This window comes from Talpa europaea (genome assembly GCF_964194135.1).
Source record: "Talpa europaea genome assembly, chromosome: 16".
In the NCBI taxonomy this organism is placed as follows: domain Eukaryota; kingdom Metazoa; phylum Chordata; class Mammalia; order Eulipotyphla; family Talpidae; genus Talpa; species Talpa europaea.
The window spans coordinates 44791387-44859573 of NC_140084.1; the positions used below are offsets into that span (position 1 = coordinate 44791387).

The window sequence follows — 68187 nt, forward strand, 5'->3', positions numbered from 1 at the left end:
TCCTTCCTCTCCTGACACGGCTTCCCGGCCAAGGATGGATGGGGCACGCGTGCCAAGGCGGAGGTGCCAGGCCCAGAGCTGAGGACAGGCGCTTGGCACTGACAGATCGAGGGACCCGGGCTCAGGGCGGCCGAGGGCCGTCGCAGAGGCGCGGCGCGTCGGGGCTTGGTGTCCACGAGGCGGCCTGGCCGCTGGGCCTGCGAGCCGCCCTCAGCCTCTCCGGTGCTGCCCGAGAGCTGGACCCTGGCCCGGCCTTGGGCGTGTGAGAAGCCCTTGGCCCTGGGCCCTGCCCCCGGTCCTTCCTCCCCCCACACACTGGGGACTCAGCCCTTCCTTGTGTTAAATAGAAACCTCTTTATTCTAAGTATCGTACATTCCTTAATACATTGGATTTAGGCCAGACCTTGAGGTGAGGGGAAAGGGCGGGGGGGTGGGGGGCGCTGGGATATTTCTGTAGAGCCTTCCAGAACGCAGCTCACCACAGGCTGGGCTGGGGAGGACGGCTGGGAACGTGCTTCGTGGCCTTGGGAAAGTCCTTGCTCCCTCTGGCCTGTTTTTCTTCCGCACAGGGATTGGAGGCTAAGTAGGGAGACCCCTAAGGATCGCCCCATCCTAGGGCTCTGTGGCCCCGGGCAGGGAGCCGGGAGTGGGGGCTGTACAGGAGGACAGTTTGTCAGCAGCAAAGATGGGGGGGCACTGAGGCAGAGGGCGGGGGACAGTGTCAGCGTTGTGCTCGGGGCCTCGATGGAGGCCGAGGCCGAAGCCGGGGCAGACAGGCCAACCCGGGCCTGGCCAGCCGGGAGAGGGGCAGGCGGCCCAGGAAGAGGGGGAGACCCAGGCAGAAAGGTGGGCGGGGCACGGGGATGTCCGCGAAGAAGGCCCTGTCCCGAGGGGGTGACAGGGCACCCCCCTCAGACAGTTCCAGGTCTCTGGCCACGGCCAGGATCTCGTGGCGAGCCGCCGTGTTGCGCAGGCCGCGGATGTCCAGGAGGGCGGCCACGTGCTTGCGCCTGGGGAGGAAGGGAGAGCTGCGCATGCCACCCCGGCCTGCCTGGCCTAAACCTGCCTGATCTCTGGAGTCCCTCGGCTCCCTTCTAGATGTCTCCTCAAACCCCTCCTCCCCCAGCCCCCCAGCCCCCCCAGATATCACCTTTACCCCATGCGCCCCCTATTCCCCAGCCCCCTAGATCTCCCTCGGTCCCCTAGGTATCTCTCCTCTCCTCAGCAACCCCCAAATCCTTCCCTCTCACCAGATTTCTCCCTACACTAGGCCCCCACAGATGTCTCACCAGCCCCCCAGCCCCTCCCTCATGTCAGTCCCCTTCTAGAATTTCACTTGCGGCCATTTCCAAATCTTCCTACTCAGGATCCATTCCAGAACCCTCACCGCCAAACCCAGCACAGAATCTTTTTTTTCACCCTGGATTCAGGTCCTGACTGTCCACCTTCACCCCCAGCTTAGCCCAGATAGATCCTAAATTTCCACCTCAGTGCCAGCATGCCTGTTTAACTGAGCTCTGGATGCCAGCGAACCAGTCCCTTTAGCTTCACTTTTATTTCCAACTCCACCACCATCATCACTCACACCGAGCGCCAGGTCTTCACCCACATTGCCACCCAAACTCTCACCTCACCCCCAGGCCAGACTGGGAACTTCCCCACCACTGCAGTGCCAGAGGCCTCGGCCATAGCTCCAGATCACTCAACCAGATGCCCTTCTAGAACCTTCATCCCCCAATTCACTCCCAACCCATCAATTAAAATTATACTCCAGTATGAAACCCCCCCGGGAGACCCTCACTCCAATCGGAACCTTCATGCTCAAAACCAACTCCAGTCTACAGCCCTCACCCCTGAATCCAGCACAATGGACACTTCTCGTTTGCTCCCCCCTCCGCTCCAGGTCACTCGTCCAAAACTCAGCTCCAGAATGTGGCGCACCCTATTTCAACTCAAGATCCCGAGCCCAACATCCATCCAGAGTCGTCCTTTCAAACAGAGCTCCACGACCTTCACTTCCACCTTCACCCCAGTTTAGCCTCTTTATTTTCCCACACCTCTGGGTTGGGATCCTCACTTGCATCCAAAATGTGGTTCAAGAACCCCCAAATTGGCTTTGAAACAGCTTCTCCCAGCCCAGCTGACCGCTCTCACACTGAGCTTCACAGCCAAGTTCATATTCAAGTCCAGGAACCCCAGTCATGGAGTCCCGCGCTCTGTGCACCTTGTCAAGGACATGAGCCTCACAGCCTCGAACCAGAAGCATCCATCCTGAATCAGCTCCAGAATCTTCGCCCTCCACCCTGGAGCCTAAATCCCAGTGGTGCCTCTCTCCGCACTGGCCTGGGGTTGTCCCTCTGGCCACCTAATGTCCAATGTCCATCTGCCTGGAAAGCGCCGCAGCAGCCCCTCCGCCGCTGACGTTCACAATGTGGCGAGATGGGCAGCGTCCGCCCGTCACTGTCTAAGCCCTGGCTTTGCCACTTGCTAGCTGTGCCATTTGGGGAAAGCTCCTGCCTCCCTGCCTGCCACCCATGATGCCCAGCACTTGAACAGCACTACCCTCCACTTGCACGGTGTTCTAGAACAGCGTCTATTGTCGGTCGGGTTTATTTATCGGGTGGATGTGCAAGATGCTTTCTTAGGTCTGACATCAGGGCACAATAAGCAAGAACTGGGGGCACCAAGGCGTCCAGCCAAGTGGCCTGGGACTCCTGCAGGCAAAGGTGCTGACTGTCACCATGGGCGGTGGTGATGATGGTGGTGGTGACACCCCCAGAACTCTGGAAAGAGCCCTGCTCTCCCCCTGGCGCAGATGAGGCACCCGAGGCCCAGAGAGGGACATTCAGACAGGAAGTGGCCCACCAGGGTGGAAACAGCGCCTGGCCCCCTCCCAGTGCGTGTGCGCCCATGTGCCCGGCTGTCCCCCGTCCCTCCTCCCCGTGACTCCCCCTGCTGGGCCGGCCCTTCCTGCCGCCGGGCGCCCGAGCCCCCCTGCGCTGGGCTTCCTGTGACTGCCTGTTTGTTTGAGAGCCCTGGTGGCGGCGGCTGCGGCGGCGGCAGAAGGAGGGAAATCGTATTAATAATGCCCTGCTTCCAGCAGGAAACGGCCGTCAGACACGCTCGCCGCCTCCCGCCCTCGCCCAAGGGCAGGAAACGCGAGGACGGATGCCAGGGCCCCCCGGGAGAGCTCGGGCTGGCCGCCCTGAGCAGGGAGGGGCCGGGCGGCGTGGGGGAGGCTCTCACCTGATGTCTGGGTAGTCCCGCACCAGCACCCCCACCTCCACCTGGATGCTGGGCGTGTCTTCTAGCTGCAGGACTTCCGCCAAATGGGGCACCAAGGCGTCCAGCCAAGTGGCCTGGGACTCCTGCAGGCAGAGGTGCTGGCTCACTCTCCCGCCCCGCGGCCTCCTCCCTGAACCACCGCCCCCCAGGCCCTGCCCTCCTGGCCTCAGTTTTCTCCACCGTGAAGTAAAGCCGAGGACTGACTGTGGCCGGCCGTTGTCCGGGACCTTGGGACATTGGAAGAAAAATCTACTATATCCGCCTCTGTCAGTGCTGCAGGTGATTTGGGGCTCCCGGATGCCGCCTCAACGCCTAGCCCAGGTTTGCAAAATGTCACCACCGGGGAAAGCTGGATGCGGGAGACCAGCGCTCTCTCTGCGCTCTTGTTTTGTGACAACTGCGCTGAATCTGCAGCTATCCCCACGCCGCCGCCCCCCACGGTCCCTCCCGCGTGCGCAAACAAAAACAAAAAGCAAAAACATTCCAAGGACTCCATGCTGGAAACTCCTGGAATAGCGTTTGAGTGCGCGTCCAGGCCTGCAGGGTGCGTATATGATTTGGCGATCCTGGGCTGGGAGCGCTGAGAGTCTACACTCCGGCTGCGCCGGGCACCGGCTTCTCTCTGCGCCCAGGGTACCAGCTGCTGCAGAGCGCGTTGTCTCGGCGCCCCGGAGGGTGCCAGGTATGCGCAGGGGGGTTTAACTGAACCAACCCCACAATAGTGGATACGCATCCACATTCTCGTTCCGCAGCTCAGGAGGGCGCCCCGAGGCGAGCTCCGAGCGCTGGTGCCAACGCCGAGCTCTGCGCGCAGAGCGCGAGGATCCGAATGTTGCCCTCGGCTGAAACTTGCAAGAGGGTCGCATTTCACACCCCCGCCGGCGCCTGCGGAGTCTGGGCATTCTCGCCGGCCTAGGTTTCCCGTGGTTTCGGGGACCCCCCGCCCCGGGTCCGCACTTACCAGCCGCCGGAACAGCCTCTGCAGCTGCGCCGCGTCCTCCCGGAGCCTCCCGGCCATGCGGCTGCGGGTCCGGGCCGAGCGGCAGCGCAGGCGTCCGCGGAGCAGCGGCCGCACATACTCCACCAGCGCGCGCCGGTGCAGCTCGGCCACCAGCGCCTGGGGACCCGAGACGGAGGGGCATGAGCCGCCGGTGAAGCCCCCTCCCCGCCAGCTGCCCCCAGAGTCCCCAGGGGCAACGCTGTCCTACCTGATAGCACCCCCCTCTGTCCCTTCATCAGTATGCAGACACCCCCGCCCACCCTCAAAGGGTGCCCCATCCCAGGCATCACCCCATGCTTCGGGGCCCCATATCCCGTAGGTCCCAAAGCAGTCTGCACCCCGCCCAACACCTGAGTAACCCAGGGCTTGCTGCCGGGCACGCAGCAGCAGCAGCTGCGCCTCCTATGTAGGCCCACCTCCCCCTGCCGCTGTTCTGCCCTTCCCCAAAACCCTCCCCCTGCGCACCTGATAAGGCTCATCTTGCATCCTCCGCAGTGCCAGGGCCTGCGCGCCCAGCGTGCCCACGATGCCGTCCAAAGCCTCTGTGCTGTTCAGCCACTTCCTGCGCATCAGCTTGTTGAAGTGTGGCTGGGTGGGACAGAATGGGCAAAAGACCTCAGCTCTCTCCCTTCCACCCTGTTTCTTCACTTACCAAGTCCATGTATGTTACCAAAACCTTGTGGAGCCAGGGCCGTGGGGTGCTGGGGGCACAGCCTGCTCTCTTTTCCTGGGGCTCATGGTCTAGACGGGGAAACAGATGGCTCCCCAGGCAGGGACCACCCAGAGTGGGCAGGAGTGGTTTAGGAAGCCTGAGTGAGCATAGTCATGGAGGTCTTCCTGGAGGAGAGGGCACCAGAGCTGAGGTGCTGAACCAGAAGCAGGAAGAACTAATGTGAAAAAGGTGCCAGTTTCAGGTGAGCTTGCCAGTCAGAGCCAGAGAGGTCAGGATGGCTGACAAGGTGATCGGTATAATTAGCCTGCCTCACGCAAAATGAAAGTCTGGCAGCTTTGTGCAAAAAATATTAGGAGCTTTGACACAGTGACTGCAGAGCATTAAACCAATTTGGGGCCCTTCTAAGGGAGGCGGCGTCCTGGGGAACTGCTTGGCTCCACAGCCCCGGCAGCTGGAACTGGTGATTGCGGTGGAGAGATGGGGTTGATGGGGGTGGGTGGGCAGAACATGAAGGGCCTGCTGGGCTGTGCGAGGTGCCCCAACTTTTCACTCAGGGTGCTGGGGAGCCATGGCAGGTTTTGAGCAAGAGAGAGAGGAGGTCAGGCTTGTGCTTTACTGAAATGGGTGAGGCAGAGATGGGGGGGTGGAGCTAGAAGGGGAAAAAAGGGGTAAAGAAGAGAATGAAAAGGGGTGAGGAGGGGGATCAGAGAATCCAAGTAGTCAATTCACAGAACCAAGCGAGTGGCCCCTTGGGGGCAGGGAGGGAGGCCCCTGGACGATATGCCGGAGGCAGGCTGGGCAGCGGGTTAGTCCCTCAGATGCAGGCTGCTGCGGTGGGGGCGTGAGGTGTCTGGGGACAGACGGGGTTGCCATCCATGGGCGTCTGAAGCTGGTGCCTATCCCACTTGGATGCACCCCCTTCCTGCTCTCTTATTCCCACAGACACCTGCTTTTCTGAACCTCTAAAATGGGGGCTTTTGTTGAAAAAAGTGCAAATTAAATGAGCTCAGCCTCTTAGCACAGCGTGGGCCTCAGGCCAGGTTGCTGTTGCTTTGCCGTCTGTCCCCAGCTAAGTGCCTTAGGGCTGCAATCGCTTGCCTCCTCGCGGCCACCTGAGAAGCTGGGGTACCTGTGCCCACTGCCCAGACGAGCAAACAGAGACTCTGAGAAGGCAAGCACGGTGCCCAAGATCCCTCTGCAGGCAGCCGGGCTCGGAGCAGAAACTGTCTTCCTCGCGCCCCCAGGCTGTGCCCCCACCCACTTGCTTTGATTCACGAATTTGTCCTTTTAGTCATTCAACAAACATTCTGAGCCCTTCCGCTGGCCCAGCCCAGATGGATCACTGGGGACACATCGGGGAATGCTCAGGGACATAGCACCGAAGGAGACAAATCACGCCCAGGTCTCACTAATAATTAAAAGCACGTGGGGGGGGGGTGTTGGGGGGGCTGTGATTCCTGAGCTGATATTTGATGACACTGAGGCATTACGGTTCCCTGTGTCGTGTATGACAATGCAGCGAGGTTCTGTGTGTTTGAAATGGATTCCTTATCTTTCGGAGATGCGGCCTGAAGTGTTGATGGATGAGGATAGGATGTCAGGACTCTGTTCTAGAAGAATCCAGCGGGCAGGGGAAGTGGGGGAAGATGCGTAGACTGGCCGGGGCTAGGTACTGGCTGGAGCTGGTCTGCAGGGGTGTGTGTGTGTGTGTGTGTGTGTGTGTGTGTGTGTGGGTGTCATCCTGTCACTCTGCCTCCTTCTTAGTGCGTTTGAAATTTTCCATAATAAAAAGTGGTTTTAGAAACATTCCAACAAATTCTTGCCTTTGAGGAGCTAACATTCCAGAGAGGAGACACGTTTTCTTTTAAAGGAGACAGCAGGGCAGGGAAGGGGTCTCAGCACTTCCACATTGAATAAGCAGTCAGGGAGGGTCCCGCTGGGGAGGTGACATCTGAGTCTAGATGCAGGGGCCTCCCCCGTGGCGCAGCGGTTGAGCGCTGGGTTGCGAAGCTGCCCGCAGCCTCTGCAGTGCTGGTTCGATCCCCGGCTGCTCCCAGGCCACCGGAGGAGGGTCCCACATGGCGCTCAGACCTCTCCTGCCGCCCGCTGCTCCCCTCAGCAGTGTACTTCGGTCCTTCTGCCTGCTCTGCTCCCCGCTCTGGCTCTGGTGAATTCTCTCACCCTCCTGTGCTTCTGACTGTACCCAGTGCTTGTATATATAAATTAAAAAATAAATAAATAAATAAATAAATCTGAGTCTAGATGCAGAAGAGGTGAGAGAGGCCTATTGGCGGGAAGAGTGGTCCTGAGGTGGAGGCACGAAGGTGGAGTAACGAGGGCAGGAGCAAGTGGGAGGAGAGGGCGTCAGAAGGAAGGGCAGATCCATCCTGGGGAGCCCAACATGGACTGGGCTGTGTGACAACCAGGGCAGACACGCGTCTCTGCCTCATGCCCCGCGCTCCCGCCCCCCACCCCCACAGTCCCCTCTGGGCAGTCGTCGGTGAATGGTGGCTCCAGAGTCTAGGACAAGCTGGGCAGGGAATTGGGGGACCTCAGTGGGGAGGCCTCCACCCAGTGTTAGGCCCCTCCTTCTGATGCCCCCCTTGACTGTAACTTCCCACCTCTTCCTTCCTTCATCCCGCCACCCACCCCCAGACAACCCAGACGTGGTGGGGGCCATCACCCCCACCTCTGCCTGCTTCCCGAGCACTGGGTTGAAAGGAATTGTGGGATTGGGGGCAGGCTCCCCTCTCCTGGCGGGGCTCACCCCAGCTCCCTGCCACACGCACCTGTAGCTCCTGGAACAGCAGGTCGGCCAGGACGCGGTGGCAGAGCCGGGTCACTCGGTCCAGCGCACTGGCTGCTGCTTCCCGGGCGGGTTCACTTTCAGAGGGTCCCACCCGGGCCAGGCGCTCGGCCAGAGCCCTGTGGACATCAGTGGGAGCAAAAGTCAAGGACGCCCAGTATCTCAGCTCCGTGCCTGGACTCCCCTCCCCATAGATGGATCCAAGTTTGTGAGCATGGGGGTGATAGTGCAGATGGGGAACTGGGCGAGGGTCTGGAGACTGAGAATTGTCAGGGGATTTCTGGGGCGTGGGGTGTGTGGGGAGAAAGGGGTCTCTCTGGTGTTTGGTTTTTTTTTTGTTTAAAGATTGATTTATTTATGCATACAAGAGTTGGGGTGCAGGCCAGATATGCAGGGGGTGAGAGGATTCACCAGAGACGGAGTGGGGAACAGAACAGGCAGACTGACTGAAATACACTGCTGAGGGGAGCAGCGGGGAGACAGGAGAGGTCTGCTGTGCCATGTGGGTCAGCTCCCTGGCTGGGGATCGAACTCATGCTGCAGTGGCTGAGTGCTGAGATTTACCCCCTTGTGCCACCAAGGAGGCCCTCTTTGGTGTTGATTGGGTGAGGGTGGGGTGGCTGCCATTCTGAAAGTGTAATCCTGAACATCTAGGCTCCCCAAATTGGAGCCTGCTCCTTGCCCTGGCGACAGCTGATGAACAGCCCTCCCTCGCTGAAGGAACAGCCTGATCATAGGCAGCTGGGTACTTTCTACCCAAACCTCAGGCTCCCCCTGGGAGTGTGTCTCTCAGTCCCACACTGTGGGCTGACAGGGCGGGGCAGGCCAGCTCTCTGGCCCTGGGGGCAGATAAGACAAACCAAGCTCCATCCCACAGCGGAATACAGTTCAGATCCGGAAACGGAAGGCAGGACCTCTTGATGGTCCACAGAAAGATCCCTGAGATGTTACAGGGGCAAGAGCAGAGTGTTCGCTGGCCTCCCATTTGCTTTTAAAATGAAAAGGAAGGAAGGGCCTCCCTGCTGGCCTAGGGGTTATGTCTCAGTGCTATCACGGCTGTGGCACAAATTTGATCCCAGCCAGGGAGCTACCCTCATGGCGCAGCAGACCTCTCCTGCCTCGCCCGCTGCTCCCCTCAGCAGTGTATTTCGTTAGTCTGCCTGTTCTGTTCCCCACTCTGTCTCTGGTGACTCCTCTCACCCCCTGCATTTCTGGCCTGCACCCTAGTTCTTATATGCATAAGTAAATAAATCTTTTTAAAAATACTTTACAATTAAAAGGAAACAATCATATCTCTGCCCATAACAATAGTTATATATGTGGACTACGCATCTGAACAGAACATGCGCCTCTATACATACATCTGTGTGACGCGTATATACAGATTTGCATGCATTTGAATGGATTAGCTGCTGCTGCAAAGAGCCGGGAGAGGGAGAGAGGAGCAATGACTGTGGGCCTGGAAGTTGGGGGAGAGGTGCGGGGCCTGCCCTGTCGTATCTTGCATGTTAAACCATGTGAGTACATCACCCAGTTAAAAAATGCAATCCAAAGCAAGTTAATAGAAAAGGAAAGTAAGATGAAAAGGCAAAAAAAAAAGCATCTGTCATTCTTGGAATGTTTGGGTCTGGCTGCTCTGACTCTAAGGCACCAGGGCGATGAAAACTCTTGTCGTTCTCCTGTGTGATGCTGGGGTTCTCTTAGGGCCCCCAGGTTTAGTGCCTGTCCGTGCCTCCCTGGGCTAGGCCTGCAGTTTCCATCCAGGGCCCAAGCACCCCCGTTGGCTTGTCACCCAGAATTGGCCTTCTCCCTCACACACTGAGGGGCTCTTACCTCAGGGGGGGCCCGCAATTGACCAGGGAGATAGTCCTGCTGATATAGACGTCGGGTAGCAGCTCCCGGACTGCTGGGTTCTCGTGGAATCGCTCTACGCGCTGCTGGAAGCTGGAGGGAGGAGAGGGAAGGGGGGGCGTGACAGATGGGGCACCACCCAGCAAAGCCTGTGAACCCCACTTAAGCACCCCTGTCCCTCCATATCCAATTGGCTGTCATCTCGCCTCTGCTGGATCCTGCTGTCTGCCCCCCCAGACACGCTCCCTGCCCCAGCCTCCATACCTCTGCAGGAACTCTGCCAGCCCCCCCAGGCAGCAGTAGGCCATCCGCTCCCCAAACTCCTGGCTGATGCGGGGTGCTCGCTCTGTGTGCTCTTCCAGGAGCTTCATGATCCAGGGATGAGAAGGAGTGAAGAGGGGTGAGGTCCCACTTCCCCACCCTGTCCAGTGGACCCCCTTCCTCCTCTCTGCCCCTACCTCACACACATCCTGTGCCAGGCTGCTGGGCCTGGCCTCCGTGCTCCCCCAGAGTTCTTCGTCCTCCTGCAGCACCTGGAGCAGTGCTGCCCGAGTCTGGGCCTGGAAAGAGGAGGTGGGGGAGATGTAGGAGTGGGGGGCTGCTGGGGTGCCTCTCTCTCGCTTTCTTAAGCCCTGATCCATCCCCATAGCCTGAGTCTTGCTAGAGAGGGAGGCCGGGCCAAGAAGCCTCCCCAGTCCCTTCCTTTCCAAAGTCCACGCTTGGAGTTTTACACTGAGGCTGCGGCTTTAGCTTCCTGCATCTCACAGCCAGAGCGTCTATTTCAGGGTCTGGTCTCTCTTTACTGGATGATCGCAACACTCTGCTCTCAGAATCTGCGAAACAATTATTAGGTTGTCGGAACATGATGCAGTTTTGCTTGAAAAACAGAAAAAAATACATCACGACTTTTCTGACCACCCAGTAGTTCAAGATTCGCAGATTCTGGGATTCAAGTATTCCGCGGATCTGGGATTCGAGGGTTACACATCTCTGAGTCTTTGGTCCACAGTTGCCTTCAGAGAGTCTGAGAATCCAGACAAGTTTGATGCTAGGGTTCTGGGCTCTCAAGGTGCACGGACTCTGATTTTTGAGGCAGGACTGAACATGAAGAGGCTACCCCGGGGCAGCCGGGGTTTGCAGCTGGGCAGCTGCTTGGCGTGAGTGCCTGATGCCCTGGTGATGTCTCTCTCTTGTTTTTTTTTTTTAAAGATTTATTTATACAAGCACTGGGGACAGTCAGAAGCGTGGGAGGGTGAGAGGATTCACCAGAGCCAGAATGGGGAACAGAACAGGCAGACTGACGAAATACACTGCTGAGGGGAGCAGCGGGTGCGGCAGGAGAGATCTGCGCGCCATGTGGGACCCTCGCTGGCCGGCCGGGGATCGAACTGGCTAGGGATTGAACCGGCGCTGTAGAGGCTGCGGTCAGCTTCGCAGCCCAGCGCTCAACTGCTGGGCCACCGGGATGGCCCCCTGGTGATGTCTCCATGTGAGTCTTTCGGTCTGTGAGCTGAGCTTTGTGACTGAGTCTCCTGCTCTGTGGGTGGGAGTGTTCGAGTGCAGTGCATTGAGCCTCTGCTGCATCTCTGCGTCTCTTGAGATACGGCCAAAGAACTCAAGGGAAAAGTGATCTGCAGAGACTTGCATTTCTTTGTCTTTTGGACAGAACTCAGAAATCCAAAAGGGGAAAGGGAGCTGGAAATAGCAAAAGGGGGAGGGGAGAGCGCCCCCAAACCGGTGTGACCCCTCCCACCCAGCCTCCCAGTCCCCGAATGGTCACCGCCAAGTCCTGGTACCTTAACATCCGTGACGCATTCATCCTCCAAGCTGCGCAAGGTGCCGGGGGACAGAAGGGGCCCCAGCTCCCCATTCTCCAGGGCGACCATATCCACCAGCCCTAGGACCTCTCTGGTCGTGGGGGGTAAGAGATAGGGAGGCCGGTGAGAGACAGGGCTGGGCCTTCAAACCCTCCCCCGCTCCCACACCTGCCAAGTGTGTGACCCCGAGCCACTCCCTTCCTCTCGGGGCCAGCTTTGCTCATCCCTCAAAGGAAGTCTCTGGAATAGCTGCTCCCCTGGCTCCAGCGCTCTGAGTCAGCTCCCTGATGGATGGTGTCCCAGCAAGACACGGAAGGGTCAAGCCCAGCCCTGATGACCTGGCACGCGAGGTCCCCCCCGTGAGTGGTCTCTCTGGACAGACGCACGCGCCCACCTGCCCTTCCACCGCCGCCCCCTGGTCCCTGCCCTCTCGCCTGGCCTCCCCCCTTTGCTCTGCGGCTGGGCAACACCATGGCGCCCCCACCCCCCTACCCCCACGCATTTACTGCACAGCCCGAGCATCATCTCCCTGCAAAGCAGACTCGACTCATTTCTCATCATTCCGGGAAGCCTTCCAGACTCCCCGACGGCCTCCGTGTCTCGCGCATGGCGGGAACGCCACGAACACGCATCCCCGGCGGGAGCCGGGTGGAGGCTCTTGCTCGTGACAGCCTCCTGACTTTGTTTGTGGCAGCCCTTCACGCTCCAGCTTTTGGTTTGGGTGCGGCCAGCTCCCTCCTCCACGGAGTGGGTCGGGGACCGGGGCCCCGATGGGGTGCACCGCCACACGCCCCCGCCCCCGAGGATGGGATGTTCAGGATGCGATGGCTGGAGAGCTGTGAGGCTAGGACTGAGGGCGCCCAGGGTGCTGTGGCTCTGGGTGCTAAGAAGATAGAAGTTGAGGGACTGACAGCGCCCTGTTCTGAGTCGAGTGCCGGGGGCCTGGGGACCCCGGAGGGGAGGAAGCTAAGGTCTAGGCCTCAAAGGCTCGTAGGCGCTGCGGTTCTGGGGGTGAACGTGCCGTTGATTCTAAAGCTCGAGGCTGACAGGAGTCAGTAGTGTGATGCCCTGGAGACAGCGCCAGGGAAGGGGTCTAGGGGTTGCCAAGGTCAAGTTATAGAAAAAGGGGGGGTCAAGGATGCTAAGAGTCTGGGGTTCAGGTCAGCAGCAGGGAGATTCAAGACGGGACAGTGGGTGCGCCCAGGCCCTAGGCGCAGGGGGCCGGGAGGCGGAGACTAGCACCGACCCACGAGGCTAAGGGTCTCAGAGCAGAGGGGACCCCCCAGTGGGTCGGGCTGAGAGTCTAGAACTGGAAGGACCAGTGTTGGTAACTGGTTCTAGGTCTGGAAGGGTCGACGAGACTAAGGTACCCGCCGGGGTGGGCCTAGGTAGGGGTCCGAGAGCGTAACTGCTGACAGTTCTAAAGCTCTCGGACTCCGCGGCGTGGATCCCAGGCCTGAGTGACCCTGTGGTGTGAGGCCTGACGCGTGGGCTGCGCTGGGCTTCTAGGTCTGGAGGATGGGGTTGCTGAGCGAGGGCCCAGCGTGGGAAGAGTGGGGAGCACCGAGGCTGGGGCTGTGCTCTCCCACGGGTGTGGACTGATGGGGTCCCGGGGCTGGGTTTCTAGGACAGTCCGCCATACAGAGCTTCTAGGTCTGGAAAGTTCGGTGGTGCTAAGAACCTGGGACCAGCAGAGCGGTCCCCTCTTGAATCTCACTGCTGCTGACCTACAACCCCAGACTCTTAGCATCATTGACCCCCCCTTTTCCTATAACTTGACCTTGCAATTAACTCCCAGCGCTGGAAGCTAAGGCCTGGGGCTGGCAGCGGCCACAGAGCTAAGCCAACAGCAGAAGGGTGGGCCACCCCGCACTCTAGGATGGCAGATGCCACCAGCGCTCAGAACCGGAGGAAATTTCGATCATGGGTGCTGCGGTGCTGGGGTGAAAGGGGGTCTGTGCCCAGGTGGTCTGAAGAGGCCAGGGCTGGGGGCGGTGGCTCTGTGTGCCCCGGGGACAGCCCTCCCCAGGCAGGGCGCTCTCCGCGGGGCCCCGCTCACCTGGGGTACACCTGGTTGTGCCAGTGCAGCAGCGCATAGCGGTCGGCCAGCGGCAGCCTCCGGCGGGCGGCGACCCCCAGCCACTCGGCCAGCGCGCCGTGGTAGCCGCGCAGGTAGACGCCGAAGGCGCCCAGGCTGGTGGGGTAGGCGGGCGCGAGGCGGCCCCGCACCACGCCCATGTCCTCCAGCAGCCGCGCCCGCAGCGCCTCCAGCTGCCCCGCCAGACCCCCGGGCGCGCCCGGGGCCGCCGCCTCCAGGCGCTCCCGCGCCGCGCGCGCCACCGCCTCGGCCCAGCGAGCGCGCAGCCTGCGGGCCGCCCCGGGGCCCCGGCGCCCGTCGGCCGCCTCCTCCTGCACCAGCACCTGGCCCAGCTGCGCCACGGCGCCCGCCCCGGCGCCCGCGCCCGGCCCGGGGCCCGCCAGCGTCTCGCGCACCAGCGCCCACAGCTCGCGCTGCAGGGCCTCGTACAGCAGCGCCACGTCCCGCGCCCGGCGGCCCCCGCCCGCGCCCTCGGCCTTGGGCGGCCCGGGCGCGCCCCCCGACGCCGCCAGCTCCTCCGCCTCCAGCTCCAGGATGTGCTCGTCGGCGCGCGCCAGCTCGCGCTGCTGGATCAGGCTCAGGATCTCCAGCACTGGGGGGGCAAAGCGCGAGATCAGGGGGGCGCAGAGCGGGGGGGGGGGACGACGGAGGGGCTGGGGGGGAGGAGTCAGGGGAGAAGGTGGTGGTGCGGAGAGAAGTGGGGCGCTTCGGGAGAGGGGTCAGACTGGGGGGGCAGGAGGCCCGGCGAGGGCCGCGGGAGGAGAGGAGACTGGGGCTTGGTTAGGGAGCAGGGGAGAGGTGCCGGGCTGGGAGAGAGGGGGCTGGGGGAGCAGAGGATCAGGGGGCCCGCCGGGACCTGGGGGGCTGGAGAGATTAAGGGGGGAGGAGGGGGCTTGGGCGGGAAGGTGGCGGGAGTGTGGCGAGAAGGGGAGGTGGCGCTTGAGGGAGAGGGTCAGGGTGCGCGGCCAGGGGTCCAGGCCGGGGAGAGGGTGTCAAGGAGCGGGTTAGGGGGTTAGGGTAGGAAAAGTGCAACGGGGGTCAGAGAAAGCAGGGGTGACTGAGGGAAGGACCATCCCTGCCAGGTCAGGGGGCAGAGGGCTGGGGGAGCCGGGGACCCTGGCAGGGTGGGGGCTTGGAGGTGAGGAGGGGATATGTCAAGACAGAGATGGGGGTCCTTGGGGGGTGGGCACAGTTGGGGGGTGACTGGGCACTCTGAGTTCAGACCTTCCCCCCCCCCCAGGAGACTGCGAGGGAAGCCAGAGGGAGGGTCCCACGGCCCAGGGTTACCCCGACACCTCCACCCCCCTCCACTTCCTCCCTGGCAGAGAAACTATTTCCTGGCCTGCGCTATTTCTGCCCATCCGTTTCCAGAAGGCGGGGGCTCCAGTCACCCCCTCCTCACCTCCCTGCAGTGCCCTCCCAGTCCCCAGGGAGCAGGGGCTGAAATAGCCTCTGCCAGGAAGCGGAGGGCATCGCAGGACGAGGAGGCGGAGGAGGACCTGGGAGGCTGGGAGCAGGCGGGACGGGTGGAGAAGATGAAGACAGGGTGGGGTGGGGTTCAGCTATGGGGGGCCATTTGGGACAGGGTTGGGGATGAAGATAAAGTATCAGAGATGGGACTGGAGGTGGAAGGGGATGAAGGCAGGAGTAGGCATGAGGGAGTTTAGGATTGGGGTAAATTTGGGGGTGAGCTCTGTAGAGGGGAATGGGAAAGGATTGAGAAGGACATCTGGGGGCTCCCTGGGGGGGAGTGTGGGTGGAGATGGGTTTGGGTGACAGCTGAGGGTGAGGAAAGGGTATGAGCTTGAAGATGAAGTCTGGACTTGTGTTGCTGTTGGACTGAAGATGGGGGTGCGGATAGGGTGGAGATGGGGTTAAGAATGAAGGACGGGGGGCCTCCCCCACGGTGCAGCGGTTGAGCGCTGGGCTGCGAAGCTGCCCTCAGCCTCTGCAGCACCGTTTCGATCCCCGGCCACTGGGCAAGGATCCCACATGGCGCGCAGACCTCTCCTGCCGCGCCCGCTGCTCCCCTCAGCAGTGTATTTCGTCAGTCTGCCTGTTCTGTTCCCCGCTCTGGCTCTGGTGAATTCTCTCACCCTCCCGCTCTTCTGACTGTACCCAGTGCTTGTATAAATAAATAAATAAATCTTAAAAAAAAAAAAAGAGGGCCTCCCCGGTGGCGCAGCGGTTGAGCGCTGGGTTGCGAAGCTGCCCGCGGCCTCTGCGGCGCCGGTTCGATCCCCGGCTGCTCCCCGGCCACCGGAGGAGGATCCCACATGGTGCGCAGACCTCTCCTGCCACCCGCTGCTCCCCTCAGCAGTGTACTTCAGTCCTTCTGCCTGCTCTGCTCCCCACTCTGGCTCTGGTGAATTCTCTCACCCTCCCGCGCTTCTGACTGTGCCCGGTGCATGTATAAACAAAACAAACAAATATAATAAATAAATAAATAAAAGCATGCCTCTATAAAAAAAAAAAAAAAAAAAAGAATGAAGGAGGGGTGGGTTTGAGTGGGGTTTGAAACTGAGGGTCTAGAGAGGAACTGAGAGTAGAGCAGAATGAGGATGCAGATGGGCTGGGTGTTAGGGGTGAGGCTGAAGGGAGGCAGGGGAGAAGCTGCACAGGGCGAGGAGGGCACGGCTTGGAGGAAAGAGGACACGGGTTGGCGGTTGTCATGGTGTCGGGCAATGCCATGGGGGTCAAGGTGGCGTTTGGAGCTGGGGACAGGTTGGGGCTAAACACGTGGATGGGTCTCAAGGTGGCTCTTGCTGATGGGGTTGGAATAGCGGTGGGGAGGGGGCAGAGGCAGTCCTGGGGCCGTGTGCAGATGGGGTGTGCTGAGTTGAATGTGTGCCCCCTACCCATGTAAAGGTATGTGAAATGCTAACCCCAGGGCCTCGGGTGGGGCCTTCTTTGGGGGTGTCTTTGCAGAGGTGATCAAGATCACATGAGGGTACAGCCTGGGTCTAATCCAAGGTGAGTGGCGTCCTTATTCAAAGGGGAAGTTGGTCACCGAGGTGGGGTGACCGAAGCCCCAGAAGGCCCTGGGAAGCGGAGCACAGGCATGATGGACGCAGCCGCCACAGGGGTTGCAGGCACAGTGCCAGAAGCGGGAGGTGAGGAAGGGGCCCCTGCAGGTTTCTCAGGGCGCATGACACCCCAATCCTCAGTCTCCAAATTCTGGCTTCCAGAACTGTGCGAGAATGAGCTGCTGGCCTCCTAAGCCACCCCGTCTGTGGGGCTTGGTTGTGGCAGCCCCGAGTAACATGGTAGATTTGGGGGGTGGGTGTCATTGGGCGATGAAGGAAGAGCTGGGGCGTGGGCCTGAGATTGGAGGTGAGGTTTGGACGTGAGTTGAGCCTGGGATGAAGCTGCAGGTGGCGGGTGGGACCCCGGCATTTAGGACTGGGATGGAGTTAGGTTGCGGTGCAGACTGGGATGGAAGAGGAGAAGGAATTGGGGATGAAGGAGGAGGTTGGGTGGGAAGTTGGGGTCAGGATGGGCATGGGGTACAGTCTGGAGGTGAGGAGGGGCGGTAGGTTGAACGTGCTTGCTTGGAAGGGGGAGAGGATGGCGGCTGAACTGGCAGGTAGGGAGGGAGGAAGGGTTGAAAGTGGGACTCGGAGGTGACTGAAGAAAATGGATCCCAATGGGGGGTTTTGCGTGTCCTTGGACATGGGCTATGGGGGTGAGGTTGAAGATGGCAGGTAGAGAGGGGGCGGGGCAGGTGTGGCGAGGGCCGAGGCTGATGGCTGAGCCGCTGAGTCTGCACGCGGCCCTTGCCGCTGGCAAGCTCTGGCCTTGTCCACAGAGATGGGGAGACGGAGGCTGCCTGTGCTCGGTGGTGGGGCCCAGGGGCGGCCGGGGTTGGGGCTAGGGTGAAGCCTGGGGTGGGAACACGCAAAGGGGCCCCGTGCCACAGCCCCCCACTCACCTGACAGCGGCTCCTTCACCTTTGGGGGCTCTGGGAGCTTGGGCGGGGGCTCGGGGGCCGCCTCGCCTGCGGGCACCACCCTCTCGGCCAGGGACGCGCGGCGGGGCTTGGAGCCGCGCCCCAGTTTCAGGAAGGCCAGTCTCCCGGCCGCGTCCCCGGCCGCCTCCTCCTCGCCCTGGGCCCTGGCCCCCTGCAGCCTGGCCAGGAGGCCAAAATCCGCGGAGCACCTGCGGATCCCGGGGGCCAGCACACGGCCCAGGAAAGAGCGGGGCGGCCCGTCCCCAGGGCTGCCCGCCCGCCGGCCGGGGGACCAACCCAGCCGGAAGGGGGCCAGGCCCGCCAGCTTCTCCAGGGTGGCGCGGCGGCGGCAGCTGGTCCCGTTGGGCAGGGTCCCCAGCTCCCCGGTCTCTTCTTCCTCCAGCCCCGGAACTTCCTCGAACGGGTTCCGAGAAGACCTCAGGGGCAGGGTGCCCGCCCGGGGCACCTTAGCGTCTGCCACCCCTAGACTCTTGAGGATGGGCATTCTGACGGCGGGGCCTGGGGGAGAAAATGAAGGGCCGTCGAGGGCGTTGCCGACGGCGGTGGTGCCCATGGCAGTGGGTCTGAGCACTCACAGACCCCGGGAACCCCACAGTCTTCTGAGGTGACCACTGTTAGGCCCACTTGGGTGAAGAAACTGAGGCTCAGAAGGGCAAAGGGGTGAGCCGAGGATGCCACCGTGGTGCAGGGGCACAGTCAGGACCCACCCCCGGCTCATCCAGCCCTGGGGAAACAGGCTGAGAGCAGAGAGGGGACCCTCCTGAGGCGGCAGAACCAGCGAAGGGCAGAGACGCGGACGTAGGCCCCGCGTCTACATGGACAACGGGTTACAGCCAGGCCCCTGCCTCATCGCCCCTCCAGCTGCTACCTTGCCCCATCCACTTCTTCAGCAAAAACCATCCCGGTTTTTCTGTCCAGAATCACAGACCCTGGGAGGTCGGCGCTTGCGGGGGGCAGGGGAGTGATAGCGGATGGACCCTGCCCTGCTCAGGCCTTAGTGACCCAGCATGGGCCAAGGCAGGCCCAGTCCCTGCCCTCGCGGGGCCTGCTGGAGTCCTGCCAGTTCTGGCTCCTGAGTCCCTGCCTCCTCCCTCTCCACAGCCCCAGCCACTGTCCAAGCCCCCTCCTGCTTCCCTGGGCAGCCTGCTCCCCTGTCTCCTGCTGCTGGCCTTGGCCTCTCTAGCCTACCTTTGAGGACCTTTTGAGCACAAACCTGCCCCCCCTACCCCTTCTCCTAAACATCCATGACTCCCTAGTCCTGGGCACCAAATCCAGGCCTCTCCCCTGGCCCACCTGCTGTTTCCATCAGAGAACCATCCTGTTCTCCTCCTCATACAGGCTCTTCTGGGTTCAACTTATGTGGCCCCTTCTACATGGAAGGCTGTTCTCTGTGGGCCCAGCCCTAATGCCCCCTCTTCCAGGAAACCCTCCCTGAAGCCCAAGCTGGGTCAGGTTCTTCCTCACGGTTTCCCTACCCAGCCCTGCCCACTCTGGGTTGTCATTCTCTGGGGATGGGTCTGTGTCGCCCCACTGGATGGTGAGTTCCAAGAGGGCAGAGTTGAGGTTATCCTGGTCACACTGGGAACCACGGTGTCCCCGGCACGTAGGGCAGACACTTGGGGAATGGGCGCTCAACAGGAAACAAAAGAAGGAGGCCCGGACTTCCCTGCTGGACTGGGAGGCAAAGGGGTGATGAGCTGAGCCGGAGAGGTGGGTAGGGAGCAGGCCGCGCAGGCTGGAGCCGCAGGCCGAGGGCCCTGGGGCGCCCGAGCACCCGGAAGCCACCTGCCGCCTGGCCTGCTCGCTGCGGGCTCTCCCTGGCTTCGGGGTGTGTCCGCCCAGACAGACTCAGACTTGCCTGCCAGACCCGAATCAGAAACAGGCGCGCCTCACGCCGTCCAGCTCTCTCTGAAGGGCAAGCTCGTCGTACCTGCAGCTGCTATTTATTCCCCGGCTGTCCCCGCCTGTCTCTCTGGCTCTAGTGGATCCGCTTTAAATGCCACCTCCGTTTCCACAGCACAGCGACGACAACGCCGGCACGTGTCACTGAATGACCTCGGTCCCCACGGGGTCCAGAGAGGGCCCCGGCCCCTCCATCCGGCCTCGCGGCTCCGGCTGGGGTTGTGGCAGCCCCAGGACGAAATGGCCCAAGGACGCGTTTCTCAGGACGTGTCCCCGTCCTCCAGCGACGCGTGACAGATGTGTCCACCCCGTCCCCCGCCGCCTGACGCGTAGGTGGTTTTTAAGTGGGACGGGCGGCTGTGGGGGGCTGGACGGGGGGGCTTGGGGGAGACTGGTGCTCAACGGGCCTTGAGTGGGTCAGGCCGTGGGCCAGACCACCTCCTCTTGGGGTGGGAGGCCCCCCTTTTCCCTCCCTGACTTCAGTCTCCAGAACTCAGCTGTTATTTTCAAGCTTCCAGATCCCAGAAGCTGGATCCCTGCCTCCCTCCATGTTCTCTTATCTGCCCCCCCAGGCGGTCGCCATGACAACCCTTGCCTGGCACTCTCTTAACTGGGGGCAATTGATCCCCCCCCCCCACACACACACAGTGATTTCTCTTTCATCTTCCAAATTGACTTTCATCTCCACAATGGCTCCATCGTCCCCCAGAACTGGCCCCAACATCCCCCCCATAGCTGTGACCACCTCCCCCCCACCCATAGGGAAGTCCCAGTATCCCCCCAGTGCAAGTCAACATTGCTCAAACCAGATTTGATCTCCCCCCGCCCCGGGCTCCTACATCCCCCTCTAACTGGATGTAGCACCTCAAGTCATTGCCGACACCCTCAGCCCTGGCTGCGGAGTTGTTCCCAAACTGACCCCAATGGCTTTCCGGGGCCCAGGCGCCAGCCAGCGCCTCTGCTGAGAGGCTCTGACATCCTGCCCTTTGCAGCCACCTGCTCGCCCCCCAGTGCCCAGTGCCCCTGACTCACTTCCTAGGCATCCCTCAAGCCCCCAGCCCCCCACTCTGCAGGATGTCTTGCCACCAAAACTTCCCCCTCCCGGCCCCTCCTCCTCTTCCTCGCTGCCAGCCTTTCCCCAAAGCGCCAAAATCTCACAGCAGCCGACCCCTACGCAGATGCCACCCCCACCGGCCCCCGGGGGCTGTGTTGGAGACTCGCCCTCACGACTTAGGTGTCCGAGCCTGACCCCAGCCAACCCCACCCCAACCCAGGCCTGTCCGAAAACAATCTTGTCACCCGCTTGGCCTGTTTCAAGCTGAGCCACATCTTCACCCCCAGCCCCACTCTGTCTCCTGCTCCAGCTCATCCCAATCCCCTTGGCCCACCTGCCAGCTCCGAGACCCTGTCTCTGGGGAGCGGGGGGCAAAGCCCGCAGCCCTCCCGAGCCTCCGTCTTCCGACTTGAACTCAGAAGGCACCAGACCCAAAGGTGAGGGCTCAGACTTCGATCTCCTCCCTCGGTGGTGCTAGAGCACACCGGGTCCCCAGAGGCTCCCCTGCGCCCCTCGTCCTGCTCCTGCCTTCTCCCTGCCACCTCTCAGGTCAGACCCTAGCTTCTCTCTGTGCCCCCAGGCTCTCCTGGCTCCAGGTCGCTGCCTCTTTCCTCGAAGGCCCTGGTTTGGGGAGGTGGGGTGCAGGGGAGCCAAGCCTGCCCCCTCCCCTGCACGCTTACCTCTGCGGCCAGTGCCCCTGTCCCTCTGTCCTGGCCGCTGTCCTGGCCGAGGCTACTTCGGTCAGGACTGCTGAGAGCTGGGATCTGAGGAGGGGGGGTTAGAGGAGGACAATTTCCTGTCAGGAAACCCCTCCCTCTCTGGGGCCAGGGGCGGGAAGGGCTCCTATCTGTCTGCCCTTTTAGGCCCGCTGCGGTTGGACTGGGAAAGACACCAGGCTGCAGTCCGGCCTCCTCCCTCCTCCCCGCCCCAGGCCGGAATCGGCCCCCCTGCCTACTCTTCACGCCTCCCAAGGTGACAACACCATCCCGGAGGCCCTGGGGCGACACTCCCAGCCCCTCTCTGGCCCTGGCCACCACTGATCTCCCTGTGTGTACAATTTGCCTTCTGGACAAGCTCCAGGAATGAATGGGGTAGAGGTGACACAGGTAGTAGCCGGCCCAGGGCTCTGCGTGGCCCCACGCACTCATCCTGGCCTCAGCTCCAGGTCCCTTCCTCAGAAGAGACACGCCCTGACTCTCTCTGGGGATGCAGCTCTGACTTGTCAATTCCTTTATTGCACGTCCCCAGTCTGACCGTGCAGATTCCCCAATGTAAATCCCAGCAGGCTCATTGGTCTGTGCCTGGTGCGTAGTAGGTGCTCAGTAAAGGTTTGTTAATTGAGAGTACAAATGGGGAGCAATCTGGGCTGAGGATCTGAAATTGGGGCTGGAGATGGCTGTTGCTCTCAGACTGGGTTGGGTGTGAATGGTTAGGATTTGGGGTAGGGTTGGATGTTCGCTTAGGGTGACTTTTCAGTCTGACTTTTAGGTATCGGTGACTCTTTAGGGGTTCAGGCACGTGAGTGATCACTTGCCTAGGCAAAGTCGGGGTTGCAGTGGGGTGGGGTCAGCATGAAGGCCACGCCCTGGGCTCGGGAGTCACTCTTCCTGGTCCCAGCAGGGAGGGCTCCATAGATGTGTCAGCTAGCAGGAGCACATTAGGGGTTAAGAGTCAAAGGTCTGAGGGCTCTCCGTTCAAGGACTGGATTCCCCAGACAAAGGGCTGTCGGGGAGGGAAATGCAGGGGGGGGGGTGAAGGTGGAGAGGACAGGCTTCACCTCACCACGTCCGCAGTGAAGACCTTTTGTAATCAGTGCGCAGCCCTTATTGAAAACAAGTGACCCATTAGGAGCTGTGTTCACATGCCACGGACCAGCAGGGGGAGGTGCAGCATTCACAGTGGGGCCTCCCCCTGTTTTTAACATATTTTTGTATTGACATATAATTCACAAGCCATCAGATTCACCCTGTTAAGGCTTACAATTCAGTGGTTTCAGTGTAGTCGCAGGTTTCAGCCACCAGCAGCAATATCTAATTCTGAAACACTTTCATCACCCCAAAGGAAACCCCGCTAGTCCATGAATAGTCTCTCCCCACACCCCTCTCTTCCCCAGCCTCTGGCAACCACAAATCTAGGAGTTGACCTGTTCTGGGCCGTCTATAAAAGTGGAGTCATACAATCAGCGTACAATTAGTCGTCTCTGGTGTCGGCCTTCTTTTGCTGTTTTCGCAGTTCATCCATGTATGTGGAAGCCTTGTCCCCTTCTAAGCCTCAGGCCCCCATCTGGGAAATGGAGTGGGGTCAGTACCCAGTGGGGGGGAGCCAGGGTGGGCAGGCAGGTGTATGTGTGCGGAGGAGATCTGCTGCCCCCGTGTGGTGATGATAGGAGTGCAGCTGTCAGCGCCAGGAATGGGAAGGTATGGGGTGACTCAGCGTGGGTCCCCATCCCCTCCCCAAGACTCCACCCTTCACCCTGCATTGCCCTTGGGGTTGTAGATCTTCTAGAACTCCATCCTGAACACCTCGCTCACTGCCTCTCACTATCCCTGAGACTTTTTTTTTTTACAGATTTATTTTTATTTATACAAGAGCTGGGGTGCAGGCCAGAGGTGTGGGAGGGCGAGAGGATTCACCAGAGACAGAGCGGGGAGCAGAACAGGCAGACAGACCGAAAGCCCTGCTGAGGAGAGCAGCGGGTGAGACAGGAGAGGTCTGCCACTCCATGGGGATATCTCCCTGGCCGGCCAGGAATTGAACCCGCGCTGCAGAGATTGCGGACAGCTTCACAGCGCTGCACTCAACCGCCTGCGCCACCAGGGAGGCCCTCCCTGAGACTCCTTGAGCTCCATTTGCTGAATAATAAAATTTCACCCATTTGGGAGGTTCTAATCTGTTGGCATGTCAAGTGCTTGAGTTATGTAGTGTCATTAATTTGTTGCAAACTGAGGTTAACGCTGTTACTGTTCAGGAACAGAATAGCATAGTGGTTAACAGCCCCAGTTCTGGAGTTTGGAGACCCTGAGTTCACATCTCAGTGCTACTGTTACAAGCTGCGTGTCTCTCCTATTAGTGGGGATGATGGCTGATGGCTTGGGTGGCAGAAGAGATAAGTGTTCTGCCAGGCACAAAGGAAACCTTTGTATATCTATATAGTAGCAATCAGTGATAAGCTGGTGAATGTTTAACACCAGCCTCTGCAGGGCGGAGGTGGGAACTTTGATTTGTAACGTTTGCCTATTTCATGGTGCAAATATTCCCACCACAGCCACCATTTCAAGTTACCAATAAGACCTCACTGGGGGGCTCCCTGGCTGCTCAGGGGTTAAAGACGCAGCACTATCAAGCTATTGGCAGCCACTGCAGCTTGAGTTTGCTCCTGGCCAGGGAGCTGACCCACATGGCGCAGCAGACCTCTCCTGTCTGGCCCGCTGCTCCCCTCAGCAGTGTATTTCAGTTGATCTGCCTGTTCTGCTCCCCACTCTGTCTCTGGTAAATCTTCTCACCCCCTGCACCTCTGGCCTACACCCCAGTTCTTGTATGCCTAAGTAAATAGCTCTCTTAAAAGAATGCACTGAAAATGATTTTTGGGGCGGAGAAGCACAGTACCCATTATATGGTAGTTTCACTATGCAAATAGAATCGATGCCACTAACTTCAGGAACACAGATAATAGAAAAATGCAATAAAATCGTTAGGATGTGACATGTATTTATTACCTTTGCTTTAAATATTTAATTTAATTGTATGATTGCATAATCTAATTTTTAACAATAACGGTATTATTTAACAACCATTTCTAAAATTTCCGAGATTTTAACAGTTTCTCACTTTGGCCAGCTCCAGCACACACTGCTCTTATCTTCCACCCATTTTTCAGAAAGGGAAACTAAGGCTCAGGAAGAGAGTCAGATGGATGGGGCAGGGCATGGCTGCGTGGTCCCGGGGTCAGGACTAAGCAGCGCCCTCCTCCTGTTACCGCACCGGGTCTAAAGGGCATGGCTGGTCCCCATGGCACTGTGTGACCTCAGCGAAGACCTGGCCCTCTCTGGTCTCCTTCTGTCCATCTGGAGAGGGGCTGCGCCCTGCAGGTGCACACCTGCGCAGGATTCCTAGGTACCTGCTCTAACCCTACCGGGGAGGTAAGACTCGGGCGGGTCCTCCCCCTCTCTTTATAGACCCGGGAACTGAGGCTTAGAAAGGGCAAGTGCCGGTCCTGAGTCACCCAGCTCCACACAAAGCATCTCCACACGGCAGCTGGTGTGGCGCAGGGAGGAAACTGCAGCCCAGACTCGGGGGTCTGGCGCTTCCCGGGAGGCTGGAGGCAGCACTGCTGGAAAGGCTGCTCGTGCTTCTGCAGAGCCTCCGCCCCACACCATCTCCGGGCCTTGTCCCCAGGTCCCCCGTGACTGGGGGAGCCAGAGGCGGGTCATGCTTCTGGGGGCTTCTCTGCCCCCAGGCCCCTGCACCTCTGCTGTCTCTGCCTCTCCCCCCGTCTCAGCGTGTGGGTCTGTCCTTGTCACTGACTCTTTGCTCTCGGTCTCCGTCACTTTGTCTCTTTGTGCGTCTCTCCCTCCGCTTCTCCCGCTTTGTCTCCCCGGCCCCTCTCCCGGCTCCCGGCCCGTCTGCTCCCCCGGCCCTGACTCCATCCTTTGTGTCTCCCCGTCTCGCTCTGCTCTGTCGGCGGCTCCCTGTCCCTGCGCCTCTCAGTGGCTCCCTCTGCGTCCCTGGCACCCTGCCGCGGCGTTTCTCTCGCTTCTCCTTTCCGGTGAGTCGCCCCTCGCCTGTGGGAACTTGCCCCCGACGGCGCGCCCGGACCTGCCTCCGCCCCCGGAGCCCCCGGCGCGCCCGGACCTGCGCCTTTAAGGGCCGGCGGCAGGGGGCGGGGCCTCCCCCGGCCCCGCCCCCGCGCCCCACCCCCTGACGTCCCTTCCTCCCGGTCCCCCCGCCGCCTCCCTCCGCCGCCGCCCCGGCCGGCTCCGCGCCCCCTCCCCGGCCCCCGCCCGCCGCCGCCGCCCGCCGCCCCCATGGAGCCCCGGGCCCGCGCCGCGCGGGGCCTCTAGGACCGCGGCGCGCCCGCCCTCCCCGCCCGGCCCCGCTCCCGCGGCGCGAACCCCGGCGTCCACGGCGCCCCGCTTTTCAGCTCGCGGCCCCAGGCCGGCGGGGGGGGAGGGGGAGCGGGGGGACCCCGGGAACCCCGCCCCCCCCACCCGGCCGCCGCGTCCCCCGGGGCCCCGAGAAAATGTCTTCGCGGACGGCGCTGGCCCCGGGCAACGATCGGAACTCGGACACGGTGAGTGGGGCCCGGCCCCTGGGGAGCCCCGGCCGGGTCCGGCCGCCGACCGGGCGCCGGCTGCGCCCCCGCGCGCGAGCCCCGCGCCCCCCCCGGCCTGGGCCGCCCGCCCCGCCCGCCCCCCGCCCCGACCCGGGGCCCGCCGACCCTCCCCCAACCTCGGCGCAGCCCGACCCCGGGGCGCCCCTCTCTCCGGACCCCCTCGGCCCTCGGCGGACCGCGTCCGCCGGTCGCTCCCTCCAGGAAGCCCCCTCCCCGCCGGCCGGCGCCCCTCCCTTCCCCGGCGGGTGCCGAGCCCCTGCCCTTCTCGGCCCGCCGCATCCCACAACTCGCCCCCTCCCGGCTCTGCTGGGCTTCTGACCCCGAGGCCCGGCCCTGGCCCTCGCCCAGGAAGGCCCGGCCCCGTCCTGCCTCTGGCTTGGGCCTTCTCCGTCTGGCTCCGGGTGCCAGGCTCCCCAAAGGCCCCCTCCTCTCATTCCCAGCCCTCCCAGCCTCAGGGATCCTCCCAGCCCCTGTGGGCACCCCCCACCGGAGCCAGTTTCCACCTTTCCTGGGCCCAGAGCCCTTTCTGGCTTGTTCAAGGTCTCTGCACTCCCAGGCCTTGGTCCCCATCTTCTAGGCAGTCCTGCCCCTGGATTCCCAGCCCTCCCCCCACATGCTGCAGGGGGGACCCTCTCTGGTGGCTTCCTCTCCCCTAAGTCTTGGCTTCCAACTTCCAGGGCCCCAGGCCAGTCTCCGTTTTCTAGGCCCTGGACCATTCTGACTCCAGGCCTTAGGCTCCCTTATGCCCAGTTCAGGCAGCCCCCCTCCCCAAGCCCCCAGCCTCTGGACCCCCACCTTGGCCAGGCCCCTCCTCACAGGACATCATTTCTTCTAGCTCTCCAGATCCCCATCCCTTCTCCTGTTCCAAGACCTCCCTTTTTCTTTTCAGGGGGAGGGTAATCTGGCCTCTCTGGGAAACCCCCTCCTCAGCTTCAGCCGACCTCCCAGCTCACAAGGGCTGGCTCCAGATCCTTCTTCCAGAGGACTTCTGCACTCAAAAGCTCTGGTCTAACCCTTTTCTCCTGGGGACTGTCTGCTGGATGGCTTCTCCCCAAGTTCCTAGGCCTCTTAACCCCCACAAGGCCCAGCCTTTATTCCCTGGGAAACTCCTTCTAGGTGTTACAGGCCCCAGGCTTCTCTCTGGTTCCCAGGATTGTGCTAGAAACCCTCTCCTGTGACATCTAAGCATTTCCTCAAGACCATACCCCTTGCCCAGCACCCCGGCCCCGGACTTCTACTAACCCATGGGTATTGCCAGCCACCCCTCCCCACTCTGACACCACAGCCCGAACCGTTTCAGCGAGCCCCCCATTTCCCTTGTTCTGCTTACTCTCAGCGCTTCTAAAGATCCCACCACCACCGTGGGCAGCCAGCCCAGACTCCTCCACAGCTGCGATCCCGGCCCCTTCCCCTCGAGACCTTCCACTGGGTCCCTCCCCTACCCCACCCCTACCTTAGATCCCCGCAGGGAAGCTGCATCTCCAGCCCTTCACCCTGTAGAACCCTCCTACATGGAGATGCCCACCCTATCCCCAACCCAGCCACTGCCCATCATACTAAAGCCAGGCTAACTGGGTCTCTGGTGACACCTCCCAGTTATTATAGGAAGTGCCAGGGAGCCCCCAGCCTGGGTTCAGATCCTGGCTCTGCCAGCCCATTTGATTCTCGTCAGACTTCTGGTTCTCCCTTTACAAGCCTCAGTTTCCTGCCCTGGGAAATGGGGGCGATCACCTCTGAGTCCCCCAGAGGTTTACTGGAGACCGTGCTGGTGAAGCCTGGCACCCAGGAAGTGCCCGCACACTGGCTGTGAGTCAGCCGGCCTGGGTTCCCAGCCCAGGGCTGTCTGTCATTAGTTGTTGCTAGAGCTTGCAGATCCACTCCCTGCTGGGAGCCTCAGTTTCTTTATCTCTCTCTGAGTTTGATGATCGCGCCTCCCTGTTAGGGATGTTTTAAGGAGCGAGGAGCTGGTGTGAGTCAGATGCATACACGGGGCCAGGCGTGTTAGCTGCTGGTGTCACTGTTATTATTCCTTTGATTATTCAGATAAACTTGGGTTCAGATCTAGTTTCTGCCTCTCCCAAGCTGTGTGACCTCAGGCGAGTGACCTCACCTTTCTGAGCCTTGGTTTCCTCATCTGTAAAGTGGAGTGCATGCAAGGACTTCATCCTCCTTTTGTTCAGATTTGTGCTTGGTTGGGGACTCCAGGCCATCCCTGTCTCTCGCCTCCCAACACTATTTTGGAGGGACAGCTCTCCCTCTGGAGTTAGAGGTTGCAGTCCCTTCCGCCTGGATGCCATCATGGTGGCCTTGTGGGGTCGCATTCCCCCAGCCCAAGTTCCAGACCCCCTTCCGTCCAGCCTCTCTGGAAGTTCCCTAACAACAGGCCTGGTGTTGGGGCGCCAGCCGGTCGGGCGGGCGGGAGGGAGCTGGGCCAGCTGGTGGTGCTGGCCAATTTTAGCTCCCGCCCCCGGCCCCTGGGGGCTTTGCCACCCGCTGCCCCTTGCAGGGGTCCCTCAGCCTGCAGCCTTCGGTGGGGTGCCAACCCACCCCCAGTTGGCTCCTCTGGTGCCACCTGATGGGGATTCTTTTCCAAGCCCTCATCTTGGTGGGGGTCAGAGGCCTTATCAGCCAGCATGTCCACCTCCCTGCGGTCCCCTGGGGGGAAGCCTGGAGTAGTGAGCGGCCCTGGGCTGCGGGAAGGCCCTGGGCTGCGGGAGGCAGCAGACCCAGGTTAGACTCCCTCCACTGCCCTGTGACCTTGGGCGAGGTACCTGGCCTGCCTTGGCCTTGGGGTCGCCGCCATCACTGGGCCTCCGTGGGCTGCCAGGGTGAGGGCACGGTGGGCAGCAGGAGCATGGGTCGGGCCCCCGCGGCGGCAGTTCTCTGTCCACCCTTGTGAGTGAATGTGTGACCTTGACCCGCCAACTCCTTCCTCCCAGCCTCGGTTTCCTCTCTGGAACATGAGGGTTCCGGCGCAACGGACTCTGGTGGGAACTCAGTGTCCATGAGGCCCCTCGCAGGCGGGACCCGGGGTGAGCCCGCTTCACACAGTGTGGGGCAGGATGGGGCAGAGACGGGGAAGAGCATCAGCTCTGGGGTCAAGGATCTGGGTTTAGCTCCAGACCCCAAAATGGAGGCTTTGGGCCTCAGTTTCCCTTCCTATGAATTGGGGCTGATGGAACATCATGAGGTTCAGCGGCCTGGCAGGTCCCCTGCCAGGTGCACATCTGGGCCCTCCTCGTTACCCACCCGCCTCCTCTCTTCCAGAGCTCCCTCTGTCCCCTCGCTCCCCACCCCCAGCCCTGGGAAGGGCCCCGGGATTGGCTCGCAGGGTCTGAGCAGAGCTGACTTGGCCGGAGCCCATGACTCCCTTTGTCACCTGCAGCACCCTGGGCCCCGGCCCTGAAAGGGAGGCCCTGTCCCCGTGGCTGACAACCAGGGCAGGGCGTCGGGAGCGGGCAAGTGACCTTCGGGGGAGAGAGGCCCAGCAGGGACAGGGTGGCAGGAACGTGGAGGACAGTAGGGCCGAAGGCGTGGGAGCTGGGAGTGGCGTCTCCAGTGTCTCCTGGGTGTGGGGGGTTGTGCTCAGGCAACAGTGTTTCCCACAGAAGGCAGGAAACAATGTCAGGGCCACGGGACAGACCATTGGCCGCAGGTTTGGGGGCAAAGAGACTGGGATGGGCTCAAGGGGGGCACCCCAGGAGGACGGCATCGGCGTCTGGGTTTGGAATAGGGCTCGGGGGCAGCACGGGGACAATGATGGAGGAAACAGAATATTGGGAGCCACGAGGGTCCAGGTGTGGCCCCTGGGGGCTGTTTGCCGGGGTCCAGATCGAGGTCAACAGCGACTGGGGGTGGGGGCTGCAGTATTTGGAATAACTGTTGGGGCGCCAGTGGAGCTTTAGTCATTAGAAGAGGAAGCTGGGGTGGGCTGAAGAAGAGGCTGATTGGGGATAGGGCGCCCAGAGTGTCTCTTTATTAGAGAGATGGGAGCCCAATCGCAGCCTCTCCCTGGCCTGGGGCCTCTGACCGTGGCCAGAGCTACCCACCCTGCCCACAGTGCCCTCAGGTGGGCCTGGCCCAGCGCTCCCCACCGCTCACGCTCCGTCTCCCCTTAGCATGGCACCTTGGGCAGTGGCCGCTCCTCGGACAAAGGGCCGTCCTGGTCCAGCCGCTCCCTGGGTGCCCGCTGCCGGAACTCCATCGCCTCCTGTCCCGAGGAGCAGCCCCACGTGGGTAACTACCGCCTGCTGAGGACCATCGGGAAGGGCAACTTCGCCAAAGTCAAGCTGGCCCGGCACATCCTCACGGGCCGGGAGGTGAGCAAGGGCGGGGTGGGCTGCGGCTGGGACAGGATCCAGCAGCAGGTGCATTCTGGGAGGTGGGGAGAGGCTAGGCTTGGCCCTCACTGTGCTGTGTGACCTCAGGTAAGTCCCTGACTTTCTCCGGGGCAGGTCACAGCGGCTTGGATATTTCCGGAACAGCGCTAGTTGGGAGGAGAGAACCAATTTCAGGCAACCCTGAAATGGTCGGAAATCTCAGGTAACAGGTGGAGCCACGCGAGGTATTCCTAAGAGGAATTCCCGGGGCTTTGTGTCTCAACCTGGGCCGCCTCTCGATGCATGATAGACTTTGGGTCCACCAAACCTTCCGGTGACCATGAGGTGAGAACAGACTGTTCCTTGCTCTCCCCACCTCTGGGGACATACTAAGGATTATTGCGACACTGTTGCAAAAAGACCTCATAACCTAGATTGACTGGCGAGATGGCCCCTGCCGGGCTCCCTGCCCTCACGCCGTCTACACCACACGCCAAAGATGCCTGGCCCCAGTGGTTTTTTTGGGCAAATCCTGGCCGCACATTCCACTGTTATGCCAACACCTCCAGAGACTAAAGAAAGGAGGTTCCCTGCCCAGCTCATGACAAGTGCGAGTTCAGAGATGAGAGCAAAACCAGACCCAAAGCGAAATGATGGGCTAGTGTGACTCAAGAACTTGACCGTAGTGAGCGTTGATGCAGAAACCTTCCACACAATATTAGCAAATAGACTCTGGCAAGTCAGTTAAAGGAAGCTGCGGGATGACAAAGCGGGGTTTGTCCCGGGAATGCACAGTTCTTTTCAAATTGACAATTTATTCATGTTCTTCGCCACATTTGCAGATTCAAGGAGAGAAACCATATGATCGTCTCAATACTGGCATAAAAAGTGCTTGACAGAATTAAAAACCCATTTGTGAGAATATGAGGGAAGGGAAGGGTCCCTCTCCCCCACAAAGAACACGTCAGCCCTTATGTGGATCTTGGACATGATTCTGGGGGGGTTTGAGAGGACCAGCTTCTAAGCAAACAAAGCCTCCTAGTGGAAGAATTGAAGAGGGAGGGTGGACAAGGAGGTTGGTGAATGAGGGGTCCCCCAGCCCCTTGGCGAAGCTGTAGACCTAGATCTAGATGAAGACCTTTTGGGTTTTTTTGGTTTTAAAGAGTTATTTATTTATTTATACAAGCACTGGGGTACAGTCAGAAGCGCGGGAGGGTGAGAGAATTCACCAGACCAGAGCGGGGAACAGAACAGGCAGACCAACAAAGTACACTGCTGAGGGGAGCAGCGGGCGCGGCAGGAGAGGTCTGTGCGCCATGTGGGACCCTCGCTGGCGCCCGGGGATTGAACCAGCACTGCAGAGGCTGCAGGCAGCTTCACAGCCCAGCGCTCAACCGCTGCGCCACCGGGGAGGCCCTAGACGAAGACCTTTTGAAAGCCCCTCACTCATGATAAACTCAAGGCCCTACTGTACAACAGGGGATAGTGGTGGACATGTGGAAACAGCATATGCAAAGGTCCTGAGACCCACGTGTGCAGTCCACTAGTTTATCATTGGGGTAAAACTCAATTTTAACATCAAGGTGAAATTGAAATTAGGGGGGAAAAATTACCAAACTACAGGCTAAAGAGTATATAAAGAGAATTCAGTAACATTCTGATTTTCCACGATGAAAGTTCTTTCAAAATCATGTGTGGGGGGCCTCCCTACTCAGGGGTTTAAGACAGCACTATCAGACTGTCACCGGCCGCTGAAGCACAAATTCGATCCTTGCCTGGCCAGGGAACAACCCACTTGGTGCGGAGGACCTCTCCTGCCTCGCGTGCAGCTCCCTTCAGCAGAGTATTTCAGTGGATCCGCCTTTTCTGCTCCCCACTCTGTCTCTGGTGAATCCTCACACCTACCACCCCTACCCTACACCTCTGGCCTACACCCCAGTTCTTGTATGCATAAATAAATACATCATCTTTTAAAAAATTGTGTGTATGTGCACGTGCACATGCACATACACATTTTCTTTTAATCAAGCTGCATGAGTTCAAATCCCAGCCCACAAACTTATTGGCCACATAACCTTAGCCAAATGGCTCTATGTCTCAGTTTCCAGAAAACATTTATAAAATGAGGTTAATCCTAACATTTACAGGGTTGTTAAGAGGTTTTAAAGAGTTCTCATGTGTAAAGCACACAGACTGTGATATATTGCACATATGTCCAGCTGGTAAATGTTACCTACAATTATTTATTTCCCATAGTTCAGCTATGGATCATTAATCTGAGATCGCAAAGGGCTCCCTTCAAAGTCTCAGTGACCCTCACACACAGGTCCTGGTGCAGCCCCACCCAGGCCCTACTGTACAATAGGGAAAAGTGCTGGACACATGGAAACAGCACGTGCAAAGGTCCTGAGGCCCGCACCTGCAGTCCACTAGGAATCACCCAGAGTGGGGGTGGGGGACAGAGGGGAGGCAAAGGATGGCCATCTGAGGGTGATCTGAATCAGGGCACCTTTCCCAGCTCCAGAGCCTGTGGTACCTTGACCTTTTCCCTCTTCCTCCTTCCACTTGTAGGTTGCTATCAAGATCATCGACAAAACCCAACTAAATCCCAGCAGCCTCCAGAAGGTAATGCCCAGGGAGAGGCCCAGGGTGGGACTGTGGTTGGGAAGAGGGTCCTGGAAACCACCAACCCTCATCTTTCTCTTCCTTCTAGCTATTCCGAGAAGTTCGTATCATGAAGGGCCTAAACCACCCCAACATCGGTGAGGAGAGGAAGGGCGTGAGCGTGGGGGTACCAGCCACAGCACTTGGGAAGGGGTGGGGAGAGATGGGCAGGAGAACTAGTGGTTATGATAGAGAGGCCTGTTGTCTCAGAGCCGCTTCGCTGCTCACTTGCTGTGTGACCCTGGGCAAGTCACTGAACCTCTCTGAACCTCAATCTTCTCTGGGACAGGGGTGATAAGAGGGCCTGCCTCAAGGGCCTTGTGAGGATTGGGTAGGATTGTGGGTGCAGAATAATGCAGAGCCTGGTGATGGGGCCTGGGCAGGAGCAGCGTTTATCATCTTTGTCACGCTCGCTAAGGCAGAGGGGAAGAGAGGAGGGTCTTGACCAAGAGAAGCGGAATTTAGCCGGGTCCGGATGTGAAGGCCTTATCTATTCATCGGGTAGTTCACTTACTCAGTAAGTGCACGTCGAATGGCTGATACATGCTAGACGCTGGAGACACAGAGGCGAAGAAAACAGATCCAAATCCCTGGCCATTTTTGTGAGAAAGTGGAAAAGGTGGTAAACTGGGCTTGAGGGGTTTGGGAAATCTTGCCTTCGGGAGGGAGCCATAGAGTGTTCTCAAGTGAGGGGTGTTAGGGTCGGTACAGCCACATAGTTCCAGACTCTGGGTAGGTGGGGGGTCTCTTCCTGTGTAAACCCCCAACCACCGCCTCCCACCATTGCAGTGAAGCTCTTTGAGGTGATCGAGACCGAGAAGACGCTGTACCTGGTGATGGAATATGCAAGTGCCGGTGAGGACCCTGCCCCGCCCCACCCTGTGCCCTTGGCCCCTGGCATCTCACCCTGACCCCCGCTCGGCCTCTGCCCTGCAGGAGAAGTGTTTGACTACCTCGTGTCACATGGCCGCATGAAGGAGAAGGAAGCGCGAGCCAAGTTTCGACAGGTCAGGGTCAAGACTGTGGGCAAGTCTGGGAGGGGCGCCTCTGTCTCTGGACACTGGGCTTTGCGAGGTGGGGGTCAGTCTGGGGTGTTCCGGACTGAAGTCACTGGAGAGTTGGGCATGCAGGTGTGCAGATGCCCAGGTGTGAGAATGTCCAGCTGTCAGGTGTGGGTGCCAGGGTGTGCCCGTTTGTAGGAGGCGGCTGAGAGGACCTGCAGCTGCAGGTGTGCTGGTGTAGGAGTGCAGATTAGAAGGTGTATGGGAAATAGGTGTGGGTGCCTAGGTATTCAGGTGTGTCGATGTATGGGTGAAAGCGTGTGGCAACCTGGTGTGAAGCAATGAGGGGACCCAGAGGTGGGGATGTAAGTTGGGAGGCAAGTTTGTACCATGTGTGGACATCGGGGATGTGGCAGTGCGGGGGTCCAGGTGTGTGGGGACCCAAGTACTGTAGGTTACAGGAGGAATATGGGTGTGAGGGTGCCCAGGTATGTGGGTGAGAGGAGGAATATAGATGTGAGGGGTGTCCAGGGGTGAGGGTGTCCAGGGTGAGGGTGCCCAGGTGTGAAGGTGTCCAGGGGTGAGGGTGCCCAGGTGTGAAGGTGTCAGGGGTGAAGGTGTCCATGTATGAAGTTGTAGGTGTAAGGGTGCCCAGTTATGAAGGTGCAGGTGTGAGGGTCCCCAGGGGTGAGGGTGTTCAAGTGTGAGGGTGCAGGTGTGAAGGTGCCCAGGTGTGAGGGTGTTCAGGGTGAGGGTGCCCAGGGATGAGGGTGCCTGTGTTTGAAGGTATAGGTGTGAGGGTGGCAGGTTCGAGGCTAAAAAGACAAGCAGGCATGAGGTGCTGGGTGTGAGGCTCTGCTTAGGCGAAGGGTTCCCATTGAGCGTGTCCATCTGGGACTCTCCAGCTGTGCTGAGTGTGGGGTGCTTAAGCCCTGGTACATTGGGGCACCATCCACCTAGGGTATGTGGTGTGCTCTGATGTGTTTGCAGGTGTGGAAGTCGGGGTGGGGGCGTCTTGGTTCCGATGTCCCTGCTGTGTGTGTCCTGACATCCGGTGTCCGGGAGGGCATGTGTCTCTGCAGATCCTTGGGTGGGAGGCCTGGCATCTGGGGGATCAGTTGTGAGTGGGTTCACAGGGTCTCTGCCAAAGGGTGAAGGATTTGGGGGCCACAAGTAACTGACTTTCCCTTCCATCCCCCTAGATTGTATCGGCTGTACACTATTGTCACCAGAAAAACATTGTGCACAGAGACCTGAAGGTGAGCCCCCACCCTGCTGTGCACTCTGCAGCTGAACCACAGTCCCCCACATCGTGGCTGTACCCTCCACCACATTCCTCCCTTTCTTCCCCGAGCTCTTTTCTTGGCATCCAGGTTCCCTTGATTTTTTTCCCCCCAACTTTTGTAGCCAAAGCAAGGCCTCCAGATGGGGGAGCAATTGGGAGGGGGTGGGGGCAGGAGGAGTTGGGAACCACAGGGAACGCAACAGAGTTTCTAGAACAACCTGGCTGTCCAAGCATGCTTGACAAGGGCTCAGGAGCACATGAAGAGTCAGTCCTCTCCCAGCCTCCAGAGCTTTGGCATCTCTCAAACTTTCAAACATTCAGGAATCTTCAAGAAATGAGATATTAGAGCCTCAGAGCTGCGCTGTCTCATAGGTCTTAGAGTCACAGGCATCTTAGAACTAGACAAGGACCTTGGAGAGAGAACCCCAGAGGTGAGTGGCAGGTAGGGGAGAGACTGTCTCCCACACTACCTGTTGGAGCTCGTGGGGCACCCCCAGCCAGCAACTCTAGGTCCCCCAGGGCTCCTTTCCACATCCACATCTCACACCCAGCGAGAACCACACATCGAAGGAGTTCTCATCTCAGATGAGAGAAAAACATCCACCTGATTCGATCCAGTTGTCCTCATTGCCATTTCTTGAGCACCTACTATGTGCCACCTGCTACGTCCTTGTGTTAAGTAACTGCTTCTTAGGAGATCTATAGCAATAAACCAGGTTTCATTGTTTTTAATTTCAAATCTTTTGGAATTCTTAGATTTAAAACAATATAGAACTCCACTGGTCAATTGCTGTGGAGGGTTCTGAACACTCCCCCTGAACTCCCCTGACGGGCACACACCTTTCCCCAAGCCCACACCCTTCCCCAAGCCGGCACCTTAGAGGTTCTACTTTATCCATTTTAGCATGAAGAGTAACATGGAGAGGCTCGCCCCCTGGTGGACGGTGCTGGAAAGGACAAAGGGAGTTTTGGTTTGTGGCCCTTGGACCCAGACTTGAGGCTGAGCTTGGGGCTGGCCTATAGAACCTCCTAGAGCCTCCAGTGCCTCAGAGAGAAATAAGCCAGGGTGTAGGGAGACTGTGAGGAAGGGGAGGCAGTGTTTTGAAGGGTGGATCCACGCCTTGATTTGTCGTGAAAAAGCTGGAAGAAGGACACAGGAGGCTCCTTCCTTGCGAGACCGTGGAGAAGGCAGCCTTTTGGGTTCCAGCACTGCCTCTTTCTTGCTTTGCACAAGGGAGGGGGCCTCTCCAGCCTCAGTTTCCTCGCCTGTGACATGGCAGTTTCACGCGGAAACAGCAGACTTCCTCTTTGTGCTTGCTGATGGGGTGCTGCCCAATTCATGAATCACTTGGCAAAGCCAGTTAGGGCGCTAAAAAATTAAAGTAGGCAAAACCTGATACAAATAATGTGTGACTTGAGTGCTAACAACATCCCAGGTGCCATGGCAGGCGCCGTGCGCCTTCCCCCATGGCCTAGGTGCACACACGGGGAGACTGAGGCACAGAGGTGTCTGGAAACCCATCCACAGTCACATAGCAAGTGAGTGGTGTTGCTGGGGATCCCCCCAGGGTCTTTCCTCTCAACCCCACATTGTGCAACCACTCACATGAATCAGCCCACCAAGTCCTCCTGCCGACATGCACAGTAAGTACTAGCGAAAAGGATTGTTTTCATCCTTACGGGTCTTGACTGGTCAGTTCTTTGTTGTTTTCTGCTTGGTCAACAAGTTCAGAGAGGGTGAGAGATTGCTGAGGACCCTCAGCTCTGCAGCCCACGTTGGGGGTGAGAGCTACGGCGGATCGCCCTTCCTGGGCGTGAACTCTTGTTCTAAGCCTCTTTGGTAACTCATTTAAGTGACGTCACTGCCAAGGTCACGCAGAAGGGAAGGGGCAAGCTGCCGTCCTGGTGGGCCTCAGAGCCTGTGCTCCCGTCAGCTGCACAGGTCCGCTAGGGCCTTGGCCGCGAGTCCTACCCTCTGCCCGCTTCTTCCCTCGCAGGCCGAGAACCTCCTACTGGATGCCGAGGCCAACATCAAGATTGCCGACTTCGGCTTCAGCAACGAGTTCACGCTGGGCTCGAAGCTGGACACGTTCTGCGGGAGTCCCCCGTACGCTGCCCCGGAACTGTTCCAGGGCAAGAAGTACGACGGGCCGGAAGTGGACATCTGGAGCCTCGGCGTCATCCTGTACACCCTCGTCAGCGGCTCCCTGCCCTTTGATGGGCACAACCTCAAGGTGTTGGGCGGGGCTGGGTGGGACTGCCAGGCGGGGGTGTTACTCTCCTGGGGTCTTCTCCCCAGCCCCCACAGTTGGCCCCCTACTCTCCCCTCCACCACCTCTTCTGCAGAGGGACGGGGGTTGGCCTGAGGTCACATGACAGGGCGGGGCCCAGTGGGCACAAGCCTTGTGTCTGGCAGCCTTGGGTTCAGGCCCTGACTCCTTCACTCACTCAGTACGTACTTGGCATCACCCAATCACATGCCCCTATGATAGTGGCCCCTGGAGGCTGCACCCTCCAGCGCAGGTGTCTAGGAGGCCGTCCATCCAGGTTTGCGTGATGGTGGAGCCCCCTCAAAAGACATGTGGCTGCTCCCAGACCGCCTCCATTGAGGATGCGTGACTGTGGTTGTTGCCCACTGTTGACGGGTCCGCCCATTTTAGGCTTTGCGTGAACAAAAGAGGAAAAAGAGGCCCTGCCCTCACGCACGCTGCAAGCCTCATAAACACACCGAGTGAGAAAACAGTCACCAAAGGCCACTCACATAGGATCCCATTTCTGTGACCGTCTAGAACAGGCAGCGCCATCAAGACGGCTGATTCAAGGAGGCCCTGAGGGTGGGGCTCTGTTCAGGCTCTCTTGGAGTGACGAGAGTCAATCTAAAAGCGATTGTGCTGATGCTCGCACAACCCAGGGGTGAGATGAGACGGAGCCCTCCTGAGCTGTACGCTTCAGACAGGAAAACTCCGGCCCTCGCAGATGCACGTTCCAGCACAGAGCCAGGCAGAAAGCAAAATAAGTAACGCAGCGTCGGTTCTGTCAGAAACTGGCCAGTGTGACGGGGGAGCAGCCCCAGAGGGACCTGGGAAATGCAGGGTGGGCGCTGCGTGTTTTTTTTCCCTTTGAACTTCTATGCTGCAATGATGGCCGCCTCCAGAAGGTCACAAGACTCGAAGAGCTGGCGGTTCCCTTCCCAGCAGCCCCAGCTGCTAGCCTTTGCCACAACTGCGTGTCTGTCTGTACACGTGGCTTCGCCCGTCATTGTCGTCGGGACGTTGGGAGTTAGTTGCGTACGCCACGTCCCTCTGTCCCTAAAGGCTCCGGTCGGCAAGCGTCCCCGGGGACTGGGCATTTCGTCCATGGCTTTGCGCTTGGGAAACAGCATGGATGAGGCCCTGGCCTCTAACCCGCGGCCCGTACTCAGATTTCAGCAGCAGTTGCCCGGTCTCTTTAGTCTCCTTTCACCCAGAATTGGCGTCGGCCTTCCCCTCTTCCGGGACGAGGCCTGGCTGGCGAGTTCGGGCCAGTTACCTTGCAGGCCCTCCCTTGTTCTGGGTCGTCTGCCTTTCCTCGGGTTCAGGTGGGGAATGGTGCCACAGGAGCTCAGTCCTGCTCCCTGTGGCCTGGAGGCCGGAGAAGTCCGTGGGGCTGGGCCCTCAGAGCCGAGACCCAAGCCTTGAGGAGGAGGGAGCCCCACCTTCACCGTGGTCTTGGCGGAGGAGCCGACCCCTGGGTGCCCGGCCGGACCCCTGTTCGGTGAGGTCTGGCCATTGCCATCCTGGTAGCAGCTATTCAGAGATGTGCTGAGATCAGACTTGCCCAGTGTGGCCTCTCACAAAAATAAGCACTCCCAGCCCCACGCATGAAGCCAGGAGGCCAGTTCAAAGGGCTGCCTGGCGTCTCACCTCCCCCAGGCCCTTGTCACCTCCTGCTGCCCTGGTTTGCCCTCCAGGTTCTCCAGGCCCGCTGGGGCAGGTCCCCAGCTGTCATTTCCTTGCTGAGCAACCTCATCCAAGGCCCTTCTTGGCCTCTGTCCCCACCTCTCTATGGGGACATCAAGGTGTGTGTTAAGTTGCACACCTGAAATTTATATGTTGCTCTCAGACAATGTTACTTCAATAAATATTAAAAAAAAAAATGAGAGCCCAGGTCCAGCCAGTCTAGGGGTAGAAAGCCCTCACCCTCACCGACCCGGTTCGGGGGCCAGGTCGCTTTGGTGGCGTCGGTGGCCTGAGGACTTCTCACCACCGTGAGGCGGGGAGGGGGTGCTAGGGGTTCCCAGCGCAGCCCTGAGACCCTCTTGCTTGGCTTAGAGCCCTGGCTCTGCCTTTGCACAGTCCCAGCAGAAGTGCCTTCGCTGCTCTAGGCCTTAGTTTCCTCATCAGAAAAATGGGCCTCTCGCCCCAGCCTTCCGGCACCGGGAGCACAGATGTGATGATGGGTAAAGCCTGAGAACGCGGCCTGTCTGGGGCGTGCGCTCTGAACGCGATGCCCATCATTCTTCAATATTCATGACCCTTTGGCATCAGCTGTGGGCCACAGGCTCCCAGGCGCAGGCCTCTTCCTGCCCTTGCAGGAGAGAGCCCCAGTGGGGCGCTTCTGGCACCCCCCACCCCCGCCTGTGCTCCCTCAGCCTCTCTTCAGGATGGAGGGGCTCTCCAGGGCTGCCACACCATGGGGCATGCTGTTTATTTTCTCTTCTGCGGCCTTGGCAGGCTCCTCATCAAAGACCCTTTACAAAACGCAAAGGTCAGCAGTCATCCTTGCTTCCTCTGAGGCCGCCAGCACCGCCTAGCTCTTCAGAAGGGGGGCTCATCTGGGAGAGGAGGAGAAGGTTCCAGGGGTGTGGGAGGAGCCCCCACTTTCCTCCCTCCGTAAACCTAAGGTCTGCTCTGGGCAGACACGAGCTCAGCCTCTGATCCAGCACTCGCCCCGCTGGCCTGCATGTGAGGGGCATGTCGTGCTCCTGGTGAGGGGACTGAGGCCTCTATCTCCTGTGCCAAAGTTAATGTAGCTTCAAAAACTTCTTTTTTAATTGCTGCATCTAGGTGGGGGGAAGCTGACCTGCTCAGGGCCGGGATGAGGAGCTCCTGTTGCCCTCGGGGGTTGGGCAAGAGGAAAGTGTGTGTGTGTAAAATGGGTGGGGAGCTGGGGCAGGAGCGCCCCCCCCCCAGTAACCCTGTTCCTCCAGGAGCTGCGGGAGCGAGTCCTCAGAGGGAAGTACCGGGTCCCTTTCTACATGTCGACAGACTGTGAGAGCATCCTGCGGAGATTTTTGGTGCTGAACCCAGCTAAACGCTGTACTCTCGAGGTGAGCCCCGCGCCCTCCCGCCTCAGCCTTCTGGCCCTGCCCTTGTCCCCTCCCTTGTCCTGCCTCCCATCTCCTGCTGGAAGGTGGGGGGAGACAGGCAGCCCAGAAAAAGACTCCCAGCCCCCCTCCCTCCAGCAGCCTCGCCCACTCCCCGCCATGCCAGTAATTAGCTAATGAGCTCCTAGGATGATTACAGGGTGCCAGGGACCCAGATGATGCGGAGGAGGTAGGGTGGCCTCAGGAGGCTCCAGCAGGGGGGTGCAGGAGCGGGGAGGAGGTGCTGCCTGTCAGGCAGCCCTCAGCTCTGGGGTGTTAGCCCTTGAGGTGGGGTGCAGGCCCTGTAGCCCCACTCGAGGGCCCTCCTGGGGGGTGGGGAGCTGGGTTTTTCCCAGTTTCTTCTGACATCCGTCTTGCTCCTTTCACTGTCTTGCTCCCTGTTCCTGCAGCAAATCATGAAAGACAAATGGATCAACATCGGCTATGAGGGTGAGGAGCTGAAGCCATACACAGAGCCTGAGGAAGATTTTGGAGACGCTAAGCGAATAGGTGAGGATTGCGGAGAGGGGGCCACAGAGGCGGGAGTAGGTGCTTCCCGGCACCTACCCACTTGGCAAGAGAGGCCTGCAAGGCCATGAGGGAGAGCAGACAAATCTGGGCTGTGGCACCTGCACTGCTGCTTTCTAGCTGTGTGACCCTGGGCAAGTGGCTTCCCCTCTCTGTGCGACTCATGCTTCAGCTGCAAAATGGGATAGTCATAGAACCTATTTCATGGGGTTGTTGGGACCATTCAGTTGGTCTACATAGTGCACTTACGTCAGGCATAGGTGCTGACGTGTGTTAGTTTTGATTTATTAAGACACAAAAATTGCAGATCTCTTCTGGAAGAGTTTTGGCACAAGTCATCGGCAATCTGCTTGTTTGGGGAAACCCCCCCACACCATGGCATGTGTCTCACCCACCACCCCCTTTCGTCCTGATCCCTCCTACCTGGAATCCTCAAACCCTTGGCTCTTAAAGCATTAAACTCTAGAAGAGTCTCTTAGAAACCATCCAGTAATCCTCCATTTTATAACTGAGGAAACTGGGGCCTCAGAGCGGGTTATGTTAATCAGGACGTTCTTGGTTGCTACTAACAGAAAAGCCAAGCCACTCTGGTCTCATATACCTGGTAATAATAATAGGTTAAACCATATGAAGCTGCCATTTTTATAGGTCAGAAATTGTCAGCGCCAGCAATTTCACAGAGTTTACCTAATAATGTTGTTAGTCATTCACACAGTTAAAAAGGCCAGAGCATGTTCGCCTTCAGGTACAGCTGGATCCAGGTGCTCACAGATGGCTACTGGGAATCTTCTCAGTGGTGGTGGCTTTCCCAGGCAAGCTGGCACAGCGTAGCCTAGTGACCTGGACACCCCCTCAGGAAGAGAAACCACTTTCCTAATGTTTCAGTAGAAGTTTCAGGTTGGTGCCCATTGGCTACCCCTGAACCCATCAGTGTGGCCTTAAGGGTAGAATGCTCTGATGGGTCAGAATAAAGGCACGTGCCCACACTGACCCAATCAGTGCGGCTTTGGGTATGGAGCACTCTGGTGGCCCAGACCTGAGGCCAGGGCTCGTCGCAGGCAGGAGTCTGCCAGGTGATCTGTGTGGTAGGGAATGTTCTTCTGGAAGAATCAGGGCACTGCTGACCAGAGGGCATGACCAGCAGACCAAAGAGCAGGCGTTGCTGTGGGACATGCAGAAAGGTATAGAAGGGAAGGGTTTGGGGAGACTGAACCTCTTCTTCATCCCCTGGCCACAGAGGTGATGGTGGGTATGGGCTACACGCGGGAAGAAATCAAAGAGGCCTTGACCAGCCAGAAGTACAACGAAGTGACCGCCACCTACCTCCTGCTGGGCAGGAAGACTGAGGTCAGAAGGCGCCAGGGACATTGGGATGCGTGATACCCAGGGTTGGGGGACTCCTGGGGCAGAGAGATCAAAAGACTGGGGATCCTTATCTGTCATCCTCCTTCAGGAGGGTGGGGACCGGGGCGCCCCTGGGCTGGCCCTGGCACGGGTGCGGGCGCCCAGCGACACCACCAATGGAACAAGCTCCAGCAAAGGCACCAGCCACAGCAAAGGGCAGCGGAGTTCTTCCTCCACCTACCACCGCCAGCGCAGGCACAGCGACTTCTGTGAGTGTTGGGCCATGCCCTCCCATGCCACCCCAGCCCCCACCCACGTTAGGGCAGGCTGGCGGGCAACAGGAACCTGCTCAAGCTAAGATGCATGGGCAGGAATGCACAGACGGGCTGGGGAAGGGATCAGAAACCAGAAGAGCAGCCAGATCCAGAGCAGACAATCTCCGTGTCTTACCTCCTCGCTGCTCCTCTTGTCTTCTTGCTCCCTCTCACTTATCTCACATTACCTTTTCTCCCCATCCGGATCTCAGCGCCTTCCTCGCTGGTTTGAGAGATCAGCCCAAATGGTAACTGGAATCTCTTTGGTCCACTTGTGAGGGATGAAACTTTGATACCAGGGCCCAGTGGGATTATTCCACTGTGAATGGGACACAGAAGGACACATTGTACAAAGTAGCTGCTGAGAGCTTGCCCTCTGGCCTCTCTCTTCCACTCTGAGATGAGGGAAGACTTACTGGTAGAAAGGGACTTGGGCCCCTGATTGGAACCCCTGTTCTGCAACTGACAGCTAACTGCAGAAAATGATAGGATCCCCTCAACACCACCACCACCATAGATTAGGCCTGGAAATTTCTAATTTCTACACCCTCATCAAGTGTTAACCCTCTTCACTATTTTTGGATAGCCTTATTGAGACATACTTCACATACCATACAATTCACCCCTTGAAAGTATGCAATCCAGTGGTATTTCCAGAGCTGTGCCACCATCACTACATTCAATTTTAGAACATTTTTTTTTATCCCAGAAAGAAACTGTACAATCCTTAGCCACTGGCCTCTGATTCCCCCATGCACCCCACTCCCAGCCCCTGCTGACTATTAATCTACTTTCTGTCTCTACAGATCTCGCCCTGTGAGACATTTCATATAATGGAATCCTACACTATGTGTGTCTTGCTCTTTCCGCTTAGGTTAATGTTTTGCAGGTCTGGTTTTGTGTGGACAAGCTAGCTCAGTACTTCATCCCTTTTGATTGGCCAAAACTTCATTATGTGGCTGGACCACAATGGTGTATTCATTCAGCAGCCGACGGACAAAAGACGGCATCTGCCTTTGGCTGTCACAGATAACGCTGCTATGACGTTCATGTACAAGTTTCCATGTAGACATATGTTTTCCTTTCTCCTGGGCACATGCCTGGGAGCGGAATTGCTGGGTCACATGGTAACAATATGTTGAATGGTTTGAGGAGCTGCCAAAGCGTTTTCTGACTCTCCTTTATTTCTGCCTGCTCCTCTCTAGCAGAACAGGCCTTTATTCTGGGGTGGGCACTGGCCTGGGGAGTGGGGTGTCAGGGAAACTCGGCATCAGCCCTGAGCAAGAAGTTCAGGGGTCCGGATGGTCAAGTCCTTCTCCTTCCCTGGGTACCCTTTTCCTACCGGGAAAGTAACAACACTGGGCCAGAAAATGCCTAAGAAGGGACTCCAACATCCTGTGTTTAGAACATGGTAAACTTTAACTCCCCTGCACACACACAGACCTCTGAGAGTTGGGGTTCTCAAGGTAAAACACTGTTGACGGGTGAGTGTCCAACAGAGCTGTCAGCTTTTGTGTTTGGGGAACTTTGAACATTAAGGCTTTAATATTCTAGAACACATTTAATTTGCTTGTTCTAAAACTGTCAATCCCTCAGTCTAAGGGACCAGATTTGTTTTGTTCTGTTTTTGAAATGAATACAATCACACACTTCAAATTTTGAAAGTAGGAAAAGGGTAGAGATTAAAAAAAAGTCTCCGCCCTACACATCTCCCGGTACCCAGTTCGCCACTGAGCAGCCACTGTGACCAGCTTTATGTGTATTCTTTTGTTTTGGCTTCTTTCTCTTCTTTCTTTTTACTTTATATACCTTGGAGAGATTTTTATTCATAAAAAGGTAGATAGTTATCTGTGTAGGAGAAAAAGAGCTATATGAATATACTATTAATATGTTAATGCACTAGAAATAGATTAGCTTCTCCCCTTGTAATGCAAGTGGTGGTGTTTTGAAGAAACATTATAAACATGTAGATTCAGATAAATCGATACACTGTTCCCCCCCCTTTAAAAAAAGATTTATTTATTTATGCATATAAGAGCTAGGGTACAGTTCAGAGGTGCAGGGGCGGGTGAGAGGATTCACCAGACACAGAGTGGGAAGCAGAACAGGCAGATTGACCAAAGTACACTGCTGAGGGGAGCAGCGGGCAAGTCAGTAGAGGTCTGCTGTGCCATGTGGGTAGCTCCCTGGCCAGGGATCGAATTCGTGCTGCAGTGGCTGCAGATAGCTTCATAGTGTTGCGTCTTAACCCCTTGTGCCACCAGGGAGGCCCTGTCCCCCTTTTTTATACAAATCATAGCCTCTTATCTGACTTCATCTTTTGAGATGTACATTATATCTTGAAGATCATTCTGTATTGATACAGAAAGAACTACCTTTTTCTTCTTTATAGCTACATAGTATTCCACTGAGTGGAAATACCCTGGCTTATAGTCAGGTGTCACTTAGCAGCAGAGATACATTCTGAGAATGTGTCCTTAGCAGTTTGTCCTTGTGCCATCATAAGGCATAATTACCCAGACTGAGGTGGACCGGCCTGCCACACACCTGGGCTGGAGGGTAGAGCCTCTCAGGACCTCCATCATGCATGCACTGCATTGTGGACTAAAACATTGTTAAGGGGTGCATGGCTGTATTTAACTATTCCTCTACTGGGGGCCTTTTGGGTTTTCCCAGTCTTTTGGCCTTTAAAAGGACAATGCAAGAATAACCCATATGTGTATCGTGTCATTTGTGTGCCATTTCTCGGTCATTGTCTGTTGTTCAGATATTGTCAGAAAGGCCTTTGTAGCCAATGCAAGGAATTCTAAGGTTCCCGGGGTCCGCTGGAGTAGGTTTTGGCTTTTGCAGAGGATACCAGCTCTGATCATGTCCTCCCTTTATCAGGTGGCCCCTCCCCTGCACCCCTGCATCCCAAGCGCAGCCCGACCAGCACAGGGGAGACAGAGCTGAAGGAGGAACGGCTGCCAGGCCGGAAGGCGAGCTGCAGTGCTGCTGGCAGTGGGAGCCGAGGGCTACCACCCTCGAGCCCCATGGTCAGTAGTGCCCACAACCCCAACAAGGCAGAGATCCCAGAGCGGCGGAAGGACAGCACGAGCACGCCTGTGAGTGGCCAAGGCTGGGGGCCCAGCCCCCAGGTCCCACCTGGTTGTCATTTTCACCCCCTGTCATTTCACGTCTGCTCCTCAGACCTCCACAGGGGACCCCTGTCATATCTGCTCATTAATTCGACATTTTTTAAATTCTCTCTGCCTGAACTTAAGCTTAATGCTAGTATATAACTTAATAGTCAGTGTCTAAAAGAAGCATTAGCCTTGCTTCCGGGAGGAAGGATTTAATAAAGGGAGTTAGGTGTGGTGCTTACCAAATTGTAGGATGGCCTGGAGGAGCAGCCAGTGGCTAGACCACAGGAATGACACATACACACAGCAGAACTGACCTGCCAAGGGAGCTGCCACCTCTGAAGCCACTTCTTCCGCCACTGCTGAATTCAAGAACTCACAGTCGCAGCTGCAGTCCGAGAATCAGAAACCCCATCCTCTACCAGGAGGACCCCAGAGCTCTAGAGAACAGGCACTGGCGGCCAGCTCTAGCAAAGACTGTGATCTCAGCACCTTGCCTTATAAGCGGAAGGGAAAAGAGGGCAGCTGACACCCCATTTCCACCTTCTACATACTTGTGAGTGCAGAGACTGGCAGAACCCTTTTAGGTGCAGAAACTGAGCTGCAGAAGAGTCTGGGGAATGTGGGTTGGCTCTCCTGCTTCTGCAGCTTCCTGGAAATGTACAGTACAGGTTGTGGGAACCCAAATAGCCTCTACATTGGGAGACAGGGGTGGGAGCAGGTGATAGAGAGGTGGTCAGGACTTTGAAGTCGCACAGACCAGAGTCTGAATAACATTGATGAGCTGTGTAACCTTGAGTAGGGGACGTCACCTCTCTTCGCATCACTGTCCTACCCTGTGAAATGGGCCTGTCAAAGCAGTTGGGTCACTGACAGGATCTTGGACAGAAAGGACTTCCCCCAGTGTTGGCTCAGTGGGCACTTGATGGATAGGAGCGATTATTCTTATTAAAGTAAACCACACCTGAAGATGCTAAGAAACAGTTAATTAGCACCCCCAAAAGTAGAAGGAAGGAAATAAAAGAGACAAAGTCAATAATAAGAGGACATAGCTGTACGCTGAAGAAAATCACCAGAGTTACAAAATTGTTCTTTGAAAAGATGTATAAAAGCAGACCCCTAGCATGACCAATTGGGCCAAAGACAGCCAACACAAATGACCAGTATCAGAATTGAAAAAGAATTTTTTTCCTAATGTAAAAAGATGGGGAAAAGATATTAGGATGACATGTTTGACTACGTAGATGAAATAGACCAATCTTTAGATACAGTTTAACCAAAACTGACATGAGAAGAAATCGAATACCTGAACAGACTTATAGCCTTGTTAAAGGGATTGAATCCGTAATTTAAAACTTGCCCATAAAGAAAATTCTAGAGTCAGGTGGTTCCAACTGGTGGGATTCTTCCAAACTCTGAAAAAAGCAATAATACCCATTTTAGGCAAACTTAGGAGGATGGAAAGAGAGGAAACCCTTCCTGATCTCTTACTCCCCGTCCTCAGAGTCCAGTGTGGGGTGGAGATGGATATGTGAACAGATGCCAACAATACAAAGTGCCCAGCCTGCAGTGGGCAGCCCTTGGGGGGCCCCTGGGGGTGATGAGTGGCAATGAGTGGGGGGGAGGTGATCACGCAGTTGAGACCGCCTGCACAGAGCCTAAGAGCTGCGTGAACACACACGTAGTCAAGTCTGATGTGACTGGGTGGTGCTGTAGGGCTGGGAGAGGGGTCCACCAGCCTGCCCCTGGGAACCTTCACTGACCTGCGACCTCTCGGTACCTGGCTCCCCTCAGCCCCAGTGGCCCCCGTGACCCTTAGCCTAGATCCCTGGGATGGCCTTTTAAGCCTTCCTGTGTTTGGGTGCTGTAGCCTCGAGCAACCATCGGTCTGCTCTGACTCAGTTCACACAGGCCCCTGTTGTTGCTAACAAGGGAGCCCAGAGAGGGTAAGGGGGCAATAGGGTATCCCTTTGCCCCTTCACTCCTCTCCTGGCCCTGTTTCCCACAGAACAACCTCCCCCCCAGCATGATGACCCGCAGGAACACTTACGTCTGCACAGAACGCCCAGGGGCTGAGCGCCCGTCCCTGTTGCCAAATGGCAAAGAAAACAGGTACGTGGGGGGCAGCTGTAGGGTGTAGGGGAGCAGGCCCTCCACCTACAATGAGAGACACTGGGGATGGGGTGGCACAGAGCCTAGAAAAGAGCTATGTCTGCCCCTCCCCTGGCAGAATCTACCCATGCCCCTCCAGCCCCCCTGAGTTCCTCCCCCCTTAATTAATTAGTCATCAGCTCCAGGAAAGCAGTACCCCTCCCCCACCCACACCCCCTTATTCTCCGCCTACAAACCTTGGGAACCTGAGTTGATTTTCTTGAATGATCCATTTTTAGAACCTGAGAGAAGCCCCAGAATGTCGCAGCCTCAGCCTCCTCTGGTTGGCTGCCTGGCAGGCCTGCTTGCCTGGGTCTTAGCTGCCAAGGGAGGGAGCTCGTGCTGACTGGCTGGAGTTAAAAAGGGAATGAGTTGGTTTACATCATAGCTCGAGTCCAGGAGTGGGGCGCTCAAGTCCAGTAACAGAGGTGTTACTGCTTGGCAGTGGCGGGGCGGGGGGGCGGGGGCAGAGCAGGCGGGTGACTGGACCGTGACTGGCTGTACAGGTCAGAATTCGACTCCTGCCTCTGTGCTCTGCTGGCAGGATGACCCCCGGCCAGTCCCTGAGCCTCCCCTGTAATCCGGGACTGATTCTCTTGGCCCCCGGCTTCCACTGGGGGCACCCAGTGTCTGTTGTGTCCCTAGCACTCTGTGAAGTAGATCCTCCCCCATTTCACAGCTGAGGAAACGAGGCACAGAGAAGTTAAGTAACTTGTCCAAGGTCACACCTCTGGTGGTTCAAGGAGCAGAGGCTGCAGACTGACCCAGAGTCTGTATTTGTCACCACTATAGTGCATGAACTGTAGCAGTTAGAGCATAGACTCAGCTCCTGGGAAAAAGAGACCCCAAAGTACGGTGGTTAAATGAGGTGAGGCTTAGTCCTCGGTGACAGCCAGCCACCTCTCAGGCTGAAATGCCTGTTTCCTCTTGAGGCTGCAGATCTGGGTCTGAGGCCACCGCCCTAGTCACCACCATTCCCAACCAACAGAAAGGGTGGAAAGAGGATGAAGGACAAACCGCGGTCTTTTGGGGAGCGTGACCTAGAAATGGCACAAAACAATTCCACGTTGTCTGGCTGGGCAGAGCGTAGTCACATGACTCTGCAGAGTTGCAGGGGAGGCTGGGAAATGTAGTCCCTGGCTGGGTGGCCGTGTTCAACGCTCTTGTTTGTAGCGTTTGGGGTTACCAGGAGTAAAACAGGGAAGATGGGTGCCAGGGGGCCAGTTTGGTAGACAAATGGCCCGGGAGGGGAGAAGAGTTGGTAAACTCTTGTCGCAGGAGGGGAAGGGAGTCGTGCAGTGCGCAGCCTGCCTCTGAGCGCCAGGTGCTTGCATCTGCGGGCTCAGTACAAGGAGGGACCCGGGCCCTGACCTGCCTCGAGATTCTGATTTCTCCCTCTCTGCCCACAGCTCGGGTACCCCACGGGTACCCCCCGCCTCCCCCTCCAGTCACAGCCTGGCTCCCCCATCAGGAGAGCGGAGCCGCCTGGCCCGCGGCTCCACCATCCGCAGCACCTTCCATGGTGGTCAGGTCCGGGACCGGCGGGCAGGGGGCGGGGGAGGCGGGGGTGTACAGAACGGGCCCCCCGCCTCTCCCACACTGGCCCATGAGGCCGCACCCCTGCCCGCCGGGAGACCCCGCCCCGCCACCAACCTCTTCACCAAGCTGACCTCCAAACTGACCCGAAGGTGAGCCCCAGGGAACATGGGGGGATGAGGAGGTGGGGTGGGGTGGGCGGATGGGCCTAACCTGTCTCCTGCTCTGCTCTGCCTCCTGCACCTGACGTCTGCCCTCCTCCTCCTCTTTCTCGCCCTCCTCCCCGTTGTCCTCGCCTCCGCCACACCCCCGGCCTCCCTCCTCACACTGCAGGGTTACCCTCGATCCCTCTAAACGGCAGAACTCTAACCGCTGCGTTTCGGGCGCCTCTCTGCCCCAGGGATCCAAGATCAGTAAGTTCCCGTCCACCCTCTGTGCTCCCTGGCTCTGCCTCCGGTCGCATGCCTGGTCTGTATGTGCGGAAGGTGGGGGGCTCTGTGAGTGGAGTAGGGGGTGTGTAAGTGGGTCTGTTGTTCATGTAATAATCAGTGATCTGGCCTCTGGGCCTGGGCTGCCCAGTTCAGACATCCAGCTCTGCAGAGTGGCCATTAGCGTCACTCAGCCTCTCTGGGCCTCAGTTTCTTCTTCTGAAAAATGGGGCTGTACCTTCCCCATGGGGTTTTTGTGTGAACTAAAAATGGACTAAGCTTAGAAATTTGCCTTGGAAAATGCTTTCTAAGTGTTTGCTCTTATTATTAATATTCATTGAACACCTACTGTGTGCCTGGCACCATCCTAGACCCTAGAGTAGAGAGTGAACTAAATGCGTAAGGCCCTGCCCAGGCACAGCCAATTTTCTACCGAGGGACTAGATAGTAAACAAGTGACATATACCGGCGGTCAGGGAGTGACTGGTACTAAGGAGGTGCACAGAGCGGGGAAAGGGGAGTCGGGGGCCTGGGGAAGGGAGGGGCAGGCCTCACCGAGGAGGTGTCCTGTGAGCAGAGCCTGAAGGGGGCTGCGTGTGTGTCTCCTGCACGGAGGTGTGTGTCTCTGCCCGCTCCCCTTTCTCTCTTGCCTTCCAAATTCCTCCGTACCTTTCCTATCACCTGCACTAACCATTCCAGAAGGGGCTCCCTTTCTGGAACAGAGTGAGATCGGGTCCCGACTCAGCCCTCCCCAGCCAGCGGGGAGGGACCCAGGATGGAGACAGGGGCTGCCCAGAGTCCTGAAGGCAGCGGGAAGGGGAGAAGGAGCCCCTCGCCCCGACTAGACACTGCCCCCTCTCCCCTGCCCTAGGGTCGCAGACGAACCTGAGAGAATCGGGGGACCTGAGGTCACAAGGTGAGTGCACGTGCCTACCCCTGGCTCCAGACAAGCCCCTCCTGCTGCTCAGACCCGTCCCACCAGGTCCTTGGCACCTGAGCCTCATCCCACAAGACCCACCCCTCTGCACCAGCTCTTACACTCAGCCCCCTGCCATGAATACCATCCTTTGACCATCTTTAACTTGAGCCAGTTCCGTCCACCACCACTGCCCGCCCTGTTGAGTCCACACCGCCTCTGTCTTCTCATCCGTGTGGCAGAACAGTTGCCAGCAGCTCCGGGCCAGTGGGTGGCAGGCATCTGCTCAGCCCCAGATGGCAAACAGTTTAGACTATCATAGCCGTTCGGCTGTACAGTTGCAGGGCAAAAGCAGACATAGTCAACACAGAAACAACCGGGCGTTCCAGAAGAGTTTGTTTACAAAAGCAGGCAGCACTGAATCTTGCCAAATCTGCCTGAGTTTGAGGCAACACGAGTTAGAGACAGACCCCAGTGGAAAGAGTCTCCCCAGCAGTGATGCCAAAGTCCCAGGACTGACTCTCATTGGCTGGGGCTGGTCACATGCCCACACCGGAACCAAGGCCGGTGGCCTGAAGAGTGCTCTGATTGGCTAGACCTAGTCATGTGGTCATCCGTGACCCAATCACGGTGGTCAGGGAGGCGGCAGGCGCTCACTGGCCAGAGCGAGTCCTGTGCTCACCCTTGGCTTTGAGAGGCAGAGGCAGCCCCACCTAAACCGGAAAGACCGCGGAGCCTCGAAGAGGGACAGTTTCCGCACAGGATGCCTCTTTGTTGTGCCGGGCCCTCCTGGGCATTGCAGAACATGCGTCACCCCTGACCTCCCTCCCAGCGCCAGCCGTGCTCTCCACCCCAGACAGTGACACAGAGTCCCCAGAAACTTCCCGAGACCCCCGAGGGGCACTGCTGCTTGTCAGCGAGAACTGCTTGCCTAGCGTGGGGGGCGCTGGGCCTTGGGGGGTGGGGGTGGTCGTTGCCAGGAGAAGGTGGCGTTCGATAGGAAACAGAGCACCGACGGGAATACGTTTCTCGCAAACAAACCAAGTAGTAGCCAGGCCAGCCCGGCAGGGCCTTTGTTCTCACTTCCAGTCACGGCGAGCTGCTGGCAGCTGGACGCACAGGATGTGGGCAGCGGTTCCGGGGCGGGCAGCTCCCTTTGAAGGAGGTGATTCGGTTGCCCTTGCCACTTCCACGGGCATCCAGAATCTGGAGACCAGGCCGCGCCCCCTCGCGGGGGAGGGGCAGGGCAGGAGGGACACGCCTCCGGGGCAGGTGTGCCCCTCTCAAGTCACTTGGCGGCGACGGCTCTCGTGGGGACATCTAGGCGAGCATCCCAAGCCCGGCCGTGGGCTCCCGCCCCCTCTGTGCCGCCGCTGACCCCTCCATCTGTCCACCGCAGTTGCCATCTACCTTGGGATCAAACGGAAACCGCCCCCCGGCTGCTCCGATTCCCCTGGAGTGTGAAACTGACCAGCTCGCGCCCTCCCGAGGCCCTGATGGCAGCTCTGCGCCAGGCCACGGCGGCCGCCCGCTGCCGCTGCCGCCAGCCACAGCCGTTCCTGCTGGCCTGCCTGCACGGGGGTGCGGGCGGGCCCGAGCCCCTGTCCCACTTCGAAGTGGAGGTCTGCCAGCTGCCCCGGCCCGGCCTGCGGGGCGTTCTGTTCCGCCGCGTGGCGGGCACCGCCCTGGCCTTCCGCACCCTCGTCACCCGCATCTCCAACGACCTCGAGCTCTGAGCCGCCACGCCCCGGGTCCCTCCTCGGCCGCCTCCTCGGCCCCCTGCTTCTACGGGCGGGAGAGGGGTCAGGGAAGGGATCTCTTTGTCATCACTTCAATTTTTTCCCGAATTCGATTTGGGGGCAGAGAGCATCCCTCCGCTGTTCTCCGGGGTCGCTGGGCAGGAGACAAGAGTTGGGCGGCTCAGCAGGGGGAACTGGCACCCTCCTGGAGCCTCCAGCCCCTCCTGTCCCCCCTCGCCCTGCCGTGGCACACCTGAGGAGACTTTGGGGACAGGGTGGAGCAGAAGGGGAAACCGAGGAAACTCTCCTGTTCCTCCCAACAGCTCAAGAAGTAAGCCTCGAGCCTGGGCAGGAAGAGCTGCTGAGCCTAAAGCCTGGAGAATTGGGGGGGAGGGGCTGGAAGTGGGGGTCAGAGAGACAGATTCCTTCCCCTCCACCTTCCTCATGCTCGAACTCCCCTTCCTGCCCCAGGCTGGCGCGGGCCCCTTTGTACAAATCCCTGTGAATACCCCACTCCTGCCCCTCTGCAGAGATCTCCTGAGGAGCTGCCGCTGTCACCTCCGGTTTTTTAAGTTATTACACCCCACCCTCCTCCTGTCAGCCTCCCGCCCCCTCACAGCCTGTTGCCCAATAAACTTAGGCGAGTCCCTCCCCGCCCCCCCACGCTGATCCTGGGGTTTCCTTCCCTGCCCTCACCTGCCATCTGACAGAGAGGAGGTGTGTGACCCGAGGCCAGCGGCCTCTCCTTTCTGAGCCTCAGTTTTCTCATCTGCAGAATGGGAGCAGTGGGGGTGTGAGGGTCAAGGGCGACTGTGGAAGAGGGCAGGACAGAACTCGGCCTCATCCATGAGGCCCCCAGTTCCTATCTCGGACCCCCCCATTCATCCGATCACAAGCCCGCCCACATGTTATACTGGACTCTAAGCCACTTCTTACTCCAGTAGTACATTTATTCAATAAACAGTCATTGACCGGTGCCTACTCCCTGCCAGGCCCAGTACTGGACTCGGAGACGCGGGGAGCCCCTGTTTGCGGGGGATCTGTGTTCCGACACAAATACTAGGGCAGCCGGTGCTTTGGGAAGCCCAGAAGGTGGGGGGAGGGGGGAGCAGGTGTGGAGTCGGGTTGCGAAGGATGAGAAGGAGTTGGCCAGGCATTGGGTACGCCCAGGGCTAGAGTGTGCAAGTGTGGGGTGCATGGTGTGTCTTCACTGTGAGGCTCCTCATTGTGGCTATTTTAGGGGTGTGGGGAGAACTGGGTGAGCAGTGCTGCATTAGGACTACTAATTCAGCTACGGAAACAAAAGACATTAGCTTATGTTACACAATAGTCCAGGGGTGGCCTGTTTCAGGGGTGGCTGGATCCAGGGGGCAAACCATCCCACCTGTACTTTCCGCAGTGTGTGTTTCGTTCTAGTAGTTGAACGCCATGGGCACTCCCTGGTGAGAATGAGGACCCCAGCGGTTCCAAGCTGCAGCTTTGTGTCTCAGCAGAAAGTTCCTCATGCCAACTTGCAGCTGGAGACTGTGGCCCAGATAAGTCCAGTGGCCCTCGTGGAGCCAATCGCTGCAACTCTCAAGTGGCCTCATTCCTAGGGCTGGACTTAGGGGAGTTCCCCAAGGCAAGGTGTCGTGAGCAGGGGAAATGGACTGCGTGGACTGAAGCAGGAGGCTGTCGTACAGGAAGGCAGGGTGTGCTCACCCAGGATGGTGTAGGCCACAGTGAGCAAGCTGAGCTTTCATCTGCGGACACTAGGGACTCACGGAGGGTTGTGTGCAGGGAAGAGGTTTAGTCAAAGGTGTTCCTCGGTTGCCTGTTTGGGGCTTGGAAGGGTCAGCCCTTGTGTTCTTTGAGGGCTGATGGGAAAATCAAATGAGGAATGAAGGCCGGTAAAGATTAAGAGTGGTCAGTGTTGACAGCAGAACCACATGCTTGTCTTCTGAGATCAGAACGGGGGTCTGCAGAGACATGTAGTTGGGAGGGCAGAAAACGGGGTGCAGAGGTGGGACGGAGGCGCTAACCTGGTCTCCAATCTCAATTCTTAGGGCTGCCTCTGTGTCCAGCCCTGTGCAGGTGACATTGTGGCGATCAGAAGGCCCCAGCCCTGCCCCTCACCCCCAGGGTGCACAGTCTGGTGGAGAAGGCCACTGTGTCTTTAGTGATGACCCAGAGTGGTCAGGGCTGGTTATAGGGGAGACTGAAAGCTCAGGAAGTGCAAGGGGAAGGCTTCCTGGAGGAGGAGGGAGAGAATAATGAGCAGTGGCTAGCTTTGGGGTGGGGGGGAGCGGCTCAAAAGGGACTAAAGAGAACACGAGTCCTTCACATGGCTTACGATTCAAGGTGAGTGTAGAGTCTGCTATGAGAGACAAACCTGGAGATGCTGGCCGGGCCTTGACGGGCCTGCAAAGGGGCCTGGCCTTGCTTACTTGGGCACTGGGAACCAAGGCCAAATTGTGAGCAAGGGAGAGGCAGGGGCAGGTTGGTGCTGTCAAGAGTGAAAGAAGCACAATAGGGAGGAGGCCGAGGTGGGACAGGAGGAGAGGCGTGGGGGGTGGGTTTAAAGTTTAGGAGGCCGTGGGACCAGGACTGTGGGTTTGGCTGGCACAAACCATCCCCTCTGGGTGTGTGTGGTCCGTGTGGGCCTGTGAGCGTGCAGCGGGGATGAGGGATGGGGTCTTCGGTTGGGACAACACTGTAAAGGTCACCCAGCATCCGACCGGTCCGCACGCCTTCGCCTTTGGGGCCTCACCCGAGTTCGGTAATCTCTGGGCCTCAGTTTCCCTTCCGTAAACTGAGCAAAAAAAAAAAATCTCTAGGGACCTTTACACATGTGACCTAAGGTTTGGAAAAGTGCGTCCTGCAGGTCCCAGGGCTCTGCCCTCTGGGCCGCCTCATACCCTCCAGGAACCCCTCTTTGGAACTCACCTGCCGGCCATCATGGAGCGCTCAGCCTATTGGACTAAGTCGGGATGATTGACGTGACCGACAGCCAATAGATGTTCAGCTGCTTCTTAGGGTCCGTTCTCTGCCCCTCCCACTCCCCCCAGGCCTCCTCCTGCGCCTGCGTAGGCCAAGCTCCCCCCACCCCCCAGGCCGACAGCACCGTACTCATGGGGGTGCTCGGACCCGAGCCCCAGTCTAACGGTGGGCACAGCACGGGCAAGGACACTCAGGTGGGAGCCGCTGGCTGTGAGGAGGAAGAGAGGAAGGAGCCGTGGGAAAGGAATTGGAAGATGAGCCTCGGCAAACAATACGCATTTCAGCTCGACCTGGAAGAACCAGGACTAGGAGGCGGCGCCCGGGGAGGTGGAGGGGCGCGCAGGTGCCCGCGAAGAGGGAGGGGAGCTGGGGAGACGGGTCGCAGCTCCAGAGGGTGAAGGCGGCCGGCACCGTCGGGAGCATAAAGGTGTCTGAGGTGAGGGGCCCTGGGAGGCCTCAGCCTGGGGGCCCCGGAACCAAATTCAAGGCCTCGACGTTTTGTTCCGTCCCCTCGCGGGCCCCGAGCTTGCATCTGCGCGCGACGCGTGGGGAGCTGGCGTCGGCGAGGCCCAGCGTGGCGATGTGACACTGGTCGGTTCACTCTGGATCTCAGGTCCCCCTTATAATCCGGGGGCTACACTCCAACGTTGCTCCTTTTAGAGCTGGGATGGAGCCCACCTGGCCCTGCCTGGAGAGGACACCCACCCCTTGAGGGCCCGAGGGCCCGATTGCAAAGCCGCTTCTCTGCCTCCCCCCGTAATAACCCCTGTGCACAACGCTAAGGCCACCATTGCTTTTATTTGTTGCTTTGAGTGGAGAAAAAGCTGGGGCCCCAGATGTGCCCCACGTCCGCTCTCGGAGCTGGAGCTCCCGGTGGTGGGCGGAGCTCTGGAAAAGGAGAGGCGGTGCGAGGGAGCCCATTGGTTGGAGCCAGGGTGACTCCCGGGAAAGGGGCGGGGCGAGGGGCGAGGGGGCGGGCCTCGCGGGAGCCACGCCCCCTTGGCGGCCGTCGGGGCGGGGGCCATCGGGACGCCTACTTCTGGGCGGGGATCATGTCGTCGATGGACTGGCCCTTCTCCAGCTTCTTCTCCATCTCCACCATGAGCTTCACGCCGTCCACCACCAGCTGCACCTGCTCTACCTCGGACGAGCCCAGCCTGTCAGCGTTGGACACGTCGAACACCGAGCCCACGGCCGCCGTGTCCACACCGCCTACGGGAGCGGGAGGCGGGGCGTGAGGCGCGCGCGGGGCGGGGCCCGGGACAGCCCCGCGCGGGCCGTGCGTCCTGCTGGGCACCGCTCAGGGCACGTGGAGCCTCTGAAATGGCTACTTCAGGGACCTTCCCCTCGGGTAACCCACATGAGGGCGCCGCGGGACGGGCGAGAGTGAGCCCCGGAGCCGGGTGGCGGGGGCGCCTGACCACCCTCCCCGCCCCGACGGCCCCGGCGGCCCGGGACAGACAGCGCCCGTCGCCCCGCCGGGCTGAGACTACGTGGGCTCCCGTGAGCGAAGCGTGCTGATGCCCACCTGGAGAGCAAGAAGCTGAGGCTCACCGAGGGCCCCCCCCTCCGGACCTCAGAACTCGTGGGGGTGCCCCACCTCCCCCGGACGCCGTGGGCGGGGATGCGGGCCATACCTGTGCCTCGCTTCTGCAGGCGCAGGCGGGTGAGAATCTCCTCGAACTTGGGGTGCTTGCTCAGGTGCTCCAGCTTCACGTGCACACCGCCGCGCAGCCCCGTGCCCAGGTTGGACGGGCAGGTGAGCACGTACCCCAGGTGCTCGTTCCACATGAAGGGGTGGCCGGCTTTCTTGAAGATCTCCTCGATCTAAGGTAGGTGGAGAGGGCCAGGGTCAGCGCGCCGCTCACCAATACTCCCGCAAACCAGACGGGTTCCGAGCGAGGACGGGGTGAGGGCGGAGTTCCAAGGGGGCGGGTCTGGAATACTGCGCGGGATGACATGGGGGTGGTTGCGTCTGCATCACGGAGCGGGCTCTAAGTGGGCGGGGCTTGGGTGTGGGGTGAGGCGGGGTGCCCGGGGGCGGGGCCTTGGAAAGCGGGTGTGGCTTGTCTTGAGGGGCGGAGCTGAAGCACGTGCAGGGGCGGGACTCTGGGGACGCGCCCGAGAAGGCTGCTGGGGGGTGCTGGGTGGAGTCGTCGGAAATCATCCGCACAGGCAGGCCCTCACCTTCTGCAGCCCCACGCAGAAGCGGCGGAAAACCTCCTTCATGTTGCCCCCCTTCTGCATGGAGATGACGCGGAGGTGGTCCTCCTCGTTCACCCACACCAGGAAGCTCTTGTTGTCATTGTGCCTAGAGTGGGGCGCGGCCGCAGGCCGGGGATACGCTCAGCGGATACGCCCTGTCCCCCACTTTCTCACGGGCCCAGCGCTAGGGGATGGCAGGCCTGAGGCGCAGGGGCGGGGCACGAGGTGACACCGGCTTCCTCAAAATCTGTTTACACCGGGCCTCCCTGGTAGCGCAAGGGGGTGGGACGCAGCCTAAGAGGCTGGCCGCGGCCTCTGCAGCGCGTGTTCAATCCCCGCCTGGCCAGGGAGCAACCCACATGGCGCAGCAGACCTCTCTTGGTTCACCCGCTGCTCCCCTCAGCAGTGTATTTCAGCAGATCTGCCTGTTCTGCTCCCCACTCTGTCTCTGGTGAATCCTCTCACCCTCCACGCCTCTGGCCTGTACCCCAGTTCTTGTGTGCGTAAATAGATCATAAAAAAAAAAATCTGTTTACACCTGCAGACGCTAAGATCACAGGACCTAAGAAATCTGGAATCCTGGGATGCAGACTTTGTTAGGGTCTAAGTCTTTGAGCAGCGTCATAGACTTAGAATGTCAGACTCTTTGGGGAAAAGATGCTTGATAGATTCTGGAACCCTACATCTGGTCCAGAGGGTCTCCATGACATTGTGACATCTCAGAACCAGGCAGTGAACCAGAAAACTTTAAGATCTAAAGATGTTTGAAACATGTAATCATAGACTATGAAACTGGCAGAATCCTAGAACCTAAAAATATTTCACGTCTTGAAATCTGAAACTCACATATCTGCAAATCTCAGAATCTGGGCTCTCTAATTTCTTGGAAATCTAGGAGGCTCTTCACCCCTTTTTAAATCTCCGGCTGTCGGAGTCAGGGATTCAAAGATTCCGGGCAAGTCTAACCGGCAGCAATAGTCAGTAACCAAGATCCTCCCAAGGCCCGGCTGTGCCTGGCACCTGCTATGTAGGTACTGCCCTTAAATCAACTCATTGAATCCTCCCAACCACCCCAAAAGCTACGAGTTATTGGATCCCAGTTTATAGATGGGGGAGCTGCGCCCAAGGCCACACGGCTAGTCAGCAGCGGCCTAGGATCTGAACCCAGAGAGTCGGCTTCAAATGAGACCAAAATGGAGCCCCGAGACGCCACAGTAGGTGCAGGGTGAGGGGGCGGGCATGGGGGAAGTGGAACAGGCTGAGGGGAGGGGAGGGCTCACCAGATGCCACGGGCGTCGGGCCAGTCCCGGGCCATGCCCGAGGCCAGCAGCAGGGGAGACACGGGCTTGTCGAACAGGAAGTGGTCGTCGATGAGCTGCTGCTGCTCCTTCTCAGTCATGCTCTTCAGGGGGTAGTACTTGCCCTTGAACTCGCCCGTCAGGCTGTTGAGGGCTGAGGGCCACAGGGCCAGTGAGCAGCGGCTCCGCGCCCCCCACGCGCCCATTCCTAACGGTGCCCAAACACTCTCCCCCAACCCAGGTTCCTGACCTCGCCCCAAAACATATGGGGTGCTGAAACCAGAACCCCCATGCAGGCGCAGCTCACCCCGGCTGGCGAGACAGGCAAAGCTTAGGAATATTGTTCTAGAATAAAATTATTCTGGAATAATTATCATAAATAATGTAAACAAATCATCTATTTATATATAATATAGAGATTTATATAGTATATTGCATTATACACCATATAAATTTATATATAATACATTCTAATAAATAATAATAATAAAATTATTATATAATATAGAATACATTTGTTGTCTATATCCATAGGCCTCATAAATATTATATGTATTATGTCTATAATACAGAGTTGTAGCGGTGCATAATACACATTTCTATAATCTGTACATATGTATGCATCTCATATGTTATATCCTCTGCTACATGATATGTTATATATCATGTGCTATAGACTATATTAAGTTGCTGAAAATAAATTACATTCTTTATTACATTATGTGCATAAATTACATACTTAGAATTAAATTACACTTCAGGGGCCTCCCCTGTGGCGCAGCGGTTGACCGCTGGGCTGTGAAGCTGCCTGCAGCCTCTGCAGCGCTGGTTCAATCCCCAGCCACCAGCAAGGGTCCCACATGGCGCGCAGACCTCTCCTGCTTCGCCTGCTGCTCCCCTTAGCAGTGTACTTCATCAGTCTGCCTGTTCTGTTCCCCGCTCTGGCTCTGGTGAAACCTCTCACCCTCCCGTGCTTCTGACTGTACCCAGTGCTTGTATAAATAAATAAATAAATCTTTTTTTTTTTTTTTTAAAGTAAATTACACTTCAAACAAGGGCAATCCGTTCTCAAAACCATCACCTCTATTTTAGGTCTAGGGTTATCTGTGCTGTTGCAGTGGTTCCCAAGCATGCAGCTGCGTGTGGACAGAGCCTCCGGCCATCTCCTCCCACCTCTGTGACCTTCACGATAAGCTGGAAACTGGCTGAGGTAAATTTACACTGCAGAAATAGGCAGTTGCTGCCAACCAGGTTTTGTTGTTATTGTTGTTGTTGTTGTTGTGTGTTCGTTTTTGAGTGTGGTTGTTAAACCATGCCTCAGACAACACTAACGGTGAGCCTCAGATGCACCCACCCTCTCCCAGGTCGCCCCTCAGTCTCTCTGCCCCTACCTGGGCTGGAGTCTGGTCCCCACTCAGCAGTCAGAGGGCTGCATGCGCCTGTGTCTCCTCTGCCCAGCGCCCTCCCGTGGCTTCTGTGTCCCTCAGGCCTAATGCCAGCCCACAGGTCTGAACACCCCGGGCACCCCACCCCGTCAGCCCTCACCACCCGCCCTCCTCCCCTCCCCCACCCTGGCCGTGCTGTGCCTCTGACTGGCTCGGGGCCTGGCATCTGCTGCTCCACCTGCCTGGAATTCTTCCCACTGGGCCCCACTGGGCTCCGTGTTCTCAGTGAGGTCTCAGCCCCTCCTTTCTAAGGTGCCCCCACCATTCTCTGCCACCTTCCTCCCTCATTTCCTGGCTTCGTGGAACTTTGGCCTTATCTTGTCCTTTCCCCGGTTTCTCTATTTCCCATTCATCTTGGGAGCCCCAGCTGCTCCCCCAGGACCAGGGTCACATCCGTGTCTGCTGAGGGGAGGGATCCCTGAGTGGGTGGAGGGGGGAGGCCAGGAGAGAGGGTGGCGGGGTGGGGGACGCCTGAGTGAAGGGGGGGAGCAGTGGGTGGATGGAGGGGGCAGGAGGGAGGGTGGTGCGGGTAGCTGGCGTGGATCTGTGCACGGCCCCTCAAGTCTTGGCAGCCCCCGGACCTAGCCCGGCTGAAGCTGCCGCTCCCCAAGCACCTGTGCCTGCCATCAAGCGCCTTTTGTGTTTTGGAAAACCGGGGCGAGACCTGCCCGCAGAGGCTCACAGTGGGGGGCGGCGGGGGGCTCACCTTCCACGGAGAGCTTCTCCACAGCCCTGCGCTCCCCGCGGGAGCAGTGGGGGGGCAGCGTGTAGCCCTTGATGCTGCGGCCTGTGCGGACGCGGCTGCTGAACACGTAGTTGGGGTCCAGGTCGTCTCCACCCTGGAGGGCGGTGGGGGGTTAGGATTCTGGAACCTTCCTGGGGGTTCCTGACCCCAACCCAGCCTCCCCCAGACTCTCTTGGCGCTCCCTGACCTCAGTTCATCCCCGCCCTCTCCCCTCAGCCGGGGTCTCTCTCTGCATCTCTCCATTCCCCCAAGTGTCCCAGCTTGTTCTCCCTCCCCCTCCCCCTCCCACCCTACCCTCCCCCTCCCACCCTACCCTCCCCCTCCCACTCTCCCCCTCACCTCTCCTGCTCCTCCCCCTCCCTCCCCCTCCTACCCTCCCCCTCCCTCCCTCTCCCCGCCTCTGTCCTCTGTGTCTCTCAGCCCCTCTCTCCCCCATCTCCCACCTCCTGTTTCTCCCCATCTCTGAGATTCTGGGTGACCCCGCCCCCCACAGCCACCTTGAGGTTCTCGTGGTTGAGGTCGGTCTTGTGCTTGTCGGTGGGCTTGTAGCCCCCGTGGCGGTCCTGGATGATGGGGTCAAAGAGGTCCTTGAAAACCTCGTAGGACTCCTCATCACCGGCCACACAGCCCACGGTCATGATGAAGGGGTGACCTGGGGAGTCGGGCAGAGGGCAGAGGGGCAGTCACCAGCACAGAAGGCCTGGGCTCCGGGCGCCCGCGGAGGCAGTGAGTGTGTTTGTGGGGAGACACGGGGTTCAGCGCACCCGCTGGGCCAGAGGGGAGAAGGCTGAGGTTTGCCAGGATGGGGAGGGGGGCTGTTAAGGTGGCATCTGGGGCCTGGGGAGAACGGTGCCATGGGGGGGGTAAGGTGAGAAGGGCCTCTGGGGGGCAGCACAAGGCACTAAAAGTATTAGCACTTCAGGGCCTCCCTGGTGGCACAAGCATCAGCACTAAGCTGTCCGCAGCCTCTGCAGCACGAGTTCCAGCCCCGGCCAGGGGGCTACCCACATGGCGCGCCAGACCTCTCCTACTCACCCGCTGCTCCCCTCAGCAGTGTGTTTCAGTGGATCTGCCTGTTCTGCTCCCCACTCTGTCTCTGGTGAATCCTCTCACCCCCCACACCTCTGGCCTGCACCCCAGCTCTTGTATGCATACATAAATACATCTCTAAAAAAATTAAATAAAAATATTACCACTTCAGAGACCCCCCCAAATCATGGAATCTGTGCCTAAAGATTTTCCGAACCCGAGACAGTCAGCCCCCACAGATAATAAGACTTAGAAGACTGGCTTATTGTCCAGATAGGGAAAAGGCGACCTTGAGAGAGGGGGCGGCTCCCCTCAGCCACATGGGTCTGGTTAGACCTGGAGCCTGGTTCTGCCCCCAAAGTTCTGCTTGCCCTGGGGGAGCCTCCTGTGCCCTGAACTTGCTGTCAGGGGCCCTCCCAGGCTGGCGCTGTGCACCGAGTGCGCCTCCGCTGTCCTCACGGGGTGGGTCCCCATCTTCTGGGTGAGGGAGCTGCAGCCCAGGGAAGCTCGCCTTGAATAGCCTCCTCTGTGGAGTGTCTCCCCCTGCAGCCAGGCCCCGGCACACATGCGCCCGAATGTGCCGGCGTCCTGTGAGGAAGGTGCCCATGTGCAGACGGGGAGGCTGAGGTCCAAGCAGGTGGGGTTCCCTGGCAGGTGGAGCGCCCCAGCCCCAGCCCGTCCCTGCCGGGCTCCAAGGGGCTTACCTGGGTTGTCCACACCTGTCTGGATGACGTCATCCAGAGTGAAGCCCGAAGGGGTCTCCTTGTCCCGCAGCTTCTTGTAGAGGTCGGGGGTCAGCACCTTGGCCATGTGGTTGTTGTGCTTGGTGAGGTCCGGGTACTCCTCCTCCGGCTTGTAGTTCAGCTTGAACTTGTTGTGGGTGTTGCCGAAAGGCATGGCGGCGGCGTGGGGGGGCCTGGGGCGCAGGGGGGAGGGGGAACTGGCTCACACCCCGCAGAGACCAGCCAGGGAATGGAGTGACCTCCGCGGAGGGGTCCCCTCCCTGAGCCCCTGCGTCTTGATGGGGTCCATCCAGCCTCTCGGGTGAGGGTCCCGGCTCTGCCACTCCCCGCCAGGGGACCCTGGACTCGGAACCTGGCAAGGGGCTCATTTTCTCGGGCTGGAAATGGAGCGCGGGGCCCCGGGGCCCGCGCAGTACTGGGGGCGTGCATGAGAGTGTGGCTTCCGGCACCAGACGGCCCGGGTTCGAATCCAGCTGTGCTGCCAGCACTAGCTGTGTGAGCTCGAGTGAGCTGCTGCACCTCTCTGTGCTTCCCATGTCTCCTCTGCGAAACAGGGGCCACCCTGGCCTCCCCCCGGGGCACACGGGGGGGGGGTATCGAGCCTGGTGCATGACGGTCATTCCTTTGCTGAGCTCTTACTGTCCCTGTTGTTCAGGCTGCTTTATGGGTCTGCGCGAGGAGCTGGGAGCAGAGCAGCTGTTGCCGGGAAGGAGTGAACGAGCGCAGAGGAGACTTTCCATCAAAGCTCCCGGGGATCAGTCAAGGGCTGAGGGCCTGGTGGGAGGGCTCACTGGCTACCCCCACCCCTGATTGCTGACAGGGCTCCCCAGGACTCAGTTGGGAAGAAAAGCTCAGCCTCTGAGATCTACAGAGTGGGCTTCAGATCCCACCATTGCCACCTCCCTGCTGCGTGACCCCCGGATCAGTGTGTCAGCCTCTCTGAGCCTCTGTCTTCTAGAAACTGGGTCTTCTCCAGGAAGTGTTTTCGAGCTCAGGCGAGTGGCTGACTGAGCACAGAGCCTGGTGTGGAGCTGGGGCCGGGTACTGTGGGGTGGCTGCTGTTATCATCGCATGTGTTCCCAGGACCCAGAAAAGAGGGGTCGCTCTCAGTGTGGGGGGCCACTCACTCCCAGTTGCAGCAGCGTGGGAAGCGGTTAAGACGGTCGAAACGAAATCAGGACCCGGGCAAGCTGAAGATTGGGGGGGCCCCACAAGAATCTTTGGAGTTGCTGTCCAGGGTTGGGGAGTATTTATAGAGTCTGGCAAACTCTCCTCCCCGCTCCAGCTGCCACCTCACAGCCACCCCCCACATTCCAGAGGCTCGGTTTGCACCAAGTCAGCAGGCCCAGGACAGGTGGGCCAGGGTAGCCGGGAGGACACGCATCCAGGACTCGGGTTCAAGGGCTTCCAGCGCAGACACCCCTCTTCAGAGGCCGCCCCCCACAGCCCTGCTAGGGACGTGCCAGCAGAGGACCTGAGATTCGGTGGGCGAGAGGGAGGCGCACACAGAAACACCCCGGGGGACACGCCACCCCAGTTCCCACGGCGTCCACCGCAAACACAGCCGCAGCTCAGGGACCCCCCACCAGGGCTCAGCACCCAGGCAGGAGCCACACACAGTCGGACACAAGGGCGCACGGCTGGGGGCCGCGGCGGGACCCAGAGGGCGGGACCCAGAGGGCCCCTGACCTGCAGCCCCTGACAATCCCAGCGCCCCTGGAGCTGAGACTGGGAGGGCCCCCCTGATGGCAGCCCCTGGCAGGGCTGACAGCTGACAGCTGGCAAGACCCCTTTTGTCGTGGGGGTCCCTAGACCCTGCGCCTCACGTAACTTGAGTCTCAGCGGGGTCAGGGGCTCACAGTGGAGGGGGCGCCCGGGCTGGGGTCGACCTCCCAGCACAGTGACCAGCCGCACGCCGCAGGGGTGGGGGTGCGTGCAGAGCCCCCCAGCCCCGCACCCATGGGCACCCGCGGGGACCCTCCCCGGCTCCCCCCGCGGAGGTACCTGGCTGGGCTGTGGCGAAGGGGCCTGTCTGTATCCGGAGGCGACACTGACCCAAAGGGCGGGCCTGGCGCCCCGGCCTTATATAGGGGGCGGTTGGCTCTCGGCTGGGCGGGGCCGCGGGGGGCCCGGGGGGCAGCTGGGCGCTCACCTCTGCCCTGAACCCAGGCAGCCCGTGCGCCCAGCCCATGACCTTGTATGGGCCGCCCCAGAGGCCGAGGCCGGCCCCCCCACCCCCAGGCCAGAGCAGAGTGCTGAGTCGGGCTGGCAGGGGCAGCTGGCCCCCCGCCGGGGACACGAGCCGGGCCAGGCGGCCGCCCCTGCCCGGCCTCCTTGAGGCTGCCAGCCCCCCTTGGGCCCGGCCCCCCTCAGCCCGCGGCCCTGAAGCCCTGGGAGCAGCGGGCCCCGCGCTCTGACTCTGCGGGAGCCCCAGCGGCCCGGCCGGGGCCTGACAACAGGTTCCCAGAGGAAGAAACAGGATGGACACTCGGACCCTCGGACTCTGGCTGCTGTGCCCAGCTCTGGGGCCGGGGCAGCCGATGCCAGGGGGCGCTGGGGAGTGAGCGGGGAGCGCAGGCCAGGCTTGAAGGAGATTCAAACCCAAGCTCCAGGCCAGGGGGGCGGCAGGGGAAGCCTTGGGGGCTGGGGTGACCCTGGGAGGTTTCCGGGGTGGCGGGCACAGGGGCAGCCCTGCCAGCAAGGGAGTCTATTTTTAGAGCGAGCCGTGCCGTTGCTCCGCAGAGACCCGAGGCGCTGGGAGGAGAGGCGCTGGGGGGGCGCGGGGGCAGGTGCTGGGGGTGGGGTCGCCACGTGTCCGGGTTAATTATAACCGGGCATCTCGGGTGTCCCTGCCTCGCCTCCTTACAAGGGCAGCCAGGAAGCAGTGTCCACCGCGGGGGGAGGGGGCTGGGCAGAGGCAGCGTTCAGGGCGCCAGCCCCAGACTTGGCAGATGGGACTAGGGCCTCCATTGCAGCCCAGACCTCAAGGACTGATTTTGTGGAGGGCGGGGGGGGGGGGGGAGGATCGCCCACTGTCTGCTTGACGCCAAGGCCCAGAGGAACAGCTCCTCCAGGGAGCACCCGGGATTGCAACAAAGAAAATAACATTCCCCTGTCTCTCTGGGCTTCCTCCCTCCCCGGGTCTCCATGGTCCGATCTCTAGATCCACCTGTCTGAGTGCTGTCCTTCACAGTGAGGGAAACTGAGGCCCGGTGAACTGAAAGGAACGGGCCTGGAACGGACGTCATTCTGGAGAGGTGTGGGATCCGGTGCGCGGGGAACTTGGGTTCCCTCTGAGAAAAGTTTCACCAGCGCTCCCCTTTTGGTTGCACACGACGAGTTTCCCCAGGAGGCAGCAATGTTTAGTTACAGCCCAAAGGACAGGTTTATTGTAGAAAAAAGGAAAGACAAGAAAAACACGCCTGTGTAGACGGGAACTGCCTTTTGCCAGGGCAGAAATTGCCCTGATGAGGGTCCTTCTTCGGGGAGGGCTGCGTCCTTTGCAGGGTTGTTATCTGCTGTCAAAGTACTGACTTCTGGGGTGGGGCTAGGTTGATTGGCTAGGACAGGACGGGGACCTCTATAAAGGCCTCAGTCTGTACCTCCCACCTCTGGTCTGTCCCTCCGGATCCCTTCTCCTGCAGTGTGACACCTGCTAGATTGGCGCCTAAGGAGTTGTCTTTTCTAGAGCTGGGTCAACAATTGCATCTGTCCTTTCTACCCCCACCTCCAGCTTCAGGTCTTGTGACGCCTCTAGCCCAGATTTTCTCCGCTCCGTCTTCGTGGGAACCCTGCCTGTCATTGCAACAGTGTTTACTGAACTCACAGTGAAGTGGCAGCCCCAACCCCTGCCCTCACGGAGGTGACATCCAAGTGCGAGTGAGCAAGGGATATGCTGTCGTGAGGGGAGCTGCAGGGCTTTGCAGGAAAATGAGAAGGAATAAGAGTCGAGAGTGACAGCCCAGCCGGGGAGGTCAGGTCAGGCCTCTCTGGGGAGGTGACATCTGAGCAGAGACCCAAGAGCGAGGACGGAGCCAGCCTAGTGGAATCTGGAAGGGGAACAGCAGGTGCAAAGGCCCTGAGGTGGGCATGGCTTGGCCTATCTGAGAGACTGGGCTGGGGCTGGGACCAGGGCAGGAGAAGCAGAGGAGACATTGGGAGGAAAAAATGAAGTGAGATCTGGTGCTAAATGGGAAAAAAAAAAAAAGATACCTAAATGCACAGCCTTTGCCACCCAAATGCTGTGAGTGCACCACCTTCAAATGCAGTTGCTTGGGTCTCCCCTGGTGGCGCAGCAGTTGAGCCCTGGCCTGTGAGGCTGCCAGCAGCCTCTGCAGCGCCAGTTCGATCCACAGCCGCCAGCGAGGGTCCCACATGGCGCGCAGACCTCTCCTGCCGTGCCCGCTGCTCCCCTCAGCAGTGTACTTCGTCAGTCTGCCTGTTCTGTTCCCCGCTCTGGCTCTGGTGAATCCTCTCATCCTCCCGTGCTTCTGACGGTGCCCAGTGCTTGTATAAATAAGTGAATAAATCTTTAAAAACAAAAATGCAGTAGCTTAAAGGTGGGTGGCGCGCTGGGCTCGCCGGGGAAGCTCTGCTCCAGACCGCCAAAAACAAGAGCGCAAAACCAGAGAGCAGTCCCTCACGCTGAGGCCCACGCCACTGAACTGAGACTTAGCACCATGACAGCTGGGCTCTCCCAGAAATGGGACCTTAAAGCAGCCCCCCAGGAGTGCCCCGGGAGCTCGCGGAGCAGCCCTAGTTAGGAAATCTGCCCCCTGGGCTCCTGGCTCCCCTAAAGGACAAAGGCTGTCGCCCACCCGCTATTTCCCCTGCCGTGGCTTCAGCCCGTTCAAGTCTTTCATGTCTGCAGCTCCTCAGAGCTCCTTTTGACCTGCTAGATGGGGTCCCGCCCCCCTGGAATCCAGTTTCACCCAACCAGACTGCAAAATTGTAATAACTCAGTTTCTCGTTTAAGTTGCCGTGGTGGGGTGTGGGCTGAAGGGGGCATCCAGGCGGGGGCTGCCTCTCCCAGGATGGTGCCAGATGCCAAAGGAGATGTTCAAAGCCTCTTGAGGGTCGAAGCCGAGGGCTGGCGAGACTGTCAGCGGTGGTCCTTGGCCAGAGCAAGTCACGTGACCACGCCCAAGGTCAGGGTCATCATCCCGTCGCCTCGGTGGCTGAGGGCTTTTTTTTCCTGCTCGCTCTCCTACCTGCCCTCATATATTCACGCAGAATCCGTGTCCACGGACAGTCTCGGCAAGGAT

At 59.0% G+C, this 68187-nt stretch overlaps 3 protein-coding genes across 4 annotated transcripts; 1 reads left to right on the top strand and 2 right to left on the bottom strand.

Annotated features, from left to right (window-relative positions):
• Positions 1-379: 379 nt before the first annotated feature.
• On the bottom strand, positions 380-17984 carry EXOC3L2 (exocyst complex component 3 like 2; the record flags this gene model as incomplete). Its single annotated transcript, XM_084256803.1, has 11 exons — positions 380-1010; positions 3247-3368; positions 4247-4402; positions 4751-4873; positions 7748-7883; positions 9598-9708; positions 9880-9980; positions 10074-10175; positions 11412-11523; positions 13492-14122; positions 17462-17984. 11 exons carry the CDS (start codon positions 17982-17984, stop codon positions 722-724), a joined length of 2406 nt encoding a protein of 801 aa, XP_084112929.1. The 3' UTR covers positions 380-721.
• Positions 17985-25695: 7711 nt separating this feature from the next.
• On the top strand, positions 25696-52476 carry MARK4 (microtubule affinity regulating kinase 4; the record flags this gene model as incomplete). 2 transcript variants are annotated; one of them, XM_084257162.1, is made up of 18 exons in its annotated part: positions 25696-25746; positions 29907-30107; positions 32679-32732; positions 32821-32869; positions 33561-33626; positions 33708-33778; positions 34975-35031; positions 37055-37291; positions 40246-40365; positions 40812-40911; positions 42167-42276; positions 42383-42542; positions 45474-45691; positions 47718-47821; positions 49270-49548; positions 49730-49809; positions 50696-50740; positions 52140-52204. In XM_084257162.1, 18 exons carry the CDS (start codon positions 25696-25698, stop codon positions 52202-52204), a joined length of 2067 nt encoding a protein of 688 aa, XP_084113288.1. The 2 variants fall into 2 exon arrangements, with proteins under 2 accessions (XP_084113288.1, XP_084113287.1); XM_084257161.1 differs by lacking the exon at positions 49730-49809 and having other exon boundaries at positions 52140-52476.
• Positions 52477-56243: 3767 nt separating this feature from the next.
• On the bottom strand, positions 56244-64967 carry CKM (creatine kinase, M-type). The gene is made up of 8 exons (XM_084256804.1): positions 64928-64967; positions 62885-63096; positions 61649-61803; positions 61113-61245; positions 58944-59115; positions 57646-57769; positions 57096-57285; positions 56244-56670 (listed from the first exon to the last, which is right to left on the bottom strand). Exons 2-8 carry the CDS (start codon positions 63075-63077, stop codon positions 56492-56494), a joined length of 1146 nt encoding a protein of 381 aa, XP_084112930.1. The 5' UTR covers positions 63078-63096; positions 64928-64967; the 3' UTR covers positions 56244-56491.
• Positions 64968-68187: the final 3220 nt, after the last annotated feature.

What these genes read in the sequence shown, in the direction of transcription:
- CKM (XM_084256804.1), bottom strand. Translation starts at nt 63,077, where the DNA reads ATGCCTTTCGGCAACACCCACAACAAGTTCAAGCTGAACTACAAGCCG. An exon ending in TCAACCACGAGAACCTCAAG is followed by an intron (nt 61,246 to 61,648) that starts GTGGCTGTGGGG and finishes ACCGCCCTCCAG; the next exon opens with GGTGGAGACGACCTGGACCC. An exon ending in TCTGCGTGGGGCTGCAGAAG is followed by an intron (nt 57,286 to 57,645) that starts GTGAGGGCCTGC and finishes CACCTACCTTAG; the next exon opens with ATCGAGGAGATCTTCAAGAA.